The sequence below is a fragment of the Cibotium barometz genome, chromosome 12 (genome assembly GCF_041138505.1).
Source record: "Cibotium barometz isolate CiBa-2024 chromosome 12, ASM4113850v1, whole genome shotgun sequence".
In the NCBI taxonomy this organism is placed as follows: domain Eukaryota; kingdom Viridiplantae; phylum Streptophyta; class Polypodiopsida; order Cyatheales; family Cibotiaceae; genus Cibotium; species Cibotium barometz.
The window spans coordinates 55,561,963-55,634,051 of record NC_141057.1 but is presented as its reverse complement, the minus strand read 5'-3'; the positions used below and the strand labels follow the sequence as shown (position 1 = coordinate 55,634,051).

At 41.4% G+C, this 72,089-nt stretch overlaps 2 protein-coding genes across 7 annotated transcripts in view; both read left to right on the top strand.

Annotated features, from left to right (window-relative positions):
• LOC147633607 (mediator of RNA polymerase II transcription subunit) overlaps positions 1-21,943 on the top strand; it is a 113,244-nt gene extending 91,301 nt beyond the window's left edge. For 4 of the 5 annotated variants that reach the window (XM_086806737.1, XM_086806740.1, XM_086806741.1 and 1 more), the window contains 5 exons: positions 13,711-13,860; positions 20,357-20,456; positions 20,629-20,686; positions 20,799-21,155; positions 21,256-21,943. In XM_086806737.1, coding sequence (XP_086662863.1) covers positions 13,825-13,860; positions 20,357-20,456; positions 20,629-20,686; positions 20,799-21,155; positions 21,256-21,355 — 651 coding nt within the window. In that variant the 5' untranslated portion in view covers positions 13,711-13,824 and the 3' untranslated portion in view covers positions 21,356-21,943. Of the gene's footprint in view, positions 1-13,699; positions 13,861-20,356; positions 20,457-20,628; positions 20,687-20,798; positions 21,156-21,255 lie in introns of all 5 variants that reach the window. The other variant, XM_086806742.1, reaches the window with a different exon arrangement.
• Positions 21,944-54,555: 32,612 nt separating this feature from the next.
• On the top strand, positions 54,556-56,961 carry LOC147633606 (U11/U12 small nuclear ribonucleoprotein 25 kDa protein-like). 2 transcript variants are annotated; one of them, XM_086806736.1, is made up of 5 exons: positions 54,556-54,698; positions 54,810-55,646; positions 55,946-56,033; positions 56,129-56,228; positions 56,381-56,961. In XM_086806736.1, the coding sequence occupies exons 2-5, from the start codon at positions 55,388-55,390 to the stop codon at positions 56,477-56,479; spliced, it is 546 nt and encodes a 181-aa protein (XP_086662862.1). In that variant the 5' UTR covers positions 54,556-54,698; positions 54,810-55,387; the 3' UTR covers positions 56,480-56,961. The 2 variants fall into 2 exon arrangements, with proteins under 2 accessions (XP_086662862.1, XP_086662861.1); XM_086806735.1 differs by having other exon boundaries at positions 54,589-55,646.
• Positions 56,962-72,089: the final 15,128 nt, after the last annotated feature.

The following is a 72,089-nucleotide window of genomic DNA, read 5'->3' as shown; positions in this document are numbered from 1 at the left end:
TAGTGGGCCCGTTCTGTACGGAAGGCTGTCTTGGGGATGTCCCCCTCTACAATCCGTACTTGATGGTACCCACTCTTTAAATCCAGTTTGGAGAACACCTTTGCTCCATTCAGCCTCTCGAGAATATAGTCAATTCGAGGCATCGGGAATCTGCTCTTGATAGTCAGCTTGTTGAGTGCACAATAATCGACACACAACCGAGAAGACCCATCTTTCTTCTTGACAAACAAGATCGGTGCTGCAAATGGCGACACGCTGGGGCGGATGAAGCCAGCTTGCAACAATTCTTGGAGTTGGCGGTCCAACTCCGATTCCATTGCCTTAGAAAGGCGATACGGAAACTTGCTCGGGGGTTCCGAGCCGGGGAGGAGGTCAATCCTATGATCCACCGGTCTGGACGGGGGAAGCTGGGGAGGGAGACTGTCCCGAAGAAAAATCTTCTTGAACTTTTCATGGAGAACCGAGTACTTCTCGGAAGCACTGGCCACCGTCTGGGCTGTCTGGATGTAAATCATCGCACACTGTGCGCCTTTCCTAACTGCTCGCTTAGCCTGCAAGTGGCTTATGAGTGGAAAGTTTGGAATACCTGGCTCACACTTAATGGTCACTGGGGTGTTTGACACATTCCGATCGATCTGGAACGTTTGCTTGTCCCACTTGACATCAGGAAGAAACTTGTGAAACCGCTGGATACAAAAAATTATGTCTGCTTCTACAAGAGGGGCAACCATAAAGTCACGCACAAACTCTATGCCCTGAATCACTAACTTAGCACCTAGAGCTTCATACTTGACGCTCGTTGTCATACCTGTGCTAAAACCCTCCACCAGTTTGTCCACCGGAGTCAGCTCGAAACGGGCACGCCTAGCGGCCTATTCCGTGACCACATCCTCCGTGCTGCCGCTGTCAAACAAGACAACGACTCTCTGGCCACCTATGTAGCCAAAGGACTTGAGCAATTCGTTGCGCTCATACTCCTGGTCATGGGCGCCCTTTTGCTTATCTTCCATGGCTGGTGGGTCTAGCCTGGGCCTTGCTGGCCCTCATGGGGATGGTTTTCACACCATTCCCATGCCCATACTAAGCTCCGGGGTAGCCCTATGGGCTGGCCCCTTATCCTAAACATAATCTACTCAGTGATCTGGCATCCGGTACCATACCAGATACACAGAACCACTGACATCATTCCAGAGGGACACTCACGGCGCGGACTGGCACTATTTCATGTGCAGGACAGTGCACACCTGACCTTAGACTCCTGTGCAGGACAATGCACACCTGACCTCGGACATCTGAGATGGATCCCTGGCTGACTCGTCCCGGACTGGGCTCACATGGGACCAGTTCACCATCCCAGGTCCTGCACCTTCTGTACAGAAATGTCTACGTGGCATCCAAGTGCGGGATGCACGTGACAAGTGGAGAATGGAGTTTACAAATAGCACTCTCTCTCCCAGGTTCTCAGTTTTGTGATGAGTGGCAGTCTGGTAATGGCCACCTAAGTGTGGATACGTTGTAGGTGCAGGCTTTCCCAGAATAGATGGAGGATAGCTTGCCAATTGATGGCAGTAGTTGGCAGGAACTTTCTAGTACAGATGTTGGTAGTTCTTGTGTTCGTCAGTCAGAGGAAACTTTACAGGTAACTTATGCTCTGATGTCTTGTCGTATTCGGAAGATACTCCTGTAGATGAGGAAGTTCTTTCCACGGGGACCTTTTGGAAAGCCAGGCAGGTGACAGTTGATTACTTGTAGAAGGAGGTGGATGATGCACATTCTCCAGGCTTTGTGGTTCCGGACATCAGAGGGGGTTGGTTACAGGTTTCCGAAGGCCTTGAGTGGTCTTCAACAGGTTTCCAGGACTTGGCATCCCACCGTAAGAATTGTTGATCCTTGTGAGTAGTATGGTGCCTCTCTGACTCGGAAGTAGAATGGTTCATTGATTTGGTTGATGTATACCAGATTGGACGGGAGCTTCCTGATGAGGCTGTTGAGCTCATGTTTGTAGAGGACTCTTTGCGAGGCAGGATTGCGTATCTTGTGGTTTCTGCAGCATGCGAAGGATCTTGGACTCTTTTACACAGGAGGGGGGTTGATGGATGAAGTCCGACTCCACGGTTGGAGTGATTCGGATTGGAGAGGAGATCCAGACACGAGGAGATCTACTTCAGGTGCCAGTTTTACCCTCGGCTCAGGAGCAGTTTTATGGAGCAGTTAGAGGCAGCTCTCTCTTGCCTTGTCGACAGAGGCAGAGTACAGGGCTGCTTATGGTGCTGCTTGCGAGGTGGTGAAGTTGCAGAGGTTACTTGGCAGGATTGGATTTCCACTTGTGGAATCCTTGGTCATCCAGAGGCACTTTGTTCCTGAAAAGATTGTTGCTGATAACATTGCTCCGGCGGCACTCGAGCTCCCTGGGGATGGTTCCACAGCCAGGAGCTGAGAGGGGGTGTTAGTAGTCATCTCCTGTCTATACATATACACCAGGGCCTCTGTTGTGGGGGTGCCCGCCCTTATTAGGTGTTTTCTCATTTTCCCCTATTTTTCTATGGCTTGGGTGGCTGCCCTCTGGTGGCAGGAGGACCTAGTTGTTGGCTGACTGCGTGTACATTCTGGAGGTGGCTGACTGCTGTGTGTAGTCGTGGGCTCTTTTGGTCTCCTATTGGCTGTCCCTGATGCAGGCCGACTGCCTTCATGGGGCCATATAAAATGGCCCCATTGCCCCATGCCTTTTGTATCATTGTATTCGGGATTTTCCTTGTGTATATAGAGTAGAGCTCTCCGTTGCTGTCTATTTTTTGCACTTGCTCTTGTGTTCTCAGATTTTGTCTTCATCTTCTGTGCATATTCTGACAGAAGTCTCCCACAGACGTAGTGGATGGTCAGATTGCGCTCCAGAAAGGAAGTGCGTTTTCCTGCTATGGTGAGCTTCGACGACGAGAGAGACCAAGAACCTTGGGACCAGAGTGCACTAGGCAGTCCAGCTAGGGCACTAGGCTTGAGTGTTACAGAGATGTTCCAATAGATGATGCAAGCAATCGCAGACCAGACGACCAAGTTGGAAGAGTAGAAGGCGCAGATCCTGGCTCTGGAAGAGCGTACCCATTCTCCAGCGCCGTGTTTTCCATCTTCTCCTCCCTCTCCTTCCGTATCCTACATTCCAGATCCTCAAGCCGAGTTCTTTGCTTGAGTTGCAGATGCGTGCATTGGAGATCCGACAACGTGAAGACAAAGCCATGCGACGCGTGGAACATGAGCGTTACCTTGCAGCTTTGGACGCTAAATTGACACCAGCGGCGCCCTCGAATCATTTTTCCGAGAAAATGAACTTCAGTAAGTATAATGGTAAACTCGACCCCACAACTCTTTATTCATGGTTGCATCAGTTTGAAGCTTACATTGCCGCAGTTAGAAAGACAAATACTGATAGTGTGATCTTAGCGAGTTGGTACTTAGAAGGTGAGGCTATTCCTTGGTGGACCCAGTGAGCTCATGCCCACACCAGATTAGGTATGGCAGATTATGTGTGGGACGAGTTTGTCCGTGACCTTAAGCAGGGGTTTCTACCGCCCCATTACCTTGAGCGACTCGAAGAATTTCGACTTTATGTTTGCAATTAGGCTTATCTGATTCGGACAAGAAAGGGCAATTTTTGTATGGCCTTGACACGCAAATCCAGTGGGAGGTGCGTATGTTTAGGCTAGGCACCTTCGAAGACGCACTCTCGCTTGCGCAGAGTGCTGAAATGAAGCATAATGGTGGCAAGCCCAAGACTTCCCAGCCGGCTACTCCCAAGGCTACCGCCTCGAGAGGAAAAGACCAGAACCAGACGGGGTCTTCCCCAGGACAGAGCACGGGAGCCTCTGGCTCCAAGAACTCGAACAATGCGTCCAAGCTTACTCCCGACTAGAAAGCGGAGGTAGGCAAGATGGGTGGCAAGTTGAGTGCTGAGGAGATTGCTCAGTACAAGGAGGAGGGTAGGTGTTTCTTTTGTCATACAAAAGGCCACACTTCTCAGGAGTGTCCTAAGAAGAATACCGCTCCAAAGACCGCTGCCTCAGCCTCCACAGCTTCCGTGGTGAGCACAGCTTCCGTGGTGAGCGCAGCTCCCACATAGACCCCAGTGGTTGCCCCTACTTCTTCAAATCCCAATGCTGCAGTTGGAGCTATCATTAGCTGGGAGCTCGAAGATGAGCAGAAGAGCGCCCATGGCTAGGAGTATGAGGCAACGAAACGAATTGCTCAAGACCTTTGGCCAGAGAGGAGTTGTCTTGTTTGACAGCGGCAGCACGGAGGACGTGGTCACGGAACAGGCCGCTCGGCGTGCCCGTTTCGTCCTGACTTCTGTGGACAAGCAAGTTGAGGGTTTTAGCACAAACATGACAACGAGCATCAAGTATGAAGCTCTAGGTGCTAAATTAGTTATTTAGGGCATCGAGTGTGTGCGTGATTTTATGGTTGTCCCTCTTGTAGGAGCAGACATAATATTGGGCATTCAGTGGTTTCGCAAGTTTCTTCCTAATGTCAAGTGGGACAAGCACACTTCCGAGATTAATCGAAATGTGTCAAAACGCCCAGTGACCATTAAGTGTGAGCCAGGAATTCCGAACTTTCCGCTCATAAGTCACTTGCAGGCTAAGCGAGCAATCAAGAAAGGCGCACATTGTGCGATGATATATATCCAGACTACCCAGACGGTAGCTAGTACTTCCGAGAAGTATTTGGCTCTCCATGAAAAGTTCCAGAAGATTTTTCTTCGGGACAATCTCCCTCCCCAGCTCCCCCCCCCCCCCCCCCCCCCCGTCTAGACCGGAGGACCACAAGATTGATCCCCTCCCAGGCTCGGAACCCTTGAGCAAGTTTCCATATCACCTTTCCAAGGTAATGGAATTGGAGTTGGACCGCCAACTCCAAAAATTGTTGCAATCTGGCTTCATCCACCCCAGCATGTCGCCATTTGTAGCCCCGATCCTGTTTGTCAAGAAAAAAGATGGGTCTTTTCGTTTGTGTGTCGATTATCGTGCACTCAATAAGCTGACTATCAAGAGCAGATTCCCGATGCCTCGAATAGATTATATTCTCGAGAGGCTAAATGGAGCTAAGGTATTCTCGAAACTCAATTTAAAGAGTGGATACCACCAAGTACGGATTGTGGAGGGGGACATCCCCAAGACAGACTTCCGTACGGAACGGGCCCACTATGAATTTGTGGTCATGCCTTTTGGTTTGATGAACGCCCTAGCTACATTCAACCGCATGATGATGCAAGTTTTCTGGGAATTAATTGGAAAGTGTGTGTTCATATTTATGGACGACATATTGGTATTTTCAGCTATGGTTGAGCAGCATGACATTGATGTGGAGAAAGTCCTTAAGTTGCTGGAAAGCAACGAGCTCTACGTCAATGAGAAGAAGTTAGAATTTTGTTTGTTCTAGGTTCATTACCTTGGATACCTAATTAGTGCAGAAGGCATTTGACTTGATCCGGCTAAGGTGGTTGAGATTGTGAATTGGGAAGTACCTCAGACAGCTTATGACCTCAAATCCTTTGTGGGTATATGCTAGGCATACTCCACCCACATAGACAAGTTTTCTGACCCCCCGGCGAATCTCACCGATTTGCTAAAGGGTGTCCAGACAAGAAGGCAATGGATTTGAATGACTCCATGAGCGTTGGAGGCATTCAAGAACCTCAAGGTGGCTTTATCAGAAGCGCCTTGTTTAGCACTTGCCTCGTGGGACGAGCCATTTCAGGTGATCACTGATGCGAGTAACATCGCAATTGGTGGTGTGCTACAACAGAATGGTCATCCAGTAGCTTACATGTCTCATAAGTTACTGTCCGCAAAGAAAAATTACTCAGTCTACGATCGTGAACTCCTTGCAGTTATACAGGCCTTGAAACATTGAAAACATTTCCTTTATGGCCGTGACTTTGATTTATGGCCGTGACTTTGAGGTTCGCATTGACCATCAGGCACTACGTTGGATTCAGACAATGCCAAGTGCACAATGGAGTGACCGACAACACCGCTGGAGCTAGATATTCCAGCAATTTGGTGGTATAATTGAGTACCTTTCCACGAAAGGCCAATCCAGTGGTTGATGCTTTGAGTAGGAAGGGACAAGTGACTTCGATTCAGACTACTAGACTCGACCTTGTTGGTACGGGACTAGACGACATGAAGCACACGTATGCGGATTATGAGGAATTCGGTACACAGTGGGAACAGGCATTGAATGCCACAGGACCATGCCACTTTTTGATACGCGATAGTTGGCTTTTCTACAAAGGCCGACTGTGTGTCATGAAGTCGTTCAGGGTAGCTCTTCTCCACGACGCCCATGACGCCATTACTGGTGGTCATAGGGGCATGAATTCGACTCTGGAGAAATTGGAACGGCAATATTATTGGCCAAAGATGAGGCGAGATGTGTTTTCATATGTACAACGTTGCGATATTTGTCAAAAGGTGAAAGCTCCTCGTGGAAAGAAGATAAGGTTATTATAGCCCTTGCCAATTCTTGAGGGACCTTTCCAAGATATTTTGATGGACTTTGTCACGAATCTGCCTTCCAGTCCGAGTAAGCGTAATACTTAGTGCTTAACTATTGTTGATAGATTTAGCAAATTTGTTATGCTTATTCCATGCAGGGCCAATGTGACCGCCCGCCGAGGATATTTCCCAGTTGTTCATTCGGCATTGGTACTCGATTATTGGCGGGATTCCTAGGACCATAGTGTTAGACTGAGATGCCAAGTTTAGTAGTCATTTTTGGAGGGCATTGTTTGATAACTTTGGTACTAAATTAAATTTTTCCAGTGCATTTCACCCATAGACGGACGGCCAGACAGAGATCTACAGCCAGTTGGCCTTTGATGTGCTGAAGTGTTATGTCCACGATCAGCAAGGTAAGTGGGAATCATATTTGCCTTTAGTTCAAGCTGTTTTGAATGATACTTTTTATTCAGCTATTGGCAGGACTCCATATGAGGCAGCATTTGGAAGACCATTCCAGTCACTATTGACCAGGACCTCATCTTCAGTACCTGAAGCGAACAGAGTGACGGAGTCTTACCAGGAGATTTTAGAATTGGTAAAAGACAGGTTGGCTAAAGCGCAAGAGGCCTACACTCGACAAGCCAATAAAGACCGAAGGGATATGAAGTTTTCGGAAGGGGATTGGGTTTATCTTTGGATTATGAAGCAAAGGTTGAAGCAGGTGGGCAAGTGATGCCCAAAGTTGTCTTTCAGGAGCTTCGGACCTTTTCCCATCCAGAGAAAGATTAACGAGGTTTCAATGAAGTTGAAGCTACCTCCGAGTTGGACTATGCACAATGTGTTTCACGTCAATTGGATAAAGCCATATGCAGGTTCGATCCCTTTAGCAGTTAAAGATGAGGTGGAACCAGATATTATTGATGAAGCAAAGGTTATGGTTCCAGAACAGATCCTTTTGCACCGTTTCAAGCATTGCTCAGGCCGAAGGCAAAGACAATTCACGGAGTTTCAGGACCGAGAGACCCACGAAGCGGTATGGCTTGACAAAGAGTTTTTCGACGACTATCCGGCGTTATTGACGGATTATTTGGAGGCTATGCAGCTTCCGTCAAGTTAAGCAGAAGGGGATGTCACGTGCATCCTGCACTTGGATGCCAGGTAGACATATTTGTACAAAAGGTGCTGGACCTGGGATGGAAAACTGGTCCCATGTGAGCCCAGTCTGGGACGAGTCAGCCAGGGTTCCATTCCAATTGTCCGAGGTCAGGTGTGCATTGTCCTGCACATGAAACAGTGCCAGTCCGTGCTGTGAGTCTCCCTCTGGAATGATGTCAGTGGTTCTGTGTATCTGGTAAGATACTGGATGCCAGATGACTGTGTAGACAGTAGGGTTTGCATATAGGAAAGGGGGCCAGCCCATAGGACTACCCCAAGGACGCATGTGGGCATGGGGAAAGGTGTAAGACCACCCCCAAAGGGCCAGGAAGGCCCTGGCTGTACCCACCAGCCATGGGAGGGCTGTAGGACAGCCCTAGGGCTCTTTCAAGGGTAGCCAATTGGTTATCCAGCCCTAACGGACTGTAGGGCAAGTGTGGGGCAACCCATACAGGCTGCCCAGCATCCAATATGTCATGCGCACAGTACCCAGCAGCCAATTCATCATGCGCCTAGTGCCCAGCCCAGTATGAAGTCATGCGCAGCATTTATTAGGTTTTTATGCTGTATTTTTCCAGTCGTGGAGCATTATGGGACAGCCGACTGCTGTCCAGAAGGGTATAAATACCCAAGCCCACAATTCATTTCATTTATCTCATCATTCATCAAGTGCTGAAGCTGAACCAAGGGCCAGGACAGCCTAGAACAAGCTAACGGAGAAGGGGTGAAGGATTGAAGGTTTAAGGGCAGAGATCCATCTCAGCCAAGAAGGTTCAGTCAGTCTTTTATTTCAGTATTTTACATCATTCTAATAAAAGCAAATACACCATTCGTGGTGGGGGCCCTACAGAGGGTATTTGTGACCCAATACTGTGTCCTCTTCTCCCTCTCTCTCCCTCTCTCTATTTTTCTGCACATCTACATTTAGTTTTGTGCGTTAATTTCGTCGCGACAAGTGTGCTGATTTCTGAGCATTGAAGTTACCGATCTTCCCCGAAGCTTCCGCATGTTACAATACTTGGCTTTGGTTGCTCGAGAGTCATCACGATGAGCCTGAGTATGACCTATCCTGCCAGAGTAATCACATTCATTGCTTTTGTCCTTGGACTCCTTTGAATACTGTTTACCCTTGCCTTTTTCCCGAAGCATATGCTTTTGTCGTGGAGATAACTCATGACTTCCTCAAAAGGGGGGAGAGGATCACAAAGCAATCCAAGAGTATAGATGCAGAAAACTCAGCAAATTGATGAAGCCTTTGCTCCAATCAGAAAACGCAGCAATTCCTTACCTGTAGATCAGCGTTTGGCTTTGATACCATGAAAGAAAGAGCAAACACAGGTTGCAGGCCCAAAGTACAAACTGTAAAAGGCTGGGAACGATTGATTATTGCTGAAAATGAGCATGAGGGAAGCCCATAGGTGCTTACAAGCATAAGAGATTGTTGCAACAGCCAATGACCTCCAGCAGATATGCAAGAATGAGATGGGAATTGAAGAATGTCCCATATGAGCTTGTCGGCCAACTGTAGTAGGCCGACAGCTGTCCTGGAGCATAAATATGCCTAAATAGCCTAAAAAAGGCTCATAAAATGTTGGAAAAATCCTAAATAATGTTTGCAAAATATGCTAATGTAGGGCCTCATAAAAATGACCAGTACAAGCACCATTAGTGGTGGAATGGGAGTATATGAAGTAAACTTCAAAGAAACTGTTGAAAAATTGTTAAGGTAAGATGCCACATTCTCACCAACTTTTTGCTTTACCTCATCCCACTCCTACACATCTGCTTCAAAATTTGTGGATAGAAATGTGTGTGTGTGTTTGGGAGCATATATTGATACCAAGTTCTACACCCACTATTGGGACTGATGACGTTAGTGGGGATGTCGTAGTATCTAGTCCATACTATGCATGACGGAGTTGATGGTTTATTGTCTTGTGGATGACTACGATGAGGTTATAAATTGCACTTTCCTGGATTTATCTAGGTATATATATAGTCTTGAAGTCGGTCCACGTCTTCGGCTCGGTCCCTTCTTGTACTACTTTTAGCCACCAATTCAAGGCGGCATCTTTCAAGTGCATGCGAACCATGTGAAGTTTTTGACTTTTCAAAGAAGTCGTCTCCAAAAGCGGCATCAAATTGCTTAACAAAAGATAATGCTTTTTGTGTATCCTGCTTTTCATGGAAAGCATCAAACTTGACGCTCTTCTCTCCTGGCTTGAAGTCCATCCTGCCGGTTGATGAAGGCTCCTTTGCCTTCCTTCCTTCACCTGTCCCGAAGAAGTTGCATCCTAGAGAGCGGGCCTAGGGATAGCCTCCCTGTTTCCTCCACAAGAAATAGACCGGGTAGCTCTAGATGCTTCTGCAATGGTGACTCCTTTGGCCCGAAGATAGGCTTTAGCAGCTCGGACTCCTTGAGCTTTGATAGCCCGATCCTTGATGAAATCTTCAAATATTTGAGCCCTTCTTTCTTGTTCCTTCTTGGCTCTCCAAGCAAGGAATTCTTCGTCTTGGAGAAACTGTCTAAACCGCTGAAAATCTCGGTACTCTGCCGATGTCATGGCTGCGGTCTCATGAGAAATAGATCGATAGCCTTGGTTCCCATCTAGAAGTTCTATATCGGCCTCATTGTTATTCCCTTCATGAGGCCCTTGGTCTCCCTCTGCTCTCAACATGGCTCTGTCACCCCAAGAAAGTTTCTTGAAGAGAAATCCTCCTTTGATACCACTGTAAGCCTAGCGGGGCATGCTGTGTGACAGACTCAACCATGTATCCAAGAGATAGAGATATAGAGAGAGGGTTTAACCAGCGGGGCATGCTGTGGCTCAGCCTTGTACCAACATAAGGTATCAGAGCAGTCCGTACTATGCGATCATGTCCACCTTTTCAATGTCGACACTAGTGCCCATTAGGCCATCAGATTGTTGGCGCTTCTACTGCTGAAACCTGCCTCGTTAGTCTCCTCTGCAGCAGCAGTCTCCATCGACTACCTCCATCTGAACCTCCACATGTCTCTGTCTGTGCACATGCTGCTGAGCTGTGCATAGCTACTGCACGAGCTCCTGCGCATTCATCTTACCTCAACACTGAAATGCTGAGCTGTTTAAACAATGGATGAGATTTGCAGTGAGGCGCACACATCATCCGTACTTGCTGTCTCAATAGCCATCAAGCTTGTCAAGAGCCCATTTGCACAGATCTGCCTCAACTAGCAGACACATCAAAGGGGTCAACAAAGTACTTCTGCAAACAACACTCAGGAAGGTATAGATTTGGGGCTTTTATCATTTTCTGAAAATCTATCTTAATCAAAGCATTAATCCCAAATCATTCATCATTTCTTAAAATTGAGGGTACATACATGACATTAACATGTTGCTATAGCCTCCTGTAGCATCATTTTCAAAAAACCCCAAATTTGGAAACCCTAATATTTGGAAAATCTTGATTTATATGTAAAAGGGTAGACACTGGCTCAAACATTATGAGAGCTACGACCCTCTTCTCATACTTACCAGTTTTACCACACAGAGATCTATCCAATTTGTGTTCCTGCAACAAAAGTATATCCATAGACCCTCCTATAACAGCAGGGTGAAGCTGGTCCTTCAAAAGGCGCTTCCTACCACGGGTGGGAAGCCCTCCAAGGCCCTGAACATTCCATGAGATGATTCTCATGGAAGAGAAGAGGGTTTGACCCCCAATCTAAGAAGACGATGGGCAGCCTGAGGACGCCTCTCATAATGTTGGAGGACGGTAAAATCCACGGGGCAAAGTCCATTGACATGCCCTTGTCCGAGGCCCTGCAGAGTACCTGCATATGTACGAGAAACCCGTGCGCCTTGCGGGGCATCAAGGGCAATGGCATCATGCTGAAAATCCTGCAATACATGATCCCCACTGCGCTAAACATCTTGCATATCGCCCTCTCCAAGTAGAGAGGACTCAACAAAATCATCCTGATCTGATATATCATCTCCTTGCAAAGATGCATGAGCTGATACATCCCTTTGGCCAGAAACATCATCTATCTGAGGTACAAGATCCGAGGAGGTCTTCCCATCAATCGCACCAAGGGGGCGGGCGTGAGAGACAGCTCGCCACACCTGGCGGACAGTAGGAAGGGAAGGATCCAAGGGAGGTGGTGCCTGAGAAGCACGCTTGTTGCGAGGCCTCCTGCGACCCTGAGCCCGAGGGCAATCTCGAGCAAAGTGACCCTGTTGGTGGCAAACCCGGCACTTATTTTTATTTACCTGCAATCCTTCAAAGGACTACTAGGGCCTGGAAGCAAAACATAGTCCTCAAAGAGCTCACAGTCACGGGCAAGAACCATGACCCTGGGGACAGCATCCGCCGAGGCAGTGACCACCTAGGCAGAAGATGTCGGCAGAGCGTGGAGGGGGGGCACTTGAAGAACCAGTCCAAAGGCGGACCCGATGGCCTCTAGCATAGGCCAATATGCGCGAGGAAGACCTGGGAATCTGAGAGTAATCGGGAAACAGTTCCGGTCTTCCTCAACAGGGTCAAAATAGCTGGAGTAGGGAAGAAAAAAAACCTTCCTTGGGCCCAATGGCAAAGGGCTGCCCTTCAAAACCTCTGAGGCTGCGTCCTCAAAATCAAAATCCACTTGGAAGAAACCTCTTCCAAGCAACCTGACATCTCAAAAGTGTGGAGCGAGGTCGGAAGGTAGAACCGCCAGGACCCAATCCCGAGCCTGGAGACGGGAAGGGTGAGATCCAAAGATTCTGGCAATGAGGGTCATTTTGGAGTCTTTCTCGATTTCGGCGAAGAGGACCGCGAGCTCGCTTCGGGAAAAACAATGATTAGCCATGATGCTAATTGAAGAAGAAGGCCGACTTGAACCTGGGTGAGGAGCAATCCGAACCAAGGAGAAGAGGCAGGCAAGGACGCGGAGGAAAGGGAGGGAGGGTGGAAAAGGGAAAAGCAAAAAGAAACGGGAAGCAAGGGGAGGGGAACTGGACACACATGCGAAGGGATGCGCTGCGCAGAGGGATGAGGCGGAGGAATGAGGGGAGGCAGAGGCAGGGGCGAACAGCAGAGTAGGAAGGATGGGAGGCGGAGGAAGGATGCGCTGCGCAGAGGGATGATGCGGAGGAATGGGGCGGGCAGAGGCAGGGGCGAACAGCGGTGGAGGAAGGATGGGAGGCAGAGGAAGGATGGGGCGAAACAGGCACAGAGGCGGAGGGGCGCAGGCCAGGGTTCAGGGAGCTACACGGTCTTCTCGGGGGGGAAGGGGGGGGGGGGGGACAGTTAGTTGTCGTGGTTCAGTTACAGAAGTTTAGGTATCTATATGTGCCTGTGAATTTGTTATGGTTCAGTTGCTTCATTATCTCTGTTTTTAACTTGCATTTAGACAGATACACTGTAAAATGAAGCTGAAGTTGTTGAGGCTAATACCAATACCATTGTCATTATGGTATTGATACTAATAAGGATTCATGAGACACTAGATTTCCATCAAGGACGCACAAGCTGACATCATTGGATGCCCCTATAAGAGGATGAATGCTAGTTATTGATTGGAGTAGGGTTGAAAGAGGTATAAGTGCGCAAGGCCTTTGAGTACATGTTGTCTATGCCATCAAGAACGTTGTGCATAGAAAAAGTCAGGGGGCGCTGAGAGAAAGGGAATCATGACAAGGAGGGGCATCAGGAATTTCGGTGTATGCAAAGTACAAGGCTGTGATATATTAAGGCATTTTGGTTGAGGCTGTGATATAATAAGGCATTGTGATTGAGGTGTCCATCAACATGGACTCAGATAGAGATGATACTCGTGTATGACGTGTTACATTAGATATTTTGTTGTATGAGGAATCAAGTGGGCTTGAGCTTGAGTCCTTGAAGCTGGTAGAAGGATTCCTATAGCTTTGAGTACAAGAAGTGTACATAGTGTCAGTGTGTGTGTGTGTGCGCGTGTGCTTATTTTTTTGTTCTGAAAAACCCCATTTTTGGGAGATTTTTACTTTTTCCGTTCACTAAATTCATATTGTTAATCGAAAACAAAGATTGAACTATTTTAGTTGCTATACAGGGAAAACCTGCACAAGCTTGTGGGATGTTCAATTGCATTGTGTGGAGCTAGTTTACATGTAGAAGACGGACTTGAAGTATCAGTTTTGTATGTCACGTGCTTCGATTGGGTTCCATGGAGTGCATTATGCAGGGTATCATTGAAACTCAGGTGAGATACCTTGCTTTTTCAGGTTGAAAGTAGAAATGTTTGCAATGGTGGGTCACTAGTTTTCTATCGTGTGTGCACTCTTTGTTGAAATCAATAAGCTAGGTATCATCGAAAGTCAGATGAGATACCTTGCTTTTTCAGGTTGAAAGTAGAAATGTTTGCAATGGTGGGTCTCTAGTTTTCTATCATGTGTGCGTAAGGTATTTGAATAGAAGTGGCAACTTGTTCATCATTATGCCATCTGATTATTTTTCGAACATCTTAATATTTTTCTCTCTCTCCGAAGTTCAATGTAGGTGTGGCTAGTTGGTCTATTTGCTGCTAGCAGATAAAGAGCTCCCGATACCCCACTGGGCACGTTGATTGTTAGATGACTTCCTCTTGGCCAAGATTTCAGCTTGTACTCTGAGCCTAGGGGACCCTTGGCCACATAGCACTAGATGGATCTTCACGGAGAAGCGGTGTCACCAGGAGGTGAAACTTTTTGCAGTTGTTTTCTTTATTTACATTTCTTTATAAATATATATTTTTCTTTTCTTTCTCTTTGGTTGCTGTTGTTTTTCCCCGGGATCTCTTGGAAGCGCTTGGGCCATTGCAATGTCAGAATGGGTCAGCCAGTGGGACTTTGGACCAGTGGTTGGCTAAGCCTGAGAATTGCACTGAAAGATGAATGACAGTGTCCAGGACATGGGCACTGAAAGATGAATGACAGTATCCAGGACATGGCCATTGAATGAGGGCATAGGCCTGTTTACACTAGTAAGTGGCTGCCACCGAAATGTGAATGTATCTTGAATTCTAAGCAAATTTTGAAGTGACCGTAGTGGTCAAAGATGGTCAGGAGACCAGAAGGAATGCAGATGACATCATCCCTAAAATCTAGGGAACTGCTATTTTGGGCAGTGTCGGAATTGAAAAGTGTTCGCGTCAGTTTGTGTAGAATGTCAAGGGGACCAAAAGCTGGCAAAGGACTGTTGTGAGAATGTGAACCAGTCAGGAGATTTTTAGCTTGGAAGATTGCATGTGGAAAAGGCTTAAAAATGTGCCAAGTGTCAAATTTATGTGCATTTTCCACACTGGGAAGAGGGAAGCGTGGGATTTTGGGCTGAATGAGGCTCATTTGCAGCCAGGATGGTGGATTGTTGCAGGTTAAGAGTTATGGTGGTGCACTCCCTTGCCCTGCAACTCATGTATTGAGGGTTGAGCTTGCTCCCCACAGTCTCTATCTCTCTCTTTCTCTCTCTTGCAAACTATGGTAATGCTCTCATAAGATAAAATCAGGTACAGTTGTGTGAATTTCATGCTTATATGCAGAGGCTAGTTGCCTCCTTGAACAGGAACCGGTGTAGTTAGTTCCTACACCAAAGCAGGGACGGAAGAGGGTAATAACCTCTTCAATACAACGCTGTTTCAGCATTGTTTAGGTGCTGTTTTTGGGCTGTTATGTTGCCCGGTTGATGCCAAAATGCAGTAGGACTTTGCTAAAGTCCTCCAAGATAGTACAAGGGTTAATTTGGGCTGAAAACAGAGCTGAAAACAGGTATGTGTAGAAAATTACAGCAAGCTGAATTGTGATGTTTTGGACTCCATTGGGTAGTTTGATGCCTATGGAAGTGAGCCTGTCAGTTGGGACTCATTCTGAAATGTTATGGAACAGTTTTAGTGCAGTTATGTTGGCAAATTTCTCCCAGAATTTGTAAAACTTAGCTGGTGCAAGAAGAGTGCTCTGTTGTACTCAAGCTTTGTATTTTCTAACTTTTTAACAATAAAGAAATACCGCTAGGGGCGCCGGACTTCGGGGCCAATGTGATGTTGAGCGAGGATTCTGTGATTGTGTGTCTGAGTAAGTCCAGGTTATTTGTGAATGAATTACCGCTTTATGTGTCCATAGACCGGTTTTATGGTTCCGTTGCCGGGACAGGGTTCTCTTTTCTGCAAGAGCCCGGACACGGATTGCATTGGGTGAACAAGAGACACACACAGAGAGGTACAGCTGATTACAGGTGAGAAAGAGTACGGTCTCTTTCTTTGGATACAGGTTCCCTTAAACTTTCAGTTGACAGTATGACAGACAAAGGGAAAGGCAAGCTCCCTGCCGAAGAGAGTTCCTCTTCTACTCGCAGACAGCGTATAGAGGTGACAGGTGCCCAGGTGTCAGCCTCTGCTCGGACAGAGCCAGTAGTACAGCCAGCCTTGTTAGAGGAAGAAGAGGAACAGGAGGATTTGTTTCAGGCACAGCTTCTTAGCATGCTTGGAACTTTTCAGCAGCTAGTTAAGAATCCCATAATGAAGAAATTTTTGCAGTCACGTACCTGGGATTCCCAGGTTGAAGCATCCGAGCATGGAGTAGAGAGGGCACAGGAACAAGAACCAAGGATGCCACAGCATGTAGAGCAAACACCAGTAGTGGCAGCTAATCCAATGCAGCATGTTACACAGGCACAGGATTAGGCAGTTAATGGTCAGGGCAGTAATGCACAAATGGTTCTGTCGACCATTCCTCCTTTGGTTGCTGCCCAACCCGGTTATTTTGGTGGTGGGTCTATTTTCCAGGCCATGGCCGCCCACAGCTTTGCCAGGACTGATGCCTACAGAATTTGTGAACCCTCTTTATGCCAACATAGGTGTGCAGCCTGGACTTCAGACACATTTCAGTCCAGTTTTGATGCCTGCAGCACCTGTTAATGTGGGTGAATTTTCTCAGCCTAGTGGACAAAGAGCAGTAAGGACTGATGCAGAAAAGGTGCAAAAGGATTACAAAGAAGGAGGTCAAGCAGTAAAGTTTGAGACTTTCAGTGGGATGCAGGACAAATTGAAAGCGCTGACTTTTATTCAACAGTTTAATGCAGCATACACTGGGGGTAACTTTACAGAGTCTTCTAAGGTGCGGAAGGCTGCTACTTTCTTGAAAGGTAATGCATTGCAGTGGTGGACCTCACTGTTGATGCAAGGACAGGCACCTGTTACATGGGTCCAATTCAAGCAGCAGTTCTCTTTTGCATGGCTGACAAACACTTTTGAAGTGGATGTGATGACAGCATGGCACAAACGGAATGAAGCTGAAACTGATTTGTCTGCACTAGACGAAGGTACAAAAGGTTTCATGTTAGACACTACAGTGACATGATCTGCTTTTTGAACTTGAATTTTGAATGACCTGTACACTCATATCATATGTTTGGCAATGTACAGTTTTGACATTTGTTGTCAATAAATGAATGAATGGACTTTCAGTGCTTTGAAGTTGTATCTGTTACACTTCAATGAATGATTATACGTGTTGTGACACTAATAGTGCGGGGACACGTGCTATCGCCCTGTGTTGCATCCGGAAACATGTATTTGAAAGGCTTGAACCTGCGATGACACAAATGGTAGTGGGGAATTCCTATCATCGCTCCGTGTCATCTGTTGGCAGGAGATACATGCGATGACACTAATCACCTGGGGAATCTTGTGATCGTCCTGTGTCATCCGTTTGCATGTGGACTTGCAATCGAGGTCGCTTGCTTCTTTCAAGAGGGGGGGGTATGTCACCAGGAGGTGAAACTTTTTGCAGTTGTTTTCTTTATTTACATTTCTTTATAAATATATATTTTTATTTTCTTTCTCTTTGGTTGCTGTTGTTTTCCCCCGGGATCTCTTGGAAGGGCTTGGGCCATTGCAATGTCAGAATGGGTCAGCCAGTGGGACTTTGGACCAGTGGTTGGCTAAGCTTGAGAACTGCACTGAAAGATGAATGACAGTGTCCAGGACATGGGCACTGAAAGATGACTGACAGTGTCCAGGACATGGCCATTGAATGAGGGCATAGGCCGGTTTACACTAGTAAGTGGCTGCCACCGAAATGTGAATGTATCTTGAATTCTTAGCAAATTCTGAAGTGACCGTAGTGGTCAAAGATGGTCAGGAGACCAGAAGGAATGCAGATGACATCATTCCTAAAATCTAGGGAACTGCTATTTTGGGCAGTGTCGGAATTGAAAAGTGTTCGCATCAGTTTGTGCAGAATGTCAAGGGGACCAAAAGCTGGCAAAGGACTGTTGTGAGAATGTGAACGAGTCAGGAGATTTTTAGCTTGGAAGATTGCATGTGGAAAAGGCTTAAAAATGTGCCAAGTGTCAAATTTATGTGCATTTTCCACACTGGGAAGAGGGAAGCGTGGGATTTTGGGCTGAATGAGGCTCATTTGCAGCCAGGATGGTGGATTGTTGCAGGTTAAGAGCTATGGTGGTGCACTCCCTTGCCCTGCAACTCATGTATTGAGGGTTGAGCTTGCTCCCCACAGTCTCTCTCTCTCTCTCTCTCTTTCTCTCTCTTGCAGACTATGGTAATGCTCTCATAAGATAAAATCAGGTACAGTTGTGTGAATTTCATGCTTATATGCAGAGGCTAGTTGCCTCCTTGAACAGGAACCGGTGTAGTTAGTTCCTACACCAAAGCAGGGACGGAAGAGGGTAATAACCTCTTCAATACAACGCTGTTTCAGCATTGTTTAGGTGCTGTTTTTGGGCTGTTATGTTGCCCGGTTGATGCCAAAATTCAGTAGGACTTTGCTAAAGTCCTCCAGGATAGTACAAGGGTTAATTTGGGCTGAAAACAGAGCTGAAAACAGGTATGTGCAGAAAATTACAGCAAGCTGAATTGTGATGTTTTGGATTCCATTGGGTAGTTTGATGCCTATGGAAGTGAGCCTGTCAGTTGGGACTCATTCTGAAATGTTATGGAACAGTTTTAGTGCAGTTATGCTGGCAAATTTCTCCCAGAATTTGTAAAACTTAGCTGGTGCAAGAAGAGTGCACTGTTGCACTCGAGCTTTGTATTTTCCAACTTTTTAACAATAAAGAAATACCGCTAGGGGCGCCGGACTTCGGGGCCAATGTGATGTTGAGCGAGGGAGCGAGGATTATGTGATTGTGTGTCTGAGTAAGTCCAGGTTATTTGTGAATGAATTACCGCTTTATGTGTCCATAGACCGGTTTTAAGCGGGCCTGTGGCTTTAGCCCAGCTTTTGAGGACAGATTTGCCGCCAGCCTACTACGAGCTTGGGGTCACCTTAGGCCGGCCCTCCAGCAATCAGCTTTGGTAGCCTTTGAGGAGCGTCTTTGGCAATCCTTGATTTGGAACCCCTGATCCGTTTACCTAGTGGCCACATGCTAGGGGCCCGGCCTCATGTATCTTGGGGAGTGTTCGAGCACAGGACCTGCTAGATCCCTTGGTGATTGGCTTGTACTTAGACAGCTTCTCCTAGAGGCTTGGGAGAGAGGTTTGGTTGGGATCCGGGGCAGAGATAGACTCAGCTTCGACATTGACTTTGCTATTCCTTAAGAGTGGTTGACCCCTATACCTAACCCCCCTCCCCTAGTGGCTGGGAGTGTTTACTAGTCATAATATTCTCTTGGCAATCCATGGTGTGGATAAGAGCTGCACCTTGCTCACTTTTTCAATTGGACCCCATGGTAGATTAGAGAGATCAAAGCCCCCCCTTGGATGACTTCAGTGGATGCACCTTGTAGAGGGTGAGGGTGATTGGATTTCATGCACATGAGTGGCACATTGACCCCCCTCTGGCCAAGGTGGCCAGGGAGAGACTCTGGTTTTTATGGATTTGGGAGAGCCGGCCTCTCATGCGCCTCCTATGGGACCCAAGAGAGTGGACTTGGCGTGATCCTGTTGTTGTCTCTGAGTACCCTCAAAACTTTGCACTTGCAAATCCCTTCTGGCAATATAAGAAACCAAAATGGAATGGGGGTGGGGGGCAACTTCATGTATTGAGTATAGATCCACAATACCATACAGGTGCAAATCTTGAATGTTTTTTTTTTGCATTGTAAAATTAAGCAAATAATCAATGTCTCCCCCACATTACACCATGTGTGGGCTTGGGCAATGTTTGGTATTTTTGTGTAGAGTATCAAAGTGCTTTAGTATGGTCTATTGCTGGACTCTTCTGATGAAGATGGTTGAGTATCTAGATGGACATGGAACACATTGTGTGTGTTCTCTTTAGTGCTAGCCTTCATCACGGCTGAGTCTATCCTTTACCTTTGAGAAGTGATCGGAACTCAGTGGAATGGTTTATCCACTAAAACTTATTTGCTAATTTGCACATATCTTTAGGCATGAGCCTGCAATTACTCTTGGGTGTTGATGCCGTGAGCGAGGGTGTTATAGCACGTAGTCTTGCTATACATGATGAAGTTGATGATTTGAAGCTTGTGAGTAGATTATGTAGTCAAGATTGCACTTGTTTTTGTTGAGTTTGATAAATAATGTGAACTTTCCATTTTTATATGGAACACATGGTGGGTCTAGAATCAAAGTTTGAAATTGTCATGCTTATCTTTATGATGGTTTCTAAATGAACCTTTTTCTTCTAATAGTGCCAATTGTGGATGTCTTGGTATAATTGTAAGCTCTTTGTGCTTTGTTTCATAATGATCATTTCGCTTTGTATATGGACTATGGATAACAGATGATCTGTTTTACTATGCAGCATGTGGAAGCGTTGGCGGTGCTGCTGCAAGGTCTTTGTGGAAGCCAACGTCAGGCTGTGAAGGTTCATGAGCTCTGTCTGAAGAGTGGAACTAATTTGGGTTTGTGCGAAATCCTTGCCTTGGCTGAAACAAATATTCAATCATGGTTTTGGTCTCAATAGCCCCTTTTCAACCCTGCATGCTCACACTTGGAAGACTGGACATGTTGCAACATTACAAGGGAACACATCCTTATGCTTTCCCTTATCTTTTTTTTGCAAACTTGATGCAGGGCAAGGGTCATCAGAGGTGCACCTCCTATGTGACCTTTCCCAGCAGGAGCCTCATTGGTATGTGACCAAATCCTCTGATTGTAGTAACATTTGGGCTCAATTTGGTTTGTTTAGCAGAAAGGATCTCCATGGATATAGGTCAAACAATTGTTTCTTCCAATGGATTTAGGAGCGTAAGACATGTGGGAGGTGCAATGCGTGGTGCGGGCGCTGATCAGATGCCTGCATTGGTTCGGAGCATTCTAAACTGCAGAACTAGCAACAATGCAGTGCGGTTCTTCTATGCTTTGGGCTACAAGTTGGACTATGAACTGCTTCAGGTTGGCTTCAAGTTTCAGTTCCATAGAGTGGTGCCCATTACTGTGGCAGTGACATCGGTTTGCAAGATCCCAAAGCTGCATGCAATTGATGAGGCAGTGCCCATCACCCAAGGGCTGCAGCTGGTCGAGATCACAGCATCCGCCTCCGCCGATAACTACAGCAAAGTGGCTGCAGCAATCGCAGGCTTTGCTGAGCACTTGGCTCCGTAAGCTCATCCTCCTGAAATATCCTACTGCTCAACAAGACTTTCTGTTTCTCCTAAGTGATGTGTGAGAGAGCTTAGTGCAGTTTTCTTCTTGGTGCAGACTTTTACACTTGTCAAAGCCCGGCATCATCACTGGTGTCGTCCCAACGGCATCCTCAGCAGCTGCCTCCTTGACTTCGAGGGCAACAAAAGTGCCCTGACACTGGCAGTCAAAGCTGGTATTCGATTGACAACAGTATGCTGAAGAACCACTTATTTTCCATAGGAAGATGCTCCAAATCATAGCAGAGAAAGTACATTTTGTGAGTGATATAAGACAGTACTGAGATTGCTTGGCAACCCTACATTACTTTGCAGAATCCTTTGCAGGGTATCTTGGATCTATGAATCTTATGGATTTTAGAGACTTTGCATCCATCAAATTTTAAATCTGGAAAAATGTAATGGCAGCATCGATGCCATATTGACATAGATAATGGGGTGGCTGAGTTGGGCTCTCTATGTGCAACAAGCATTGCCCAGGCATCAGATTTTGTTGCTTGTGACAAAGGACTTGTAGAAAGTAAAATATGTGTGGATGTTTAGGGATATGTGATTGACCTGGATGCTTTTGGGAGATGTGATTGACCATTCAATGGTCAAATGCAGAGAAGCTTAGTCTCTATTTGTGTTCCTTAGCTTCCAATTGAACGGTATAATGTTTGGGAATATTTCTCACAATATGCTAGAATATTCTCACCTCTCAATGCTGCAATGCACATAAATCATTCTACTACGTTTATCGTTCAAAACTGAAGGCTAGGTACCACAGTTTCCACTAGATGAGAAGTGATGTGGTGGAGGATGGCAAGATGTTAAGTTGCAAAGAACGTCAATGTGGAGGAAATTTTGAATGTGCATGGCCTAACTTCTCTCTAAGTTACCCTTCGTACCCTTTAATATAAAATTTTGTTTCTGAAGAAAGGACTTCGCTACCTCTAGATATTATTTCCATCGAATTATTTTTGTGGAATGCATTTCATTGCTTCCATAGATTATGAAGGGGTTTTTTTGTGCAAGAGTCTCTTGTAAGGATGCATTACATCTACCACACCGTTCCTCAAATTTGCCTCAAGTAAGAGGGTAGTTATTTGCCTCAAGTAAGAGGGTAGTTATTTGCCTCAAGTAAGAGGGTAGTTATCAAACCATTGATAGGATTATAACTAGAACAAGTGAAGTCCATCAAGGTAGCAATGATATGGAAGACATGTAGAGGTAGTTATACTTTTGTGTGTGTGTGTGTGTGTGAGAGAGGGGGAGATGGAGAAGTACAAAGATTATTGTGGAATTCTCGTGATTTTCCTGGCGTGTTCTTGATCGGTGTGATCCATTCATCGACTTTATCTATTGCTGCTTCATTGGCCTTCATGCATCTATTTATACGTGATATGCATACACCTTAGTACATAGAGTGGTCATTTGGATATTAGTTTATTTTGTATTATTTGGGCAGCATGGATTTATTTCATTTGATGTAATCCATGGAGCCGAGGCTTGTGGACACGTGGCTGCTCACGTGGCTCTTTGGATGGGCTTATATTTGATTCTTTATACCTTTTGGAATTCGTGCTTTGTTTGGGCTTATCTTTTTATGCTTGTCTTGTATGCGTGATCTCCATTGAGAGTTGCTTATTTCTCAAATGGATTGCTTCTTTGTGAGGAGTGATGTGAGATTAATGGTAGCTTTGAAGAGTGAGTTGAGTGCATGCATAGAGATGAGGAAAATGAGCTTGTCTTGTATATGGAAGTAGATTGGAATTTGGGAGTTGCTCGATGGTGTGATTAGATTTTAAATAATTTAGGTTTAAGCGCAGTGTTTGAGATTGAGATTTGTTTGAGATTGAGATTTTTGTTTAGATTAGTGTGTCCGGGGTTGAAGGTTGAGGCGTCTGGGCCAGAGGACCGTGGGTGGCCCGATGGGGGTGTGTCAGGTAGCCTGTAATGGCACATGAGAGGTTTTCAATCCAGAAGAGCTTTTTGATACTCTATATTTGTTAGTCTTTTGATACTCTATATTTATGTTTGTTAGTCTGTGGGGCTTAACAAAAATTTGGTTCCCTTGTCGTGGTAGACACCTGAAGCAACATGAGAAAGCCATGGTAACGTTTTTGTCCTATACATGCAATAACTTTGCTGCATGAGTTTCTTTCTAGACCTTGACGGTTTTGGCAAGTTGGGGTGGCAATACGCGTTGCCTACACCGGGTGCGGCTTGATTTTTATGCTTTTTTTTAAAAAGTTGTTGGATCATCTGCTCGTTCATCTTCTTTCTTCTTTCCCCTAGGCGCAACACAACAGCATGGAGGCACCTCTGGTCGAAGCCTTTCCTCCAACATTCTTACTTCCTTGAGGTCAGGATCAACAGCTATTCTTTGGCTCAGAACTTGGAATTCTAAGGAAACTATCGACTTTGAGCCAAAAGCTAACCGAAAATGGAGTATGACTTGGTTGTGACCCTGAACGATGTGCGAATTAAGAATTTAGATCACTAATCAATGATTGATGGTACTGATCCAGTCAAAGGTGATTCATGAGCACTACACTCACATAGATGATGCTCCCGCAAGATTTAAGGAGCAACACTTGGATTAGATTAATGATCAAGCATAATTACATTAGAACACTCAAACAAGAGCATAACAATGGCAAGAGCAAGTTTCACGAAGTAACATAATGCTCTATTAATCACCAAGAGATTACACATGAGCTATCTATTAATCACCTAATAACCATCGCATAATTTTCTCTATGACACGTTTGTTCACGTGGTAAAGCAAATCTTGATGGTCTCTACAAAAAATATAAACTTGTTTGTCAAAAGATAATAATGAAACTTTTTTACTATATAAAACATCATTAAGCCCTCCCTATCTCGATGGTTGTATGATTTTCTCTTTTATCATTGAGTTTTCTATTGGCGCAACTAATAAGAAATTCCAGTTCTTTTCACCATGTTGAGTTGATACATCTCTATGTATGTGAAAGATGACCTCCCACCTTGGCACTCTGTGAATTGAAGTTTTTATTAAGGCTCCTTAAGTTTTTAGAATGACTCTTCACACTCCTTAGTCCACACAAAACATACCAACAACATATATAGCGGTTTAGCAATTTTTGCATACATGAATATGAAGCATCTATAATACCCTGTGTGACCCATGAATCTTCAGATAGCTTTTGGTGTTTCGGGTCTTTTAAGTTCTACAATCGCTTGGATCTTCCCTTTATCCATGGAGATTATGTTCTTAAAAACCACGTGTCCTAGGATTACTCCCTTTCTAACCATGAACTTGCACTTTTCAAGGTTGACACAGTCTATAACATCGGCACCTTTGCAACACTAGCCACTATCCCAAAACTTGTTGGAGGTGGCTATGATATGATGGTTATAGATTTGGAACTATAGGCTTATGTAGGCAGTCTCACTAATCAAGTGATCTATCACACACTTGATACACCATCTATCCCAAGGTGGTCGATTTATTGTTACCACTTTAGGAATTGCCTTTATAAGGCATTGTGCCAGTTTGTGTGGGGTCCTTGACATTTAAACAAGCAAGAGTCTCTCCTTGGGACATTAATGTTCTATGATCTGTAAACTCCTGATATGTTCTATGATCTGTAAACTCCTGATGCTATTCGCATTCATAAGGCATTCTGCCACTCTGTGTGGGGTCCTGGACATCTAAACAAGTAAGGGAGGTAAGGTTCTCCTTGGGCCATTAATGTCCTGCTCCTGTTGCTATTTTCATTAAGGTAGTCAATTGTTATGTATCCCATATCATTAGTCCTAGTTGTCCCAAATGGTATTCACTTTTGGGTGGGCTGCTAAATAGTATTCACTTCTGGGTGGACTCCCAAATGGTATTCACTTGTGGATAGTCAATGTAGAATTTTGATGTGCTAGGGGTTCATCTAGAATGTGTTCAATATCAACTAGCCTTGTTGGCATGGTTCTTGGTGGCATTGGTTGTGGTGGTAACCCCAGAGGTGGAACATATGATGTTCTATATGGATCCTGAGTAGCATTTAGTCCAGCTCTAGGTGAGGATGATAAAGCTAATGGCTGAGGAGTTGCTGGTAGCACAATAACTTTCGTCATTCTTGTCGCTGTGTGTGGTAACAATTTGATGATTCATGATTTCCATGCCTCTGCAATACCTGCACCACCGGTTCCCTCTTACTCTCAAGACTGGGCATTCATGCACTGTGTGGTTAGTTCTGTGAACTACACACCAAGTTATTTCCTGTCTTAGAGGTAAATGCCGATGACATGTCTCCTTAGGAGAGGCTTTCCACACTTCTTCTAGACCTTTGATCACTTCCTTAGCAATGTCTTCTACACTCTTAGGTTCTTCAATTTTTCTAGTGTCCTCACATTGGCCATATGTGTCATTGGGTATCCCATTAGCTACGGTAGGCTTATAGTCTTTCAGTTTCCCATGCTCCTTGGAGATGGTACTCGGGCTCTAAGAGAGTGGCTACCCTTGCTCTTTCAAGAGGTACTACCTTCTCTTTGGACAGTTTCCCTTGTCCGTCTTCCTTGATTGGGTCCAATGAGGAATGGCCAATAAGGAATGGTGTCTTGTCTTCTACAGCTACTATAAAGTGAGAATTCTTGCTCCTGAGCTGGACTGCCTCTTCTTGAAGTGATTTCCTCCACTGGACTGCCTCTTCTTGAAGTGATTCCTCCCTGAGAGGTTCTTCCTTCTCTTCCTCTTGTTGTCCTTTCACTCTGGTAGAAACTATGTGTGATGTGAGTCTCCCTACCTAGACCTCTCAATATCCCTTACCTTCTCGGCAAGTTTGGGGTATGGGTGTCACCTTCTTCATACATCGTAACACTTATCCCTATAAGTCTCTAGGAATATTAGCGATTATGTAAAGGTTGCCTTAGGCATCCTTGATGAGAAACATGGGTATCCTTGACATGTGCATGGCTATGGTGAGGGTGAATTAATCTTACACTAATTATAATGTGATTAGTTCTAAGCTAAGCTAAGGTGGATGATACCTAAGTGCAATGATAATGATGAATAAATTACACTTATTAAGCTTTAGACTCAAGCACAATTAGGTTACAAGGTTGAGACTTGTACTCATAAAGAGGCCTGAGAGCTTGCTTCATGTTTCATTGCTTATATATGAGCCATTTATATGAGGTGGTACATGGGTTCAATTGGGCTCACTTTATGGGATAATTCCATCTTGCTCATTTGGCTTCTTGCTAGGTTTGGTACATGTTTGGGCTTACTCATACTCACTCCCTACCTTCCTTATGCTCAGTGGCACCACATTTCTCAACACGCCCCCTTGGTGCTATATTTTTAGGCTACTGCAAGGTGGTTGGATGTGAGGTCTTATAAATACTTCATCCCCCTTCATGTAGGTGGTAGGTGGATTGACATTTGGACATGGACATGGAACATCTCCCCCCCTGGGTGCTTGATTAGCTACTCTCAAGTGGTTAGGAGTGTTTACATTTACATCACTTCCCCTAGGTTCTCTCTGGTGGTAAAGCATGCTTACACACACATAGACTTGCCTACTCATTTGGATTAGGTTAGGGTAGTGGTTGGTAGCTTCTTTGTTGCTCACTACTACTTGCTTGAGATCTCCTTGCTTTTGCTGGATGGAGATCTTTTGTTCCTTCCTTGTCTCTTTGTCTTTTTCTCTTGGCTTTGACTCTGGCTTTTGACTGCTTATCCTTGCTTATTTGAGTGTCCACATTTTGGCATTGTCTTCTTCATTGTGTCTTTGGTGTAGATTTAATGGTTTTTTCCACTTAGTTTTTTTTCTTAGTGCTTTGATGCTTTGTGTGTGAGTGCCATGCTTTGTGATGCCGTTACTCCATACATTTGTGCTCTTAGCATGCTTAGGATAGTACTCAATACACTTTTCTTTGCTTTTGATGCTCCCTAAATGATGCTTTGAGTGCAAAATGCGTGCCATTTGAGAAGTTCTTACCAATGAGCTTGTTTTTTGCTTCACTGGCAATGTCTATTGTCATACAAGATTGGTAATGTGCTGAAAAACCAGCTCAATACCCCTGAGAATTGGCACAAATTTGAACATTGAATGATGACTACTATAGGCTCCTAAGAGGGCTTGGCTTAATTGTAAGCGTAGAGGGAGAATGGTTGAAAAGACCAGTCAATAGGGTGACGATAAAGCACGGATTGCTCGCAGTGAATCTAAGTAAGATTTCCAGGCTGTGTGGCCGCCTTGGGGTGAGGATGATCCCCCTAGAGTTTTTTAGAATATGGGTGCAAGGATAGGGAGAATAAGGTTCTGTAACTTGGCAGCCTCTGCAGTGTGCAAATTATGGGCAAAATCTAACAAATGGCTAGTGCAGGAGCAATGCCTTCTGGTGGGAAAGATGCTCCTAAAAGATCGGGTGGGCTATAAAGATCCAACAAATCTGAGCCTCTTTCTCTAACATGAAGATAAGGTTGTGATTATAAGCTGATAATGATGGTTAGTGACTAATGCAAGCAAGGGTGATGTAAGAAGTCTATTGGGAGAGTGGAGGCTCTAATACCATGTTGTGAAACATGGGTATCCCAGAGATGTGCATGGTTGTGGGGTGAGGGTGAATTAATCCTACACTTATTACAATGTGATTAGTGCTAAGCTAAGGTGGTTAGTGCTAAGCTAAGGTGGATGATACCTAAGTGCAATCATAATGATGAATAAACTAAACTAATTAAGGTTTAGACTCAAGCACAATTAGGTTACAAGATTGATACTTGTACTCATAAAGAGGGTTGATAGCTTACTTCATGTTTCATTTCTTGAAAATGACCCCTTTTATATGAGCCATTTTGACCCCTTTTATATGAGCCATTTATATGAGGTGGTACTTGGGTTGCCTTTTTGGGCTCACTTTCTGGGATAATTCCATCTTACTCATATGGCTTCTTGCTAGGTTTGGTACATGTTTAGGCTTACTCATACTCAATCCCTACCTTCCTTATGCTCAGTGGCACCACATTTCTCGATAATCCTTGTACAACATTATTCTGTCATTGTTGACTCTAAGCATCTTTAAGAAGAATTTATCAATTAAATTAGGGAATTGAGTCCTTACCAGCTTTGTTTGAGCTCTAGTAGCTTCTTGCAATCTCCTAGGGGGCTTTGTCTCAACAGCCATGGCTAAAGGTCTAACCCTCTTGATGACTCTTATTGGGATATACATAGTCCCATCAAAGTCCAAATAGATCGTTAGTTCCCACTAGCCATTAATATCACAGGATTGGCCAAGAGGTCAAGCTCAATCCCATGAAAGAAAGACATTGGATCCTATTCGCGTCAATAAAGGCTAAAACTTGGTTAGTTGTATAGAAGCCATAGCATTGTAAAATGTATGCTTCACCGGTTCCTGTGTTACTAATTAGCCTCTAACTTGTTTGCTCATGGCCCTTCTCTCACTCGTTGGTCTTTCAGCTTGGGATCGAAATAGCTTATAACACTTCTCTCACCCGTTGATCTTCTGGCGTGGGGCCTTTCAACTCCTTCTAATGGTTGTCCTTTAAAACTCCATGGTCTCGTTTGACCATTTCTATGTTTAAACAGTGAATTGGGCTAATGTCCCACAATTCTAATCTAGCGTCCTTCATTTTGTGAAGGATTTCTTGTATGCTTTTGAATTGGGTCTAGAGCTACGAGGGTGGTTAGATCGACTCTTGGTCATGTCCCACTCCCTATTCTTAGTACGTACAATAACGTTTCATGCTCAAACATTGGGTTCAAAAATGAAGTCGCAATGATACAGCCCAAATGTAAATACATAAGCACTTGGTCCAACACTTGATGGGATCCTTTTTATGGTTTTTCTTAGTTTGTTAGATCGACTCTTGGTCATGTCCCACTCCTTATTCTTAGTATGTACAATAACGCTTTATCCTCAAACATTGGGTTCAAAAATGAAGTCGCAATGATGCAACCCAAATGTAAATACATAAGCACTTGGTCCAACGATTGATGGGATCCTTTTTATAGTTTTTCTTAGTTTTTGATGCTTTTTTGGTTTCTATGCTTTTTCTATTTTTAGTGTTTTTTGGTAATTTCTTCATATTTTGGTAATTTTTCTTGATTTTCCAATGTTTTTGGTGTTTTAGAAGGGTTTCTAGGATTTAGCAAGTTACAGTTTGAGGTTATGGTTAAAATCTCTTGTATTGGCTAGTTTTTTGTTTTCTTTTTTGCTTTTTTTTTTAAAATCTCAGGATCGACGATCCTACTTGGGCGATTCACCTCTGATGATTCTATTAGAGAACGATTCTTCTTGAAAATGATTCCCCACCAACACCAACTAGAGTCCTAGTCAAGGATATGACCATGGAGGAGTTGGCAAGACAATTCGCCAAACTTGTTAGGCCAGCAGTGGTGGCAGGGCAAAGAAGAAGAAGATTAAAAACATTTAAAAAAAACACACAAGGTACACTTCTTATCCTTGGAATTCTCATGCATTAAGAAGAAGAAGATTAAAAACATTTAAAAAAAACACAAGCATTTTACTTTTTCTATTTCTTCTTCACATGTATAGAAGAAGAAAAGAAGGAAGAAGAAGAAAAGAAGGGGAGAAAGATGGGTTTTTTTTTGGGGGGGGGAGAGAGAGAGAGAGAGAGAGAGAGAGAGAGAGAGAGAGAGAGAGAGAGAGAGAGAGATTTCTAGCCAAACTCTTACAAACAATGCAATGTGATATAATTTATTGTTAAATTGTACTTTATTAAGCATGAGTTATAAAGAATTAAAAAATGATAGAAAACATGTGGTATTGTATTATTATTTAAGTTTAGAAAGCTCAATCTTAGCTTTGTTAGTTATTTATTGACCACTTCTTCATATGCTTAAACATTTAGTTTGGGCCTAAATATTTAATATAGTATCTCCACAACAAATGTTGCTAAAAGGCATGAGATTTTGTATGTATTTAGTCAACCATCCCAATAAGATAGAAAAAATTTCAAACTATGTTTGTATTCATCAAATTGTCCTTGACTAGAGGTTTGGGTTTGTTTCATTTCACACAAAGATTTTCATGGGCTTGACTAGAGGTTTGGGCTTTGTTTCATTTTACACAAAGAAGGATTGGGCTTAACTAGAGGCTTGGGCTTGTTTCATTTAACACAAAGGTTTTGTTGGAAATTCAAGGAATTTTTTTAAATTTAAAAGACCAATATAGGGAGTGCTTATGTTAAGAAGTATGATTATTTGTGATTGACTTTTCCTGGTATTGATTCCTTACTACATTGAGCTATTTCAAGCAAGAGAAAAGTGTTAGAAAGCAATCTCATTGCATACACCCATTCTAACTATTTTTTAAAATCAAAACTCATGCCTTGTATGTTTGAGTGTGTTTTTTGAGGGAGCTTGGTGGAGGGAGATTTTAATGGCAACTCCTCTCTTAAAAATGTGGATATTCTCTCTCTAGTCCCTCCGCCACTACCTCCAACCGAGCCCACCACTACCTCCTTTAACCTCCACCACCCAACCCACTTTCTCCCCTCTAGCCCAACTTAGCTCCTCCCTTCTCTCTCTCTCTCTCCAACCCTCTTCCCCCTCTCACTCTTTCTCCCTTATCCACCCTCCCTCTCAATCTCTCTCCTTCCCTCTATCTCTATCTCTCTCAACCTCATCCCTTTCTCTTTCCCTCTCTCAATCTCATCCCTTTCTCTCTCCCTCTCTCTTTCCTTCTCCCTCTCCCACCCTCTTCCCTCTCTCCTTATCCCAACCTCGTCCTTTCTCCCTGTCACTCTCCCACTCACCTCGTTATTTTGCATTGTTTATTGTTTTTTATGACATGAATTCACATGCAAGGGCATCCAATGACATGTGTAAGCATGCAATAACGTTCAACTCTCCTCAAGTGCATGAATGACATGAAATCACATGCAACACTATGCATTATAAAGTAGTACCATGCAATGAAATGCAATTGCATGCATATGTAATAACATCCCAATGCTATGCCATGCCATGCAATGCAATGTATTGCAATGGCTGATACATGCATTGGTATGCGGGATAGAGCAAGTAAAGAGAGAAAGAAAGTAAGATGAGGAGAGAGAGAGAGAGAGAGAGAGAGAGAGAGAGAGAGAGGATGGGAGAGTGGGAGGGAGTGAAAAGGACTTGTGGGAAAAAAATAATTTTATTTTCCAAAAGAAATTACATCGGGATCACATACTATTTTCTAAAAACAACAAACAATGTAAAATTTGACAAGGCAAATTATTAGTTAAAAGAAGAATTTATTCCAGAAAGGTTGTTACATCATCCTTACATACTGTTTACTAAAGACAACATGACATCTTCACGTAACTACATAAGGGTTTCTGCAATTAAGTACTTGTAAGGGCTATAGCCTACAATACTGTTGACTAATAGGGAGTGTGTTTTTTGAGGGAGCTTGGTGGAGGGAGCTTTTACTAACAACTCTTCTCTCTTAAAAATGTGGACATTCTCTCGCCAACCCACCCACCACTATCTCCTACAACCTCCACCACCACCTCTCAGTCCAACCCACTTTCTCCCCTCTAGCCCAACTTAGCTCCTCCCTTCTCTCTCTCTCTCTCTCTCTCTCTCTCTCTCTCTCTCTATCTATCTATCTATCTATCTATCTATCTCTAATTCTACCAACCTTGTCCTTTCTTTTGGGTACTCACATGTGCACAAAATATTACACATACTCTCTCTCTCCGAACCTTGTCCTTTATTTCTCCCTCTCCCTCCCTCTCACCTTTTCCCACCCTCTTCCCTCTCTCCTTCATTGCCCTCTCCCTCACTATTCCTATGCATAATCTTTCCTTCCCTCTCCCCCTCACTCTTCCTATACATCATCTCTCCTTCTGTCTCTCTCACTCTTTCTCCTTTTCCCACCCTCTCTTCCTCTCTCCTTCCCTTTCTCTCTCCCCCTCTCCCACCCTCTTCCCTTTCTCTCTCCCACACTCTTCCCTCTTTCTCTCTCCCCTCCCACCTTCTTTTTTAAAATCATAAGCTTCCCTCCCCCCTCCATCAAGAGAGAGAGAGAGAGAGAGAGAGGGACAGAGAGTCGACATAATTATTTGAGAGGGAGAGGGTGAGAGACAGCGAGAGAGAGTGATAGAGAGAAAAACATGACAACACTACATCCTCAAGATTGAGGTTACTGTTTCCAAGTGGAAGTAAAACCAAGTTCATTCACATACAACTTCCAAATACAACTCTTCTATCATAACTATTATACACCATCAAAATATGAAGGATGGTTGTGGGTGGTATACTCTAGTAAGAAGGCTTAGCTAAATGGTGGTTAAAAAAGTTGTATGGAGGTTATCTCTATATTTATAGTCGTGGGAGAGGTGTACTCTACTTTTGCACTAAACAAAAGAAATCACCTTTCTTCTTTTTTAATGTAAATAATACAGGCATCTTTCTGCAAAATCCTACACCCCAATAATGAAGGCATATTTTTGTACTTTTTTGGGGAAGAGCAAGTATGTATTGTTTTTTTTATACTTCCCATTTCAGATAAGGATTCGTATGCTTCATACACATAGGTTCTCATAACGTGAAAACCGTTCATTGCATGCACTTCAAGAATATTGCACGTCTCTATGCGCATGTGCATGTCATTGGATGCCTTTTCATGTGACTTCACGTCATAAAAAACAATGAACGATAGAAAATTAAAAAGGATAATATTGCTGCCAATTGTGGAAAAAAGATAATTTTATTCCCCTAAAGAAATTACATTGGTATCATATATTATTTCATAAAAAATAAAAAATAACTTAAAATTTGAAAAGGTGATAATAAAAATGATAAGGTGATTTATAGTTAAAAGAAGACTTTATTCGAGAAAGGTTGTTACATCATCCTTGCAGGCGAAGACTAAAGACAACATGACAGCCTCACATAACTACATAAGGGTTCCTATAACTAAGTACTTGTAAGGGCTAAGGCCTTAAATACTATTTACAAAAGATAACTTTCCATAACTACATAAGGGTGCTTTTATGGGCTACTCTATTCTTCAACTCCTCTCAAAGGGACTCCTCCTTTTCTTCAGCAATGTAACCGTAACCCTGTCAAGTGCCGATAGCGCTTCCAATCTTTATATTCCAAACATATAGATCTCCAAAATCGATGGGCTCATCCGCTAGGATCTTGCTCCAAAGATTACGGGCCTTTGTTGTGATTTTCAGATGTTCTTTCACATCTCCACCTGACTTTGTGCACAAATATTTGCAAACAACATCTAGGGTATCCTTAAGAGTACAATTGGGACCATTTGAAGAAGACATAATGAGATCAACAAAGATAGAGGATGACAGAGAAGGTGAGGGTTGGTGAGGTAGAGAATGATGGTGAGGGAGAGTGAAGTGAAGAAGGATAAATAGGGAGGTAGAGAAATACAATAAGAGAGAGAGGCAATGAGCTATGGGAGTGAGGGTTGAAGTAAGAGCAAGGGGGTCATATTTATAGATACATCATGCTAAAAGCACAAAGGGATTTTACACTATATTTAAGAAAATTGATGTAGAAATCAACATTAAGGAGACCTTAAAATAATAAATGAATATATTCCAACCATCGACATACAACCATATGAATTATCCTACTAAGACATTTAAAAAACGAAAAGTAAATAGACATTCATAGAGAGTTAATAGAACCATGATATTAAGGACATTTTATTATCACAAAATGAAGGACATTTTTAAAATAACAATATAATGTCATTAATAATCAAGGTCCTTTTTAGATTGTTCACCTTTTTGCTGAACATTCTCATTAGATCCTCCTTTTTTAGAGTGGGTTGATGTATAAACATATTATGGTTTGCATCTAGCCCAAAAATGCACAAATACACAAAATAAAGGTTCTTGCATACACAATATGGTACACTAGTCCCTACCCTGATTTGAAAATCGGTTGATGTGCATGAGCGATTCTTTCCTATAGTCACCCAGTATTTTTCATTGCGTGGTAGTGATTCCTCGGTCTCAATTACAAACACTTCCATCTACCCAACCTTAATGACCAAATGCTCAAAGATCGTAATTGTGCTTAAAATTGCCGAATCTATTCTCTTGGCTACCATATTCGATATGCCACTTTTTTACTTTGTTGACTGTAATGGGCTACATCATTTTCTTCTTGGCATAGTTCCTTTTGCAATGTAGTCCACCAGCCCTCCAATGCTCGGACTTATCCACTATAAGGTTTGTACCTCATCCAATTGGCCATACAACCGGGGGTCTAGCAGGTGATTATCAGATAGTATTACATACTCTCCAAGTATGATCCACGATGTTGTTACAAAATCACATGAACTGATGCCTCTGGCTCCTTGACCACTCTCTCATAACATAGAAAGATGGAGTTAGAACATCTTGCCCATAGTTCTTGATTCTCTTCTTACACTTGCCATCTTGGCCACCTAAGGATCCTTGGTAAGTGACCTTGTTGTGTAGTGGTGTTCGACGTATAGCCCACATTGATTCATGTATGTAATTCTCCACAATTTTCTACACCTCTGCTTTAGATTGCTAATCCCTTTACATTGTGCTGTGGCCACCTTCTACCTTGTTTATTGTGTGGTTGGTTTTCTGTGACATACTTTGGACGATGTGATGAGTTGTCTTCCTCAAGATTTATAACTGTGGGTTTTTTATGTCGGCTAACTGTAATGTTATCACCAATATAGTTTGGTTGCACATGCATTGGTGTGCCACACCCACTGCTTCCCCCACCAATTTGCTAGTTGGTTAACGGACTTGGAGCTTTTGATATTCTAGACTTCTCCATCAACTTTGTTATTATAGGGCCTACTCTATGATATTTACCTTGCATGAATGCATGCTTCTTTGTGGATTGCAAGAGGGCATTAGGAAGATCTGAAATAACAGTATCATATAAAGAGATGGTTCCCTTGAAACCCTCTCCTACTAACCAACTTGCATGTTTAGTTTCTACTAGATTGGTGGTCAACATCTACGACAAAGTGGCATCATCCACATCCTACAAGATATTAACTTAATTGAAGAGAATCAAAGTTGTAAGCTTCAACCACATTCCATAACAAAAGATTAATTTAACAATTCAAATTCCAAATGCAAGCTATGTGTTTTCAAAACTAAGAAAGTAATACTTACCCCTACAAGGTGCTTCCTCCAATGGGGATATCTAGTATGCCACCAACTAAGACACCAATCCATGGCTGGTAAGTTTGCATTAGCAACTTTACCATTCATCCACCAATAATCTAATGTGTCTATATTTCAAAAGTGCCTCTTCTTCACTCAATGCACAATGCCACTAACGGCATAGTCGCTTGTGATCTTCTTGAATATTCATGACTACATACTGTATTGTATGGATGTCAAGCTTTGTTCCCAATGAAAAAGACATGAACAATCACACCCTTCCAATGTATTCTCTGATCCATTGTTATAAACTATCTTTACTACCCTGTAGTTGGTTCCACCCTCATCAACCACCATGAAGCTTAAAAAATCTGGCTTGGGAAAGCCTTTGTGCACCACAACATTAATCATCTCCCAAAATAGAACTTATGTCACTGTGTCTTCCTCTTTCATGTTGCAAGACGCAATTGTCATAAGCTCTTGCAAGCTGCATTCCATCATATAACAATTGTAAAATAGCTAAAACACAAGATCAAATTGTACCTTGGATTGTATACACGAGAAGCCATTGTTGTCCATCCCTACATATGCTTGACGTGATAAAAACAAACCAAAGCCCTTCTCAAATCACCTTCTCTTGTTTGGCGTATACAGTTCACCAGATCTAAACCTGATGCGAGCCATGTGGGGGTGGTTGACAGTTTGAACACGTAACATCGCTTTGACTCATCCAAAGTTTGCCCAGGAAAATGACTACCATGGAAGAACTCAAAGGTGCTTTGTCTCTTAAATTCTAGGATACTAGGCTTTGCACCTTACACTATACCATTGATTCTAGAAGTACGTACCATCCTCCTAAATCTACAAGAGAATTGAACAACTTAACAAACTATGTAAACTTAAGTTAATAAGAACAATTAAAAAAATTAAAATCAATATGGAGTAAACATTAACTTTGACATTAAATTAGGGAATGCATGTGTTCCAATAATAGTGACAACTCCTTGTTGCTAATATTTGATCCATCCTTTGTATGCTTCCTAGCATCCGCATCCAATGTTTGGTGATATCCATTTGTGTCTTCCTTGGACCACTAGCCACCTCTAAAATTGCCTCTTGCACAAGTTCTCTTATCTTTCTCAAATGTGCCCCTTTGCACCTCATGCAAATGTTCCCCTTGATGTATCATTAAGTTGGTCATATGTGGGTCATTAGGCATATAATAGTACATTGTAGCACCACACATGCTTCTACATACAAGTTTGTTCTTGTAGTAGAAACAAACAAGAGAGCATATCCATCCATAAGCCCAATAATGCGAGAAGCTTCTGTGTCAGCTTGCCTATTATTTTAAAAAATACAAAGTCCCAATAAATACTCTTATTAATCAACGTTTAGTGAAATTGAGCTAATATAATAAGCTTACCAATCCATGATGTTGTATTCGATGTGCCACTCATAGTCTTGCTTCCACACAAGGCATAAGGGAATTCAAACAAGCCTCCACTCTTTCAGACTACTTTGAGAAACTTTACATGACTCTCCGCAGGTTTCACCCAACAATGGCCATCATGTGCTTGCTCCATTCCTTGCATTGGAGAGGCTGAAGGATCATGTACATTTGGTAACTCAAAATCTACATTGCCATTGTAAATTTAGGGAATTCTTCCACCTTCTCAATATGCGTGCTTTTGCTAATATCATTCTATGAAGAACACCTGCATGAGATTCCTCAGATAATAAGTATTTTTACCACACTCTTCTGATAGGGTATTCCTATGGGAGAATCTAGATCAATAATGACTTGCTTTGGTGTGTCTATGGGAGAATCTTCTATTATAAGATCAATACTGACTTGCTTTGGTGTGCTTGCTATAGTGTTGCTTGACTCTCCTATTATCAGAACAAAAAGATATTCTGTTGTTATATCTTTATCAAAGATATAACATGGTTCCTCTCTAGCGAGTAGCGAGTCTAGCTAATTGGATAGATATAAGATGATCCACACCAGCATTTTGAGGTTTGATTGCAAAAACTTTCAATCCAAAATGACTACAACATTCCAACATAATTATCAAGTTTAGTAATATAAAAACGTCCCTACACAGTCCTAACAATAGGATCACTCTCTAAACCTCCCACAAAAAATGTGAAAAGTTGTGTTCTCCATGTCAATATACAAAAACACATATTAAAAGAAGAGAGAGATATTTCTATTTGCAAAGTAGTGGAATGTTTGGTGATGGCGTCTCCTCTTTACGATCACTCTTAATGGATGCTACGTGACGCCTAGTATAAGAGTTTGATTTTCCTTGTTAGACCTTGAATTTAAATGCAGCTATCCTTTGAATGCAGCTATCCTCTGAATTTAAATGCAGCTATCCTCTGAATTTAAATGTAGCTATCCTCTGAATCCTCTGAATTTAAATGCAGCTATCCTCTGAATGCATTACCTTAGTGTAGAAATCACACTTGCTAATTAGGAAGTCATGTAACAAGTGTCCATTCTACTATTAGATGGTTCTACTTGGCCCACAATCTTGTAGATTATCTTCACTCTCTAAGTACTTTAGTGTGATGATTAGGGTTTTGATTGTCTTGATCAACTAGTGTACATATTTTTCAGTACATCCTTCATTGATGATACATCATTGTTAAATTGAGCATCCTGGTCCATGTAAGGCTATGTTGATTTATACCCACCATTATGGTTGGGTTTATGGCATTAGTGCCATTGTGGGTTGGGTTTATGACACTGATGTCATTGCATGAAACCTACACAACCATGACACCATAACTAATATTATTAATAAATAATATAAAATATTATAATTATAATAAATATTATTTTATTCTTGATATTTCAATTAAATAACTTTAATTAATAAATTTTAATTATAAGATTAACATTATTAATGAGGGGGCGAATCGGGTCACCCTTAGTGGTGGGGGGGTTCAACCCTCCAACCCCCTCACTAAGGGCAACCCCCATCACTAAACCCTCTCTTTGTTGCCCGCCTTCTTGCAACCCTCCCCTCTCTCTCTCTCTCTCTCTCTCTCTCTCTCTCTCTCTCTCTCAAACGCCTCTCTCCTCTCTCTCTCTCCCAAACGCCTCCTGTCTCTCCAATGCCTCCCTTCCTCTTCCTCTTTCTCTCTCTGCCTTTCTTTTTTTTTCTTCTTATTTTTCTACTTTTTCTTCTCTCTCTTTTCTTTTCCTTTCTTCTCTTTTCTTTTTCTTATCTCTTTCTTCTTTTAAAAATAAAAAAACCCTAAAATTTTGTTTTGCTTATCTATTTTTAACTCGTTTTACCCTAAAAGTTTGTTTTGTTTCTTTATTTATATCTCTTTCTTTTTCCTTTTTATTTATCTTCTCTTTCTTCTTTTGATCTCTCTATTATTATTCACTTTGTTTGCTTGTTCTCTTTCTTTTCTCATTCAATATCCTTCCTTTCTATTTTATTTAGCAATCTCCTACTTTTCTTTCTCTTCTCTTGCTTTTTTTGCAATAACTTTTCTCTCTCCTGTTTCTCTTCTCTTGCTCTTTTTTCTTTTCTACAAGGCACCTCCTCAGCTCGAAAAAGGTACATCGGTGTTTTTAATGTTCAACGGTATGAAAGTAGCTACTGGCATCGTGTTTCATGTAAACGCCACTGTCGATACCGTCCATGGAATTCCTTTATCACATGGGTATGTTGGCATGTCGATTGAAGATGTCGAAGTGGGAGAAGGACCCCTTCCTTTTTCCCTTGAAGATGGTGATATCCTCACATTAACTCAAAGCAAAGGCTACATTGTTGTATGGCCAGCAAGAGATTACATAAGTGTTTTTACATCTATTGTTACCTTTGCAATTATGTTTATTTTTTTGGTCTTACTGAGATTAATTTATCTTGTATATGTTGTTGTATTTAGATTGATCCACATTCAATGGAAACCCCCAGCATGTAATTAAATCTCCAAAGCGTGCACAATGCGTAAAGAGCACTGCTACCAAACAAGCAAGCCAAGAAGTAACAAGCACAAAGAAGAGGAGGAAAACAGTGCAAGAAGAAGATGATGATGATTGGGCACCTCCACAAAAAGAAATCCAAGTCAATCTTGTATGTCTACAAAAAGAAATCCAAGTCAGTCTTGTATGTCTACAAAAAAAAAAGGGTGCTTCTTAAAATCCATGAAAGAAACAACGAAAGTAGAAGAGGTGGAAGAGGGAACTGAAAAAAAAAGGCAAGAATGAAGACCACCACATGGTCACACATGTAACTCGCCTGCAGCTAGAACTCATAGAACTCATACGGGACAGTCTAATCAGAGTAAAGGTAATTGTTATCCACTTTTTAAGTAATCTTGCATAAGGTATTTTTATGAGTGGCAAGCGTAATCTCTGTATGTACATTACAGGTGAAGAAATCCACTCCTTTGCCACCTATTCCCTTGTGCACACTTGTGCCTAACCCCTCTATATGAAGAGTGTAGTTTAGGTATAAGAAGCTGGCAAGGGAATTCTACACAAATGGCTATGTTGCCGATTGATGCAGGTTCATTTGCTTTATCTCCTCATCTCACAATCCTGTTGTTAGAGAAGTATTGCATGATAATGTTAGTACATGGGATGCCATATGGCAAATTAAAAAAAAAAAGGAGTTCAAGAATGTGATCAAAGACACGGAATGGGAATTTATGTCCAAGAAGATGTTTTATGTGTGAGATCGCAATCACCGCTTTGTGGCATGAATGGAGGAAATTAGTAAATGTGAGTCATCTTAAATTGCTAACTTTTTGAATGCGGTGCTAAGTTTTTAAAATAGTTTTAATACTAATTAGGTTCACACTAACTATAGCATTCAAGAATGTTGTATCAAAACATCCATGTGTTGATGCTATCCTTATTGGATTCAATGAGGATAGCTAGGGGGAGGTCCTCACATTGATAGATTGCTTAAATAGGTAAGGGAACATACACATTACGAGAATATATGTCTTAAATATCTTTGACTTAGGAAGGTCCAAGTGTAGTATGTTTTATCTTTCTTCATAACTCATAATTTGTTTGCCATATGATGAATGAAGTGGGCCATGTTTTGTGGTCTCTTGTGCACAAAGTGTGCCTCATTAGGGTGCTCGGATTAGCTAATAAATAAACAATTATGAATCACACTAGAGTGATGAACAAGGCACGGATGGAGAAGCATGCCTTGATGTAGAAAAAAAAGGGGTCTCCCATCTTGGTACAACTATGAGCTTTCAGAACTATCCTAAATAGTATTCCAGGTACAATCTTCTATCTTCTAACATTTATATATTATCAAACTAATGTAATAACCTATGTGAATAATAGGATGAGTACCTCGTAGCCACCCGATAGATTGACCCCCTAGTAGATATCTTGTCTACAAATGAGTTCGAAAAGATAAATGAAGGACTGCATTTTATAGAGATGAGAGAAAGTGGAGGCATGCTACCAGATAGTTTGTTGTAATTGCAAACTCTGCACAAGGAGAAGGTTTCTTTGAGTAAGAAAGCCTACACTCCTCCCTCTTTTTCTTTTTGGTGTAGTAGGCAATGACATATTATGGTTTTAATGTTGTGGTTTGATTTTGGTGTTGTGTGTTACACGATTAGTGCACGTAAATTGGGATGAGAAACCGAATTATTTTAACAGAGGATAGGCTATATAGCTTAATATATCTAGCTCATTGCCAAATGGCCATAAAGCAATGATTTTAGATATTTTGATTGATGGAGATTCGCATGCTCAAGAACTTACAAATCCCAAAGAGTGAATATTAATTACTTCCCCTATTTTCTTGATATATATATAAAGCATTGTATTTTATATTAATAACAATTTCAATGCCAACACAACAAATGCAAGTTTATTCAGGGATTGGCTAAGAAGAGAGGTCTTATGGCATAAGATTGGAGCACAAGGTGTGGAAGTCCTTGTAGAAATAACAAAAAAGTATAAAATACATTTTCCACATACATTTCAAGAGGACCTCGCTGATCTCAAGAGACTATATTTTGGGAAGCTATTTGAGGAAATGGTGGGGTCCGTGAAAAAATAAGGTCTGGTAGCTTCAAACCCCTGCTATCATTAAAGCTACTAAGCGTGCTATGTTTATGTGTGTAATATTCTAGAAAGACTACTTACTACTTTGTTGTGCTCTTATATTCGTAAACTGAATGGAAACAATTATAAGTATATGGATTCATAAGTGCCATGCCGAGAAATATATTACCAGTTGTGCCTGCCATCATAAATGAGTGGTGTGATCCACGACATGAGAATATAATGTGTACACAGCAGCAACTTCAAGAACTTTGGGATGCAAGGATATACAAGAGATGCCCATTATTCCTTGACTTTCCAAATGGAAAATTTTCGAAGAGAGAGAAGGAGATGTACACTCGGGCTTGTAAATCAAAGCAATCCAAGATGGTATATACTATATAATTAGATATTTCAGTTCATTTTTAATATTGTATCTTATATCTTTTTGAATCATGATTTATATTATGAAGACTCAAATCCTACGTGACCAATCGCATCTTTAAGACAAGGGAAAAGGGCTTATGGAAGATCAAGGGGCTAATGAAGATACAGAGGATGATGAAGATGAAGATGAAGATGAAGATGAAGATGAAGGGGAAAAAGTGCCAAAGAAGGATGCCACTAAGGAATAGGAAGAAGCGAATGCATGAGGGGAAGAAGATGACTCTGATGTCTTTGCATTAGAGTATGACGAAAGTGATTGCAAGGATAGAACTTGAAGGATCAAGGAAACCCCAAAAGCTGACGAAGTGGGTCATGCAATAACACAAGAAGGGCACTCTTTTACTCATGATTGATTAGTTAAGCATCCAAATATGCTTGGCAAGAGGTAAGGGGCTTGATTATTACATAGTTGGAATACTAATGTAGATGAATAAGTTATGGATCTAGATAATCTTGGCGCAAGAGGTGAAGCACCAAATGCACCATTGTAACATAATAATCCACCTAGCCTAGGTGTTCTAACACCAATCCAAATGAATTTTCAAGGTATGATTTTACTCATTTTTTATGACAATGTAATGTACATGTGTAGTGCATGCACTTACAAAATGTATGCTTTGTAGGAGTGTCTCATCGTACACCCTCTACAATAGTCCTTAATGTTTCGAGCGTGTTGCAACATCAAAGTGCTAGTTTCTCTATTGTTATAGGAGCCTCGACGCTAACAGGTGTACTAATCAATTTTGAACACATGTGTAAGTACTGTAAATGTGTGTCTTTTATATCGTGTAATGATAATTAATCTGTAACTCTTCTCAACATGGTGTAGCAAGACATGATTCTCCAAAGGTGAGGGCATTTGCTGGGGATCCTTGGAAGATAGGCCGTGCAATTCAGAACTAAGATTGTCCAGAGAGGAGCTAGTATGTCTTTTTGATATGTTACAAATCATAAAAGAGGCAAACCAAACCTTTAATATTAAAGGTGTCAATACAAGCACAGAGTGTATTGTATTGTAATAAGGTTGCCCACAGGAGGTTCCATTTATAGCTACCACGATGACACAGTCCCACCATGGAATCTCTGAATTTTTCATCACATTAAGACCTAAAGTGTTATTGTGTATACGTTAAGTGCAAATTCTTACGTTTTATGTTTATGCCACAAAGATGGAGATGAGCCTTTATTACTTCAGATTTGTGAGACCATCCTAGAGATGACAATGGCTCTCTTATTGTCATTGGTATTATGCATCAAGTGATAACCCATGATAGTGTAGGCCGAGCAATGTGGCTTCGTATTAGACACCCTGGTGAATGTGCGGTGTACAATGTAGATTGGAAAGGCATTTGGACAAGAGGTAAGAAACACTAACCATAGAGGTGCTTATGATTCTCATAAAAGGTTGCCATTAAACATCACTTTCTATTACAATAAATCATCTCATACTCTTGTGTAGACATATACCCTCAGTCGCTGCCTGCTACCTTCACGGCGGCGGCGAGCATAGTTGGAATAAACCATTCACAACCTTTCTCGCTTGATTATATCATTGATCCTTGCACCACGATGCACTAGGGAAGATTCCCAAATGGGATAGCAGGGTGAGGTATGGTATAAACGTATAAGTTCTCCAAATTAATGGTGTTGCATATTATGTAGAATTTAGAGAAATGTTTTCTTTACAGGTGGATATCAACGTCGATAAAACTTTTGGGATAGCCTATTAAAACATCATGCAAAAGAAGGGCAAGTGATAGTAAAGCTTTATGCAGAATGTGGAGATTGTGCTATGGTAGCGCGCAAATTAGGCATGAACATTGTTTATATTGATCTCAAAGAGGACGTTGAGGAGGGTGTTTTGATGAAGATGTCATTGTAGTGTAATGAACATATTTGTTTACAAATATTCAAGTGATTAGGTTTAACAATTGTTTATGATTATGTAATGATCTTATTTTATATATGAAAAAAGAGAGAGAGGGAGGGAGCAATGCATGTTGGGGTTTTGCAATAAGATATGATAGTTTCAACAATGTTTGTGCTCAACGTGTCATACAAAGCAATAAAGAATTGACACTTTGTGTATTGTGTGGATGAATAAGGTAGTGTTAAGTTTGTAGACTCAAAGGATCTCGACACAAAACATGAGTTAAGTAAGTGTACTTTGTTGAGAAATGAATGATAAGAAGGATTATAAAAAATGAGTTGGGAAGGGAGAGACAGTGATAGACTACTAATGAAATAGACAAGGAAAGAGGGTTAAGGGTCACTAAGACAAGGAGGAGGGAGGAAAGAGAGAGTGAGCAATGAGAATGATACAGAGAGTGAGCCAAGAGAAGGATAGAGATAGAGAAAGGAGGATAGAGTGAGTGAGCAATGAGAGAGAGAGAGAGAGAGAGAGAGAGAGAGAGAGAGAGAGAGAGAGAGAAGCAACAAAGAGATATGAGATGGTTGGAGAGAGAGAGGAGAGCAAGAGAAGATGGTAATAGATAGAGAGAAAAAGGGAGGAGAAAGGTTGGAGAGAGAGAGGAGAGCAAGAGAAGATGGTAATAGATAGAGAGAAAAAGGGAGGAGAAAGGTTGGTGGTGGAGGGAGCTAGGCTGGGCTCTGCTGGGAGGTGGTGGGCAGAGATGGTGGTGGGAATAGTAGTTAGAGAGAGTGTGTTCAAAGTAGAGAGAGAGTAGCCAAGAAAATCTCCCTCCACTGAGCTCCCTTGGTGACCATCCCTTGAATTAGGGAATGTGTGTGTTCCAATAATAGTGACAACTCCATGTTGCTAATATTTGATCCATCCTTTGTATGCTTCCTAACAACTACAAGTTGTTTAGTGATATCCATTTGTATCTTCCTTAAACCACTTGTAGTCACCTCTGAACTGCTACTTGCACAAGTTCTCTTATCTTTTATAATGATTACCTTGATGTGCCCCTTTGCACCTTATAAAAATATTCCCCTTGATATACCATCAATCTAGTCATATGTGGGTCATCATGCATACAATAGTACACTATAGCACCACACATGCTTTTGCATACAGGTCTGGTCTTGCAGTAGAAACAAGCCAGAGAGCCATATCTATCCAATGTTAAGCCCAACAAGGGAAGCTTTTGTGTGATCTTGCCTATTATTTTAAAAATACAAAGTCCCAATAAATACTCTTATTAAACAATGTTTATTGAAATTGAGCTAAGATAATAAGCTTATCAATCCATGATGTATTCAGTGTGCCATTCATAGTCCTACTTCCACACAAGGCATAAGTGCACTCAAACAATTCTCCACAAGAACTCTTTTGGACTACTTCGAGAGACTTTACGTGACTCTACATAGGTTTCACCCAACAATGGCCATCATGTGCTTGATCCATTCCTTGCATCGGAGAGGCTGAAAAATCACATACTTTTGATAATTGAAAACTCACATTGCCATTGTAAATTTCAGGAATCTCTTCCACCTTCTCAATATGCGTGCATGCTAATATCAATTCTATGAAGAACACTTGCATGAGATTCCTCAGATAATAAGTATTTGACCACACTCTTCTGATAGGGTGTGTATGTGGGAGAATCTTCTATTATAAGATCAATAATGACTTGTTTTGGTGTGCTTATTGTGGTGTTGCTTGACTCTCCTATTATTGGAACCACAAGGTATTCCATTGTTATATCTTTATCAAAGGTATAACATGGTTCCTCTCTAGTGGGTCTCACTGATTGGATAGATATAAGATGATCTACACCAGCATCTTGTGGTTTGATTATAAAAACCTTCAATCTAGAATGAGTATATAACATGGTTCCTCTCACTGATTGGATAGATATAAGATGATCTACACCAGCATCTTGTGGTTTGATTATAAAAACCTTCAATCTAGAATGAGTATATAACATTTTCACATAACCACGAGGCTTAGAAATATAAAAATTTCCTTGCACAGTCCTAGCAATAGGATCACTCTCTAAACCTCCTACAGAAATATGAAATGTTGTGTTCTTCATGCAATAAACACACACATACTAAAAGAAGATAGGAGAGAAAGAGATCTCTATTTGTAAAGTGCTATATATCCCCTCCCTCTCTCACCTCCTTCTTCCCTTCCCCTTCCTTCTTGTGTGCCCTCCTCTTTCCCCTCCCCTCCTTCCTGTGTGCCCTCCTCTTTCCCCTCCCCTCCTTCTTGCCTTCCCCTCTCTTCTTGTGTGCCCTCCTCTTTCCCCTCAAAAGCTATTCTTTGCTTTCTCTTCTCTTCTCTCTCTCTCTCCTTCCCTTCCTCTCTTTTCTTTCTCTTTCTTTCATATCTTTTGTCAATATAAGAAACTTCTTCTTCTCTCACTTTTTCCTCTTTAAAAAGTGAATATTTATTTATATCTTTCCCTTGCCTCTCGCTTCTTGATCTCCCTAGTATTGTTCACTTTCTCTACCTATCCTCTTTCCATTCTCTTTCAATATCCTTCCTTTCTATTTTATTTATCTTTCTCTTACTCTTCTCTCTCTTGTTTCTCATCTTTTGCTTTTTCTCTTCTCTTCTCCCGAATATGACACCTCCTCAACTCAAGAAAGGGAAATGGGTGTTTTTAGCATTCACAACGATATGAAAGTAACTACGGGGCACCATGTTGCATGTAAACTCCTCTGTCAATATCGTGCATGGAGTTCCTTTACCGTCTGGGTAGGCTGGCATGTCAATTGAAGATGTCGAAGTGGGAGAAGTACCGCTTCATTTTCCTCTTAAAGATGGTGATATCTCTACATTAAATCAAAGCAAAGGCTACATTATTTTATGGTAAGCAAGAGATTGTGTAAGTGTTTTTATGTATGCTGTTTCCTTGTTAAGTATGTTTTTTTTTATTTTACTTAAATTAATTTATCTTGTATATGTCATTATAATATTCATATTGACCCACACCCTATGGAAACACATGTAATTAAATCTCCAATTCAAGGACAATTCTTAAAGAGCACTGCTCCAGGAAGTAACAAGCACGAAGAAGAGGAGGAAAACAATCCAAGAAGAAGAAGAAGATAACGATTAGGTACCTCCATCCACACAAAGAAATCCAAGTTGATCTTCTAAGTCTACTAAAAAAAGGTGCTTCTTTAAAATCCATGAAAGAAACAAGGGAAGTAGAAGGGGTGGAAGAGGGAAATGAAAAAGAAGACAAGAATAAATACCATTACATGGTCAAACATGTAACTCGTTTGCGGCTAGAAATCATGTAAGACAATCTAAGCATAGTAAAGGTAATTGTTATTGTTAGCTCTCATCGGACACCTCTCTAGCATCATTGTATATTTTATGTGTATAATCGTCATTTGTCTATGAAAGGCACACCAAGGGATTAATAATGGAAACTATATTCTTAGATTAGGTGTTTGCATAAGCCTAGGTGGCCGTGGATAGCCATAGACCTATTTTTTAAGTATGGCCGCCCAAGGTGTGAAGGCTATGGACCAAGATAAGGGTCATTGTGTATACTCACCATTCATTCTTTTATGCTAATTCAATAGAGTACTTTTCTTCTATACACTCCTATGCTATTGCTTTCTTGCTTGCCTCTTGCTTACATGTTTGTGAGAGACTGAATGTGTGATTGAGTGAGAGAGGAGGGTCGAGCTTCCATTGGAGTGTGATGGGCGGTGTTGGAGCGGAGCTTAAAGTGTGGCTGCATGGCAACAAGATCTCCTATGAGAATCCGAGCATAAGTAATCAACGAGGTGAGTGACACATCTTGCTTATGCAATTGTAGGCTAGGTTATGGTAGATTAACCTCTCGGTTTGAGCTGTTTTATGCTCCTGAGTGTGTTGTCGCAAGGCCCCACGACATTGGCTAGTTCTTGTACTCTTTCTATGGTACAAGAGCTTCCCATAAATGGTGCCACTATCGGGGAATAGCCCTACCGCATAGCCACAGTGCATTTTGAATACATGTGTGTGTATCTTTGAATTGTGTTGTAATTCTGTTTTTGCAAGAAGGGTAGAAATGAATAGATGGAAACGTGTCCATTTTGTGGCAATCTTTGCATTCTAGTTGATTTCTGTAATTTCCTGCATATTGAAGCTTCACCCCACCAACGCCCAAAAAGGTCTGGATCCCAAAGAGAAAACCTATCACACAAGACATGGTGATTTATGGTGAAGCCTCTATATCGCTAAAGGTTACAAAACCATTGATCTCTATCCAAGTCCCAACCCCATTAGTCTCCCTAGACGAGTGACCCAATATACAAGTGTCAACTCCATTGCTCATCAATATTGGTAAAACCATAAGCTCCATTCGGTCTTATGAGAGCCCTTTACTGCCATTAAAGCTGGAAGTTGACCTACCACCACAACAAAAAACAAAGAGCACTCCTAGCCAACAAACATTGATGGAGAAAAGTTGGAAGGGATGGTTACAAAAAACCTACAATACCTTCTGCGAGGTCAATGTATGATAAAAAGCAGGAAGGGGGGACTTATGCTAATATCATTACTTTTGTCCTCCGTGTTTTTCTCCCCGACAAAGTTTATGCCCATCTCAAGAGGGAGCAAATTGGAAAAATGCTAACCCATGATAATCTAGCTTGACCCAACAGTGTACAAGAATATAGCAACCATACACATACTAAAAACCAACTAATCATACAATTTTTTTTTTAAAAAAATATGATGAGAAGGAGCTCATATCAAATAGAAGAATGAAATACAACTCCGTTTGTAACTACTGGCCATGAGCATGGACTTTTCGTGGACCAGCATAAGTGACCGTATCCTGGACCCGGATTGCCAGGAATGGTACTATCGAGGACATTTGAGTATTCCCCCTTTCCATTACCCCTCACGCTATTTTTGTACACCACTAGGGAAGAGATGTTGCGAAGCCACCTTTGTGGACCTGTTCTACTTACAATTCCATCCCCTTACACTATGCATTACTTATTAGTATCGTATGTTGTACGCAGCGTCCCACTTATGTTGGCAATGCTACATTGGTCTGTTAACTCATAATAATCCATACATGGAGTAGGTGAACTTTACCTTGGACACCCTATCCTTGATGTTGGGGGTCCGAATGGGGCCTAAGATGAGCCTTGATGATTGTGGGGGGGGGAACTACAATGTTATTCCTAGTACATCTTTATGGGCCACATCTACATGGTGGATGGTGGCACTGACTATAATCATGGAGCCATGTAGTCATGTCATGGCTCCCCCACATATACAGGCTTATAGAGATACACGACAAGCCCCTTCTCCACACAGCTCATCAGCCATCATTGTGAGTTTACTCCCTATCTTCTACTCGCATATATCCTCCATATTAGAAGTTCCAAATTAGCCATTGAAGCTCCCTTCATAGGAGCACATAGGTGTGGGCCTCTTCCATCTATTATAGCATTTTAATAATCCAATTATGAAATTTGTATTAAAGATTTATGCTACAAAAGATCCTACTTCTTGTGAGTGTTTTTTTGTATGCAGTGCACATTGTATCCTTCTACATAGTATCAAAATCTCTGGCTCAGTACAAAGCTTAATTCTTGTTTAGGAGTCCCCTAGAGAAATTACATCTTCCATGAGACCCCACCCACCACCATTTGGTGCTTATGGAAAGCTTAATGCACCAATTATCCTCTCTAAAAGTTCAAGCATACGGCTATTCTTTCCTCTTGTGAGCTCTAGGAAACCATCATTGGTGTTGATGTTCACTTGCCAAACCATCAAGAAGGGATATAGGTGGCAACCTTGTATCCAAACCTTGTCCAAGATTAAAGACAAAGAAATTCATATGCTCTCTATGCCATAGTGTTAAAACCCAATTCCTACAAGATAAAAGTGCACCCCAAGGTGCTCTAGGTTTTCGAAACATGGCTTGACAAATAGTGTAGCCAATCTCCAATGCCAAGTCAATTTGTAGACGGAGATTCTACTGTAGATTTTCTACATAAGCATAGCTCATGGTAACTACGTAGCTAACTTAACTAGTTACCCATGCCCTATCATAGTGAGAAGGCACTCAAATCATTACCTAGTAGACCAGAGGAAACATATATATGGAGCACACCCGAGTGAGGGGGAAAGTCAAAATGAGGGGGAATCTGAGAGCATGCTTATGGAGCACACCCGAGTGAGGGGGAAAGTCAAAATGACGGAGAATCTGAGAGCATGCTTATGCACTATGGTTATCTGAGGATGAGCTTTCTAGATAGTATGATTTATAGGTTATTGAGGTGTTGTCGTGTAGAACAAATCCAATTACAACATGCCATGGACATGCAACCTCAACATGGATAGGATTTTCCTCATTGCCCAAGTGTATTCTAACCCATCCTCACCTTTTGTTTACTATTTGTGATTCTCTATTTATGTCTTGTTTGAGTGCTTGCATACTAGGTAACATTTAGGCTTTGTTCCTACTCCAATTTTCCCGAAGAACAACCTGTGAGTATGCCAAGTACTCCACCTTCCTTAGTGTGCCCTCTTTAGTTATAATAGAGCCTTTTAGGTGAATTGTGAAAGTGACACTAGTTTATTTAGAAAAAGAAAAGAAAAAAAAATAACAACAACAACAAAAAATAAAAAACAAACCCACAAGAAGATAATCATCGCCATGTGCGATCTAGGTAGGACTTTTAGCTCTTAGTGATGGAGCCTTGAGACTGTAGCCTTGATTTCCATGGGATAGGACCTTGTGGCTAAAAATCTATCAATAAAGGGCCTTTAAAAAATAAAATAAAAAGACCATTGTTGTGGAGGTACTTAGCGATTCTTAGATACTCTTGTATGAGGTCTCTAGACCATTGATTGGGTCTCTGCACAAGGTGGTGCCCTACTTGTATATTTTTGAACGCTTATAATAATCACTTAGCATTTCCATTTAGGAGGTTAGATAATAGCTAAAGATGGTCTCACCAAAGGATAGTGTGTCGAGACTAAGTTCATAACCCGAGGCATGCTTTTTGCTCCTTCTTAACTTAGATCGAATTTGGACCAAGCTTCATAGTACCCTTGTTCTTAACTAGACAATTTGACCAGTTGTTAAATATTATTCCTCATTGCTTGATTAGTGTTTGCATTTTGCTTAAATGTACCTTCCTTATGGTTCCATGTTGCCTTGCAGACCTTCCAGGACCTCGGACATTTCATACATCCAGCAATAGACTCTCGACATATTTCGAGGATGGAATCTGCATCAGGAAGGGGGGCATGTTGACCCTCATCAGGCACCTCTTCAATGTTATTGTATATTTTACGTGGGCGATCGTTGTTGCTTATATATGAAAGGCACACCACGAGATTAATAATGGAGATTATATTCTTAGATTAGGTGTTTTCATAAGCCTAGGCAGCCGTGGATAGACATGGACCTATTTTTTAAGTATGGCGGCCCAAGGTGTGATGGCTATGGACCAAGATAAGGGTCATTGTGTATACTCACCATTCATTATTTTATGCTAATTTAATAGATTGCTCTTCTTCTCTACACTCCTATGCTATTGCTTCTTACTTGCCTCTTGCTTGTTTGAGCTCTTGTGTGCTTGCTTGTATATGTGTGAGAGAGTGAGTGTGTGATTGAGTGAGAGAGGAGGCTCGAGGTTTCATTGCAATATGGGCGGGCGACGTTGAAGCGGAGCTTGGAGTGTGGCTATGCGGTAACAAGCTCTCTTACAAGAATCCGAGCTTGGAGTGTGGCTATGCGGTAACAAGCTCTCTTACAAGAATCCGAGCGCAAGTAATCAACGAGGTGAGTGACACATCTTGCTTATGCAATTGTAGGCTAGGATATGGTAGATTAACCTCTCATTTTAAGCTGTTTTATGCTCTCGGGTGCAATGAGGCAACGCCCCACGACATTGGCTAGTTCCTACACTCTTTTTATGGTGCAAGGGCTTCCCAGTTATCCACTTTTTAAGTAATCTTGCAGAAGGTCTTATTATGAGTCGCAAACAAGCTCGTGTGTACATTGCAGGTGAAGAGATCCACTCCTTTTCCACCTATTCCCTTGTGCAGACTTGTGCCTTACCCCTCTATAATAAGAAGAGTGCAATTTAGGTATAAGAAGATGGCAAGGGAATTCTACACAAATGGCTATGTTGCCGATTGATGCAGGTTCATTTGCTCTATCTCCTCATTCCACAATCCCGTTAGAGAAGTATCGAAAGATGATGGGATGACATATGGTGAATGAAAAACGAGGAGTTCGAGAATGTGATCAAAAACACATTGTGGGCATTATTATCTAAGAAGATGTTTTATATATGAGACGATAATCATCGTGTTGTAGCATGGATGAAGGAGATTAGCAAATGGGAGTTGTCTTAGCATGCTAACTCTTTGAATGCAGTGTTAAGTTTTTTAAAATAGCAATGGACTAATTGGGTTCACACTGAATGTAGTACTCAAGAATGTTGTAATCAACACATCCATGATGTGTTGACGCTATCCTTATTGAATTAAGGATAGCGAGGGGGAGGTGCTTATTGAATTAAATAAGGATAGCGAGGGGGAGGTCCTCACAGTCATAGCTTGCTTAAATAGGTATTACGAATATTTTGCTTAAATTAGAGTATGACATTCCCAATGTTCACAATGTGGTACATGCCTACTTTCATTATTGCATTACTTTAATATTTTGCTTAAATTAGAGTATGATGTTCACAATGTGGTCCATGCCTACTTTCATTATTGCATTACTATATACATTGGAAAATGTCTAATATCCTTACAACTCATGACCTTTAAATATTTAATAGAAGTTTGCATGTGTAAGCTCTATAAAGAATCACAAGTATTTCATGATGTGAGATGTAATGGTGTAGATTTATGTCAGTTCAAGAATGAACAAGATACTGATATGTATATAACTATGTGATATACAACATCGTAGACTTCTCCCACCTAGCCTTGAGATTATCATGGTGTGGGGTATGTTTATTTTTAAGTAATAAACAAATATTGTAAACTTCTCCCAACTAGCCTTAAGACTATCGTGGTGTGGGGTATGTTTATTTTTAAGTAATGAATATTATTCATACATTCACATACTTGGTGTAAACAAATATTGTAAACTTCTCCCAACTAGCCTTAAGACTATCGTGGTGTGGGGTATGTTTATTTTTAAGTAATGAATATTATTCATACATTCACATACTTGGTGTAAACCTCTCGTTAGAAGTGATGAATCTACATTTTCAAGTAGTATTTGCACAAGTGCTTGAATCATGCAACATCTTTAAAAAAAAAGTGGTTCAAGACTTTACACACCATAAAGGAACATGTAGCATAGCTTGGCAACATGCCTAGAAATTGTTTGCCCATGGTTGAGATCAATCTATTTTCAAGGTGAACATGGGACCCTCTAGCTCAAGGAGTTATGACTAGTTAAATGCATGAAATTTGCCAAAGCCTTGTGGGTTTGTTGTGTACAATAGTGCTATATGTTGTGGCCATAGCTAAATTCAATAATTCTCTAAAGTTAGGCTCCTATGCTAAGCACTTCAACATCTTGGTGTTTATCTTAAACACAAAAAAGTGGGCGGTTCAACACCCTCTACTTCCTCCTTGCATGGTAAAGGACCCATTTATGACCAACTAACTTTTTCTCGAAAAGAGGCTCCAATGAAGAGGTGAAAAATGGTTTTTTTGTTTAGCATGACTCTTAAAAAGTTATCACAATCTCATTCTTATTTTAAGGAGAAAAACTTCTAGGGACTAGGGATTTTGAAACTAGCTCTACACCTAGTAGAAATTGCTAAGCCCCTTCATATTCCATGAATGACTCTTAAAAAGTTATCACAATCTTATTGGAGAAAGACTTGCGACCAGCTCTACACTTAGTAGAAATTGCTAAGCCCCTTCAAATTCCATGAATGACATGAGGACACATGAACATTATGTCGTTAGCTATGGTGTAGGAATTTGAATGCAATATTGCCTTGAATTGGGGGTTAACCCTCGTGGGATTTGCCAACCTTAGTGGTAATATGGTCCTCTGTACCTTTGATATGTCCTATTAAGGGGTCGCCTAATGTAACCTTAGACCTTACTGTCATGGCTACCTCTCCTCCTAAGCACCCATGCCCCCCAAGGCCCCACCCTTGCTTGCCTTCCTCTCAAGAACATCCCCCCACCCTCGGATGTTGATCTCCCCTCCCCTCCTTCATTGCCCATGTCCTCCCAACTCCAAACATGAGGAGTTTTACTGTGAACGCCTAAGACGACACAAGAGATAAAGAGAGAGCGAGGGCATAACGCTCTTTGTGTGTGTGTGTGTGTGTGTGTGTGTGTGAGAGAGAGAGAGAGAGAGAGAGAGAGAGAGAGAGAGAGAGAGTTTTCACAAACATCAACAAAGCAGGTAACGCTAGCACCACACACCATCTTGCATGTGGGGCGCACACACACACACACACACACACACGTCCCCTTCATGCTGTTGCATGTGACCCAAGAGAGGATACGATGCAAAGATTTACCCTAACCACGCGTGACCCGAGAGAGGAGATGGTGCATGGGGAAGCTAAACTTGTCCACATTTCATAAAACAAAAGTCTATATGAGATTTTTTGCCAAAATGATAATGGAGGTTGAACCTTAAAAATGGAAACTCAACGAGAAGAAAATCTGGAATATTCCTTTAAAATTAATTCAAACATGAAAACGAACAGCCTATTGAATAGAAGAGCGTGGCCGTTGTGGAGGGTTTTGTGTGAAGCCCCAAAATTTACCGGCCAAATCAAGAATCATCATGCATTGCTCGTGACTTCCCTTATTTGAGCCAAATCACAGTCACATTTGCTCGCTAATATTATTAACCTCTTGCTACCATCTCGTGAAACTTGTCTGGGAAAAGCTGGGGCGTGGGCGCTTTCTTTGTTCAAATGGAAAACTCACCTATCGCAGGTACTGATTGCTAGAAGGCCCTTTTATTGATCCCCCACAACCTCCATGGCCTTCTGCAGGCCTCAACATCGTGTGGAGTAACGGTGTTCTACAATGGGTCTTGGGCTGCAGGTATTGAGGCCCACTTTACCGTTCTACATGCTGGCTGCAAATGGGTCTTCTCTCAATTCACAAGGTGAACAACTCTTCATGCGAGCGATGCTTCAGGCATGAATAGCTCTTCTTGCTTTTTTTCTACATAAAGAGGAGGGTGAAAGCCCGTACTCTGTTGCTCATCTTGATGATAGCACTTCTTTTATAGAAGCATGGACACAGAGATGTGTTAGCATGCTAGCTTGGAGGCCAAACTGATGATAAATGATTAAAAAAAAAGTCCTCATATTCACTTCCTCATGTACAGACAGGGTGTATTACTTGGAAACCAAACTGATGCCATTGCATTCTTCATAAGAAAGATACCATAGTTGTTTGATTGTGATGTTGATATACATGGGAAAAAGTTGATCAACGCATATTCATCATAGCAGGCTAGCATAAAAGCTTAGAGGATAGGCAAACTCACCCGGCCTTGTGGCACCTGTAAGGCCCAGCTCTTGGTGGGGCGCTTGTATGGATGACCGGTAGCTGCATCATTAGGGGGCTCAGGTGTCAGGTGTGCTTGGGGCTTCGTCTCTCTGTGTCCAGCTACCATGCATTTTGCAAGCTTTCTTTCAGGGCGGGGCGAGCAGTATCAGAGGATAGACAGTGCTGCAAAGGTGCAAGGAGATGGCATGGTGTCAGAAGGGGATTCCGATCGCACATTTCTTCTTAGTGAAAGCCATGTGAATGGCAATGAAGAACAACTTATAGAGCAGTCCAAGGTCATCCCAAGGCATAGAACCTTGGCATTCCCACGGAAATCTAATACTATGAAGCTTCTCATTCGGCGGATGGACGATACTGCTTTTGGTAATCCTTGCAGTTTTTTGCTTTTGTTTTTCTTTGCGTTATGGAGTCAATGTGAAAATCCTGATTAGTATGGTCACAATGCATGATTTCTAATGAGGTTGGCATGGTTTATGCATGCTTTATGTTGCTGATGAGGTAGGGTTATGCATGCCCCGTAATGGGGATTAGTTTGCATTTTGTATGCTTCCTTTCACACTTTGTGCATGTTCTGTTTGGCCAACGAGAATGCTTTATGTTGCTAATCAGTATTATTTTTTAATGCACATTTTATCTTGTTAATTATCCTAACCTCTTTGCAGTTGTTGAAGTGCCAAAGATGGCCGCAATTTTGGAATTGAAAAAAGCAATAGAGAAAAAATTTGAGGATGGTGGAAGCCACATTTCTTGGTATAATAATGGGTTTCCATTCCTTTCCCTAGTCTTGGATTATTTTATGCATGTGTGTATGTAATTAACATGTTCCTGCATTTGTATGTGTCTAGGCCACATGTTTGGGGGCACTTCTGTCTCAGCTTCAGAGACCAGAAGCTGCTTGAAGACCATCTTGTCCTACATCAGCTAGGAGTCGGAGAGTCAGATGAGGTAATTTTTAAAGCAAATTGATGGCTAGAGGAATTATCCACATCTGGACCTGCCCATTTTCACGTGTTTTGATAGCAGCAGAATTTGTGTACTTTTTCTGCAACATTTAGCTGTCTTGATAAGTGTGGGTTTCTTTGGGTCCAATACTGCAGCTGTGTTTTGTGCGGCATCTTGATACGAGGCCATCAAAAGACTGCCAGCAGCGTGGTTTCTTCAATGGTTTGAGGAAGAAACACAGGCTGTCAATGTAGGTGCTGGGCCAATTCAAGAATGAAAAACCACCAGTGCTAGTCTCTTCTTCAACCTCAGTCTCTGTTTTTTGAGGACAATCAGGATGTGATCCTTTCTTATCCATCAAATTGTACCAACACTGGCTAGGGCACTTGCAAACCCTGTGTATGCCCAGTTTGTAAACCCTTCAAGGAGGTCCTGGGAATCATATTTTATTTATTTAATTCTCATGGTGCACTGCAGTGATGGTAGTGACATGGTCAAGCATAGAGCTACATTTGATGGGCTTATGCTCTTTGGTGCCCAGCCTTTGCCCCTTTTCAGGCTTTGCTCTTCGCCTCTAGCGACACTAACGGCAACACAGCTTTGTTGAAATGTAAGCTCCAATAGGAGCAGGTGTTCGTGTGTGCAAAAGGTGAATGGTTTGAGAGTGTGTGATGGTGAGTGAATTTAAGACAGAGAAAGACCGAGTTTTATAAGGAATGAGTTCAATTGTGTGATGTAAGCAATGATGTGGAGGTGAGCCCTTGTGCCTATAAAGGAAGTACTTCGCCTAACCTTAAGTGCGAGAGATTTTTATTCTCTCGGTTTTCTTGCTTAAGCTATTCTTGATTAGTTTGATTATTAACAATGGATTCTAGCCCCATGTTTTTTTTTCTAACATGGGAGAATTGGCATGCTTGTATAGTCAGTCTAGAGTAGGTCCAATTTTGTGTTGGATTAGCGTTAGTAGGGTGAACATTCATTTCCCTCTCGTCATCATCTCACAATGGCTTCCATTATCAATTAATCACCCTTTTGCATAGCTAGTGTATTATGTTGGTATTAAATCTTTTGGTTGAGCTAGAGGCAGTTCAAGCACACCAAAGTCCATGCATTAGGATGTGACATCTCTAGGCTGTGTTTTTCTACATTAGGATTTGTGGTGCATGCAACAAAGTAAGGTTTACGTTTTTTGCATTCGCAACCAAATTAGGGTTTGTGATTTTGCGTATATAATCAATTTTGAGTGTGTGCGCTAGGGTTCCTTGTATAGGTCTTGCATGTAGCATTAGTTTTGCATGTAGAATGTGACAAGTCTAGGTCTAGTATGCAAGTGCCATTAATGGTAGATAGAGACATCGATGGTGAGTGTTATCGACAATAAGATGAGAAGCAATATGAGGTGTGTAAGAGTGATTGGGTGAGTGTGATTTAGTGTGGCTAGGATAGATAAATTTGAATTATGTAAGAAATGGGTTGAAATGTGTGACATAAGCAATGATGTCGAGATGAGCCCTCGTGGGCTATAAAAGGTGTACTTTCCTTTAGTTTTATGAATAAATTTAGTGTGATTTTAGAGTTTAGTACCTTGTTTGATCTACTTTTTAATTAGTTTGATTACTATTAATGGATTCTAACACTTAATCCTCTCTAGCCTCCAAGTTTTCTAACCAGCTTGGTAGTCTATGAATGAATAGAAGGTGGATATTTGAATTTAGGACAATCTTTATGCTATGCACTTGGTATCGGAGTTTAGGCAATGGGTCATACCATGGGCTAGCTTTATGGTCCCCACATCCAAAAATGTATTTGGATGGATTCGATGATGAGGTTAGGGTGTATTGGGTTTGGTTAACCGCGAGCTATGGGTGGCTTGTCACACGTGGCCAAATAGATTCAAGCGGTTCTTGAGCCTGTTTTGGTGGTGGTTAAAATTGGCCCTCTTTCTTGAAGCATGGTGAAGTCGGTGGAAAGAAGTGGAGCATTGAAGAGCTTGTATGCCTTACGGATGAAATTCCTAGTTGCTGGACAATGTCGACCTTGGGCATATGGCTTTGCTTTGACCTCCACCTTGCTTGATTAGCATGGTTAACCACGAGCTATGGGTGGCTTGTTACACATGGCCAAATAGATTTAGGCGGTTCTTGAGCTTGTTTTGGTGGTGGCTAAAATTGGCCCTCTTGCTTGAAGCATGGCAAAGTTGGTGGAAAGAAGTGGAGCATTGAAGCGCTTGTATGCCTTATGGATGAAATTCCAAATTTCTGGACATTTAAAAGTGGTGGATGCTCCCATGGATGTCTTACCGAAGTCCTTGTGCATGGATGGAAGGCTACCCTTGTGAGTGCACAGATGTTGGATTTGCGATTTATAGCTAGAAAGAGGGTTGAACTAAACTTGGCAAGAACATGACTCAAGGACATCTTCACAAAGTCCTTGCATGATATGTGAAGGCTAGTAGCCGTGCAGATAGCTAGAAAAAGAGTTGGACTGAGCAGAGAAAGGACAAACAGACTCCTTAGGTCTATGGATATAAGTGCCGGTGACGATATGATGTGTGTGAAGTGTGGTTCCAGGTAAACTTGGTTGCTTGTTCAGTGTGTCCCTCTTCTTCTCGGGCTTCCTTCTATTGGAGCTATTGGCAGTTGCTTCTTGGTCTTCTTCTACTTCTTACTTTTGAGCTTTGTTGCCGTGTTGCTGCTTTCTTTGCTTTCTCTTTCACTCTCTCTCTCTCTCATTCTCCCTCTCTGTTTATTTCCCTCTCTCTTTCCTTATCTCTCCCCTGTTCTCTCTTTCACACTCCCTTTCCCTCTCTCCCCTGCGCTCTCTCTCGCTCGCTCGCTCTCGCTTACGGCAAGCGCAAACCCTCCCACATTCTTACTCTCTGTTAGCGGAAAAAAACCAAATTGACACACACACACACACACACACACACAATGAAAACATACAGTCGTCGAGAGGAGGCCGGCCCTGCTGCACGCCGCATTTTTTTTAAAAAAAATCCCTGAAAATTTTAATTGATAATTTTTAAAAAGTAAGTTGAGGTCCCTACTTATTTAAGAAAAAATATAAACAAGAGAAAAAAGAAGTTAGAGGGGAGTTTTTAAATAGTAAAATTAAATTAAATTTTGAAAAATGACAAGGGGGGATGGAGTGGAGGGGCTTTTTTTTTGAGGGGGGGGGGGGGGGGTGGGGGGGGTAGGATGGGGGATAAGTGTGTGTTTGTACATCGAGAAGGTACGTACGCGTGTGTTTACAAAGTGTGCGCATGTGAGTATTTATATTACGAGGGTTTGCACATGGAGGCGGGTGTGTGCACTCGTGGGTTTGCGTATATGTGTGCAAGGGAAGAGGGTGTGCATCTGCATACAATTGTGGTTTGGATTTTGTATGTGTGAGTATACGTATGTTAAGAGTGGGGGGTAGGAGGTGTGTGCACACCTAGCATGAAAACAATTTGTTAGTATCTACTCCTCTCATAGCTCTACCAGATTCATACTAGGGTTTTGCATTTACACTTAAGCTCATTGATGAAGGGTAACCCCAATGCCCTTACTTTTGATGAGTTGGGTACAGAGCTCTTGCCAGAAGAGTAATCTTGGCAAAACTGAACTAGTATGCATGTGGGGGATGAGGCATTGTTGCCAGTCAAAAAGGTAAAGGCAAAGCCTTTTCTTAGGGCAACTATAAGCCAAAGGAAGAATCAGCCCAATCTTCTGAAAAGGATGCCGAGAAGGAGGGTGATCAACCTAAGAAGAAAGGCAATTGCAACTATTGTTAGAAGCCAGGCCATTATATCAATGAATGCAAAAATGGCTGAAGAAGGAGAAGAAGAAAGAGTCAGGCATGGATGTGGAAAGAGTCAGGCATGGATGTGGTTGGCTGATGCATCAGCACCAAGTCCTTAAAAGGAGTGAGTTAACTATGCATAGGATAATTGGGCATTCATTATGCATCAGCACCAAGTTTTTAAAAGGAGTGAGTGAACTATGCATAGGATAATTGGGCATTCATTATGCACAGGATGATTGGGCATTCATTGTGCACTACAGTTATGATCCTTCTGTCCATGGCGTATGCATGTCAGTGACAAATTAGCATGTCTGGTAGTTTGATAGCGATGCTAGCAAGCACATTACTTTTCAGCGTGATTTATTTTCGTCACTTGAGTATGCTCCTCAAGTAGGATCAGTCACATGTCCAAACAACTCCTCGTGTATCCAGTAAAAGGAGTTGGTAGGGTTGTTCTCTTTTGTAAATGGTGGGATAATCCTTCTCTAAGAAGTATTGTTTGTATCAAGCATCAAAAGGGACTTGATGTTAGTCTCTACCATTGCTAGGGAAGACCTAGTGGTCAGATTTGTTGATGATAGGTATACAGTTCATAGCCGGAGTGGAGACATCACTGTGGTATTTGGTACTCTAAGCCATGGGCTTTACAAGTTAGATAGGTATGAGACACTGGCACATAATGATGTTCAATTATTACCACACGTGCTATAAGTGATGTGGAGCTTTGGTATGCCCGCTTCGATCAATTGAATTTTGCTAGTTTGTTACACGTTAAAAAACAAGAGATGGTGTTAGAGTTGCCAAAGCTTAAGCCCCCCATCAAACATGTATGTAAGGATACATGAAGTCTGAGACTTCCCCCATTTGGCATTAAGCATAGAGTAAGGTGGCTTTATATGTCTTACAAAAGATATGTTTTTGTCATAGAAAGGTAAGCTGACAAACAACCTTACACAAAAGTAGAACAAGGGAGACCATGCTAACAGGAAGGTTAAACACCCTCTATCCTAGTGTTGCCTAAGTGAAATCCTCTATTGCAGGTTGACTCTATATTCCTCAACTAAATCTAATCTTTCCATGATCATAAATAAATTTAGATTGGTGACATAATATGTTCGATAGCCCAAAATCAATCTCTAGTATAAACTTCTCCTTATCTAAATCCTACCTATGGATCCACATAAAAGGATGTTAATAGGGTTGAGGAAAATAATGTTCTCTACATTTCAGTTAGTATTTGGCAGCCTTGAGCTTGTCATTGGTCAAGTGTCCAAACATAACATGTACGGTTTCTTGCTCTTGTGCAAGGGCTTGGTTTTTAGCCATTCTTACATTTAATAAAGGAGGACATAAATTTCAAAAGGAATCCTGAGAATGTTATCTTATTATTTATGTAGAAAGAGAACCTTGCTAACTTAGATTCTTTCTATCATGGTGCAATGATAACTCCCAAGCCACCAAGCTACGAAAGATTGTTAACTCATAGATGCTATGTCATAGGTACCATAATCTTTTAGGCGGGGTACAAAGTAAGTAAGGATTTTGTATATAGACACATAGAGAATTACTTTGTCCACAACCCCGCGCTTCCTCAAGATTATTGGTGAGGGTGATGTTCTCCTTGAGCCGCTCAGTCTAGCTGGCCTAGGTGTGGACTCGTTGTCTGATCCACCACTTGAGTCTCTGTTCATCTGGTGTCATAAAGAAAACTTTCTCAAAATGTCTTACTCATTTAGTGCACGATGTTTCTTGGATGTGAGATAATTGAAGGCAAACACTATCATGTCATCCTCCAAGGATAATCTAGGGTTCCTTGATAGGCACAGCCTAGCTACATTTATGTTTAGGGCAAGAAAATCAATTTCGTTGGTCAAAATCAAGTCAATGCTCTGATACCATATATAAGACCTCTACCCCATCAATATTGTCTATTGGGGTAAAGTGTACTTGAGGCCTCCCCTACATTATCTCAACATTTGGTTATTCCTGCGACTCCCCAAGGCTCAACTAGAAAAGTCCTCTCATTGAGATATGTAGGTGATTTCTCATAAGGACTTATAAATTATAACCCAATCAGTTACCCATGTTTTCCCTCCCTAATTATTTCCAAGTCTATTGGTTAAGCCGAGCCTTGTCCAATCACCATGGGTCTAGCCTTTCTACCCCAACCACTTAACTATAGATACAGTGTTCCAATATACTCACCCACCTATCACTTTAGCTTTCACCCACACACACCACTTAAATTAGACTACACACACGCTCCTCTTTAAGAAAAAAAAACAATCCATGAAATTATCATCATATTAAATAGTATGCACATGGCCAATTCCTTTAAGCCCCAAAATCATAACCATTTCATTTAGGCCTCTTGAGGACGACCCTGTCTAGTTTCATATTTATAATGTGCATATCATCAGGGAATCTCATTTAAATATCTCCCTCATAACCATTTTTGGACTCACACGATTACACAGGAGCATGTTCACCTCTTAGCCACATCAAAAGGCTAGATCACATGTCCACTCAGAGGTAGCTTAAATGCTCCTCAGCCAGGCATGCTAGGAGCTCACCCTATGTCCTTTAGAGAAGGTCATAACCTTGAAAGATACACCCATGTGAGGCACCACTCATATGACACCCACATGTCTCCTCGTGATGATGACAGAGTTTCTTTATCGCACTGCCACAATGCACTTAAATCTTATCATAATTCAAAAACTTGGGCCATGGTACTTCGACCAAAATAATGCAATACTTTCTAGGCAATTACATCAATCGGACCTTTATCAATCATTAGAAAACCGTTGCAAGTAATTTTTGCATTTTCTATTTTCTTTTGTAGATTGGAGTATCATCTAATGACAAGAGTTCTTTCCCTTATTCCATATTTTCCATTTCATTTACTAGAAGAGAGTCTCATCTAATGGATAAAAATTTTGGGTCTTTCCATTATTCCATAGTCATGCAAAGTAAGCCATACTAAAAAGCATCTCCAGGGTCAAATCTTTTGAGAGCTTGCTAATAGCATATCCACATTTAATTCACAAACTAGAGCTTTCTTTGTCTAGTCCATAAGATATTATTTCCTTTTGTCCATTTTTCCTTAAAGTGGGCCGAGATTAGGCAAAGATTAGGGTCTATTTCATGTATTATCTTCTAATTGTTCATCACATTAGCCTTCCAAGTCATGTAAAAGTTTTCTAGCTCTAGTCTCTCATCAACAATTACTTAATTAATTTGGCTAAGATGACTTATACCATTAAGATCTCTTTCAAGGGACATGATCATAAGAAGGCTATCTAATTTAGACAATGTCCCTTATCCTTATCAAGGTGCGGCTTAGGTCTTTATGCAAAATTTAACTCTTCAAGAATCGAGACTTCAACCATTCCCTATGTTTATTTAAATTATTGAACAATCCAACTCAACTATGTACTGAGGGTATTTCTTTCATTGCTTTTCTTAGTGGATTACTACTGACTCATTTCCTTATGCAACAAATTCAAGGGAACACAAGGTTTGTTTCTTCCTTAAGACTTCTTATAACAAGAATGATAGGAATAGGAAATGCTTAAAGGATTTTGGAATCCAATCTTGTCTTTAAAGACAATTTGAAAGGTCTATACCCGCCGCGAATGTCTCAAAGCTTGAATCGCTCACCCAATAAATGTCTTTTTAAAGCAAAGTTCCAAAGCCTTTGATCTTAGATCATCTTGAGGTATGCTTTATTCAAAGCTTGAATCTCAACAAAGCTTAAAGTTTGGTTATGAACAAGCAAGGCTATTTTAGCATTTAATCATGATTTAACAAGAGAAGAGAATCATTAAACTTGGAAACAAGCTTTAAAAATTTTCCATAGTAGGATTAGAAGCAACAAGATATTTTAATCATGATTTAACAAGAGAAGAGAATCATTAAACTTGGAAACAAGCTTTAAAAATTTTCCATAGTAGGATTAGAAGCAACAAGATATTTTTTAATGAGCAAGGTTTTTAAGAGAAGAAGATTATTCTTTATGTATTGTAGATCATGTCTATATGATAGCTTTTTAGTCAAAGGATATAATTAGAGAGACCTTTTCTTAGTTTTCAAGGTCATATATCTTCTATATTTATGACATTAACATGATTATAAAAAGAATATTATATTATATGTGAAAAAGAATATCTTCTATATTTATGACATAAACATGATTATAAAAATAATATTATATTATATGTGAAAAAGATAACTTCTTTTATCTTTTAAGTTTCAAGTCTTAAGATTTATGGCCACTTAATTGAGCCCATATAAACATGATTATAGTCATAAGGTTTTAATCTTACTAGTTTAGACTTAGAGCAACATATGTATCCATATGCACATAAAATAAGGTTATGTTCCCAACAACTCATAACATGGTTATGTTGATCACCCGAAGCTTTAGCAATCTTATCAACAAGTGTGAAAGAAATAAAAAAATTAAGCTATGCTAGATCCTTCATTCACAAGAAAGAGGTTTATGACTTTAACCCAAGCTAAAAGCTTATATATAATCTCAAGTTAAGCTAAACAAGCATATAGTAGATAGACTCACCATTTGGGCTTACAAGAGAACTTAGACTCTTAAGTGAAAGCTATTTTGATTTAAAAGCTAAACAAGCTTATAGTAGATAATTTCACCATGTGGGCTTATAAGAGAACTTAAACTCTTAAGCGAAAGCTCTTTTCATTACTAAGCAAGCAAGCAAGTAAAGGCTCTTTTCATTACTAAGTACGCAAGTAAAATCTCTTTTCATTAATAATCAAGCAAGCAAGTAAAATATTGTGTACAACACTAAGCAATCTTGAAAAGGCAACACATAGTAAATTATACAAAGGCTTTGATAAGCTTTAGAAGGGAAAAAAACATACATGGAGAAGAGATAATTTAGACAAGCTACCCTTATTCACAAAAGAGAGAAAGCTTTAAGCCTATTAATCAAAGGAGCTTATGAATCTTAAGCTTCTTCATAAACTTAATCTCATTAGTAAGAAGCTTACACTTAATCTTGTTTAGTAAGAAGCTTAAAAACAAGGATGCACTCTAAACATCAAGAATTCCTAGAGAAGCAAACATGAAGAAGTTCGAGCAACACTTCATGTAAACATTTGAGGCAACCCAGACACTTACGAAAAGAGGCAAGCTTTTGTGAAGCTTCCATTCACAACAGAGAGAGTTTTAGGATCTTTAAACATGCAAGGACTTAAGTAAAATCATTAGGCATCTCCAATAAGCGTTAATCTCTACCAAAAGGGAGCTTATAACAAGCAAATAGATCAAGAAAACAAGAGGAAAAAATTGCCAGTTTTCAATCTACCATGGAGAGGAAGAAAACTAAACAAAGCTTAATCAAGAGCCTAGATCATGCAAGTGATTACCATTAAGTAATGGAAGGGTCCTACCCATACTTTTATCCAAAAGGTGGATATCTTGAGCTTCACCAAGCATATTGGGTAGCCCTGGTGTGGTAGGTAGCTTCTTGTTGAGGTGGCATGTAAGGTAGATGCAAAGTAGAAGTTCTTCATGCAAGGCCTCCTTCTTTTTTGGAATGGCATGGACCCTTTAAATTCATGGGGTTGGTAAAAGCAACCCACACCCTTTGGCGGAATAAGCACTAGTACTATCATCAAATGGTTCACATGGGTAGATGGCGGATCTCGATCTCACAATGTGATGCGTAGATAATGGGCTGCTTCCTGGCTAATACGTCAATCACGACGAGGTTGTATTTGTGTTGAATTAGAGTTAAAGTAGAGGTTACATGCATTAAAGTTCTTGGAGGTACCTACAAGGCGATGGTTCTCCAAGCGATGGGACACTTACTATTGGCTAGGCTTGTGCCCACCATGCTCCCCTATCTAAATGTACGTGAAGGGTTGGCGTTGACAAGGCTAGTTGCACATGCATGTGTTTGTGCATACTGATATGTGAAAACAAAGTGGTTCCCATAGTGAAGTATGCAAGTGACGTGCAACATGTGGAAGGTCAGTGGATCAAGGGATCTAGAATTATCGAGGGGAGTTTTTCAAAGGGGAGGGAAATTGAAAATAAAATAGACTTAGGGGAAAGTCTTAGGGGGGAAGGGATGGTGTGTGTGCATATGTGATCGTAGTGTATGTGTTGTGTTGACTTTGCATGTAAGGGTTTGTGGGACATTGTTCAGGGCACTGAAAGGAAGCTCGAGCATCCTCAAAACTCTAGGAGGTGGTGTGTGTGTAAGAGAGTGTGCATGTGTCAAATTTTTAAAGGGATTTTTGGTGTTTTGTGTTTTGTTTTGGTTTTCAAGTTTTTGATCATTCTTAGGTATATGTGTATGTACAATTGCTACATTACACATTACAACGATATTTTAAGGTTATGGCTTACTATGTGGCCCCACTAAGTGCATTTCTTGCCTATCCATGATGAAAGCTTTGACGTCACTGTCGTCAACTTTTCTGGCGTGCTTGATTGAGTTTTGTCCTACCATATCCAACTGGCAAGTTGGTGTTGCAACGTGGTACACACAGGCATTGTGGGGTTAAGGTGATGCTTTTGAGCATTGAGATTACTTGGTGCTACCACAAAGCATATGCATAGCTCTCTTTGGGGTTTGGCACCATGGGTGAATCTTCTTTGATGGGAACGGGGTTGGATAGGGCCACTCCACAATGGCAACGTGTTGCCTCTTGTTGCTTGGTGTCCACAAACTCTTCTGACTTCTCTAGAGGTGGTGTCAAAACATGAGTCCAAGTGGAAGCAATTACTTTCCATTCTTGCTTAAGCTCTCTCTTGGTAGATCTCTACTCGGGTGGACTTTTGGCTAAATGGTGGTTGCCAGGTCTTTGCTTGGGTGTCATACATGCCTTATCTAGCTAGGGTACTCTTGGGTACCCACTCTCCCTTGGTGACCTCCTTGAGAGGTTGTTCGTGATGTTTGGGGGGTCTCTGTCGTTGGGGTGAGGTTTTGGATCTCCATAATGGTTTAAGGGAGTGGTCGACACACCAAATCTAGAGAAGTGTTGAGTGTTCGGGTTACCAACAAAGGGGATAGCTTATACGTGGAAGAGGAGGCTTAGGATGTTAATAGGTTCAGGGTGCCCTCATCCATTAAGGGTATGATAACCATTCCATGGGGAAGATCGAGTATTGTAGTTCTTTTTTACCAATTGATTACACAATTAATTAGCTACATATCTCTTTATCCTCTAATTAATTTATACATACAAGAAATGATGACCCTTTTTTAGTACCCTTGGCATGCAGGTGATATTGGGATTTTCTGAAGAGTAAAGACCCTGGGTCAACTTTATGGCCTAAGGATCCATAATATCCCACAATGATACCAGGTGAGAAACCTAGAACAATCGACGTATACACTCACAACAACACTAGCACACAAGAGACTCCCAACTAGGAGCACCCCCATGGGAAGGCGTGGTGGTTGTCGAGGAGGGTCCCATCTCTGCCACACAACCCCTCCCCAAAATAGTAGACCCATTGAGATGACAAGGCAATACTCTAGCCTACATGTGGCTCTTTGACTTCCCATGGTTCATCATATAGGATAATCTAACACAACTTCCAACCATGCATCAACCCAAGATTGGCTACGTTCTATCTTCACTCCAACAAAATATAAGGAAAACAAGTGAACTCACTAGCCTAATCATAGATCTAATTGCCTCAAACCATCCAACGAGTGTAGGAGTGCAAGAAAAGCAAATGCACATGAGCACAGCATCTCCAAAGCATATATCACCTCCAAACCATCCTCTATTTGTCTAGGATGGTGTCCCCATCACAAACCAAATAACTATTAACCCTATGCACCTTCTTCTTCATTGTTGTGCCACTTGTCAATGTTAACTTACTTCATGTGTGTAATAGCTACTTGTAGATGTCCTCTTGGTCTTGGTTGTTCCAGGATAGTGATTCCTCTTGAAGATGCTTTTGGTCTATAGAATTTACATTACATGAAAAAGAAATAACCTCATGTGAGTTCCATGTTTTCTTTGTTTTTGCATGCTTTATTCAAACTTTTGATGTTCCTTTTTGGGTTTTATCTTGTTCTAACCCTTCCATCCAAAATGACTATCCACGATTTCCTCGTGTGAGAGAAGAAAACAAAGATGTTTGAAGCATCCATCACAGTTAGTGTCAGTAATGGAGACATGGGTCTCTCTCTCTCTAAGAGCCATTTGAAGATTTTGTGCACATGGAATGAAAGGGCTTTTTGCATTGGAGAAGGGTGGTACATTGCATCACCTTCAAATTTATATGGTAGTTAGATTAATGACCTCCTCCTTGATTAGAGTGGGTAAACTTATGAAGCGGTATATGGCGTGGAATAAATGTAGGCTTCTAGGGGGTTTGGTCATGTGTAAGGGCTTCAAATGGATCTGCATACATACCTTTAAAGGTATGCATGTGGATTGGATACCTTCAAAGGTATATGCTTTTAGATTGGATACTATATGAAGGACATGCACAAAGTGCATTTTATATGTATGCTTGCAGATTAGATACTATTTTGAAGGATTTACACAAACTACATTCCAGGTTCTTCTCACACAATCTTTTGGCGGATGAAATAACAAGCGATTGCCGAACTTACACAAATTGCATTTTAGGTTCTTCTCACACAATCTTTTGGCGGATGAAATAACAAGCGATTGCTCAATTTAAGAACTTACACAAATTGCATTTTAGGTTCTTCTCACACAATGTTTTGGCGGATGAAATAACAAGCAGTCACTCAGCTATAGTGAGGTGAATCTAAAAAATAAAGTTTGTTTATTGCCCACAAATATATTTTAGCATGTCTATAACTATATCCAAAATAGGGTAGGTGCCACTTTGGGCTCAATGCTGCTTCGAATGATCTAGATGGGCAAGTGCAACACTACTTGACAGCCACCTAGGGGAATGGAATGGACAAGAGAAGGGCTTCAGCAATTTGGAAGGTCATGAAAGTTCTCCATATTTGTGTGTGAATAGATGTTGACCAATTTTTTTAATATGGATATCCTATCTTTAAGGTATTTTAGGGACCAAGATGAAACCCTAGAGAACAACCAAATGAAATGAGCAAGTAGGTGACCTGTGCATTGCTGCAACTAAAACCCATACAACAAAAAATACTTTCCTAAGCATGAACCGTAAAAAATTATACCTTCATTTAAAATTAAAAAATTATACCCTCATTTAAAATTTAAAAATCCAAAATCCTCCTTTCTTCCTTACCCATTTTCTCCATCTCGTTTGGCCACATCGAGGGGGGGTGATCGACGTAATGTCATCACGGCTAAAAGTCCCTTATGTTATTTAAAATTACGATTGTTTGCATGTCTACAATCTTCTCATGTTAATATAAATTGCTAGTGCTTACATCTCTACAATCGTCTCAACTTCTTTCATTTATTTTTAGTTCTTCAAATTATTTGCTTGTGTTTTTTAGTTCTAGGATATAGTTCAAATCTGTATGTCTAATTTTTGTTGACTGCCCCGATTATTAGATCAATTAATCTCTCAGTGTGGTGATTTTTTCTTTGTTGTTTATGTCTACTCTTGAGTAATCCACCAAAATATTGTTTTGAATTTCTATTAAATATATTCTATGATTTTTTCAAGAATAAGAGCCTTTTCTAAGGTTTGATTTTAGTATGTAATGATTAATGCTTGAAAAAGTCAAAGAAATGACGAGCCTCCTTGCCCTTGCTATTTATGCTTTAAAAAGTCAATGAAATGATGACCCCCTTTCCTTTTCTATTTATGATTAATGCTTAAAAATTTTAAAGAAATGATGACCCTTCTTGCCCTTTCTATTTGCATGCATTCACCCATGTCCTTTCTATTTGCATGCATTCACCCATGTCCTTTCTATTTAAGGTCTCACAATTCTCTATCAAAGGCCTCATTCTCTTACGAGTAAAGGGAGTAGGACGAGGAGATGGGGAGGGGAGGGGAGGAGGGGGCTCATGTATTAAGTATCTATTAATCAAATTCCATGTCAGTGACATTTAATTAATTGTAAGCCATAGGCTAAGGGACGAGCGTAGACTAATGACCGCAGCAATAGCCGGATAGCTGCCTTACCACAACTGCAAGTCAACACCACCAGTGAACAATCGGATGGTAGCTAAAAGGTCGTTATTACTGAAGCAGCGCCTCCTACACACCTCGCCGACGCATCTTACCATCCAAAATAAATCTTAGTATTGAGACAGATGCAACAAGCACGTAGTATAAAAGGATGAGTCCTAAGCCTTATAGAGGCTGGCTGCCATTTTTGTGTCTTCTTACCATATATATATATATATATATATATATATATATATATATATATTGGCAAGATTGTTGCCTTTTTGGGTTTTAGCTTCATTGTACATGAGTCATCCTATTATGTTTCTGAGTCTTGATGTCTGTGTCCGGTTGTTAACTCCATTGAAATTAGCTCTATAGTATTTTGTTCTTCTGCTATTAAGTGAATAGGTAGTCCAGTAATTGTTCGAGTAACCTATAAGCTGTCTTTGTTGCTTGATTTAATTCCGTGTTACTCTGGTGTATATTGCGCGCATATAACTAGTGAACTTCAGTAGGTTGCCGGGGAAATAAGCAGTTGATTTCCTCACTAACACTTTGGCAACCACAATGCTTGTTGTTGCGTCCTATTGCTATCATTTCACCTATTGTATGATTGTTGTTGTGTTTGAAGCTCTTCCCCTTGTTTTCAAACTCGTCCCCCGTGTCAGCATGCCAACGACTCTACTTGGAGCGTAACCAAGCTCGGCAAACCTTCTTTGCCAATCTTGATAAACCACCCCGCTAAATCAGAACCAGAAGAACCCACCTCCCATTCAGAAGAAGAAGAAACACTCACCCCTCATCCCCAAGAATCTGATCGTTGTGAACAATCCCCATCCCTCAAAAAGTAGAACCACCAACTTCCCCCACCCCAACCTCACCACCACCCCCGCAACCTCAATCCTTCACTTACCAAAACACCATGCAGCGACCAATTGTCATCGTAATGTATCCCAAATTCTTCGTCAAAGTCCTGAGATGATGCCGATGCCCACATCCTAATGTTTGACATAGCTTGGTGTGTCAATGTTCCTAGCCAGAATCTCAAGAAGGCTACTTTCATTCCCACACTTCACAAAAGTGTTGCTCTCTGGGTAACTCAGTATGACTATGCCCATTTCCCCACCTATGATGCCATCCAGGATGCATTCCTTCAACGCTATAAGCTGTCCAGAAGAATGACCCAGAAGAAAATGACATTGGAAGATTATGCTACAAAGTTCCGCAAACTTCTCCATAGATTAGATGCAGCTAATCAGCTTGCAGAAGAAATTCTAAATTCTTATTTCATGAAGGGCCTCAACAAGCAAATCCAACGCTCTGTACTCGGAGTGGACCTGTCTACCATTACCTTGGAACAACTGATAGATTCAACTCTCAAAGCATAGTGGGTATTAGTATGTTTGGTCAAAAGTAAGAAAAAATCTAAAAATACAAAGAAGTGCAAACAGTCCTCATCCGAATCTTCAAATGAGCAAAATGATTCCGATGATTCCACACAACCAGTGAGACAAATCAAAGGAGAATGAGGAGCAAAAGACCAAGTCCAAGAGCAAGAAGGCAGGGAAAACAGCCAAAGAATTGGCTGCAACCATGGCTCAGTTGGCCACTGAAGGTGCAAAGCCTACTCCTACCGACCGGTTGGATATCCGGTGTGCAAAGTGTCGCAATCCTGGACATGGAGCCAAAGACTGCAGCTTAAACAACCTTTGGTGTGCCATTTCGTCTTTGTTGACGCCTCTAATGTAACAATTGGCAGTACACTCATGCAAGAAGCAGAGAAGAAATGGTTTCGGCCTATCTACTTTGCTAGTCAAAGGCTCTCTGATGCTGAGCGAAACTATTCCACCACACATAGGGAAGCCTTGGGTATGATCTACTCAATTACAAAGTTCAAGCACTACTTGTTGGGTAATAAATTTACCTTCCATGTTGATCACTCTACCTTATTGTACTTGGTAGATAAGCAGAGTATAGTAAGAAAATTG

What these genes read in the sequence shown, in the direction of transcription:
- LOC147633606 (XM_086806736.1), top strand. Translation starts at nt 55,388, where the DNA reads ATGCATTTTGCAAGCTTTCTTTCAGGGCGGGGCGAGCAGTATCAGAGG. An exon ending in GGTGGAAGCCACATTTCTTG is followed by an intron (nt 56,034 to 56,128) that starts GTATAATAATGG and finishes GTATGTGTCTAG; the next exon opens with GCCACATGTTTGGGGGCACT. An exon ending in GAGTCGGAGAGTCAGATGAG is followed by an intron (nt 56,229 to 56,380) that starts GTAATTTTTAAA and finishes CCAATACTGCAG; the next exon opens with CTGTGTTTTGTGCGGCATCT.